The sequence below is a fragment of the Lissotriton vulgaris genome, chromosome 11 (genome assembly GCF_964263255.1).
Source record: "Lissotriton vulgaris chromosome 11, aLisVul1.2, whole genome shotgun sequence".
Lineage (NCBI taxonomy): Eukaryota > Metazoa > Chordata > Amphibia > Caudata > Salamandridae > Lissotriton > Lissotriton vulgaris.
Window position 1 is genome coordinate 383,679,048 of NC_141699.1, and position 72,089 is coordinate 383,751,136.

The following is a 72,089-nucleotide window of genomic DNA, read 5'->3' on the forward strand; positions in this document are numbered from 1 at the left end:
GGTGGATGTAGTGGTGGTGGGTGTGGTGGTGGTGGTGGTGGTGGGTGTGGTGGTGGTGGTGGATGCGGTGGTGGTGGATGTGGTGGTCGTGGATGTGGTGGTGGATGTCATGGTGGATGTGGAGGTGATGGTGGATGTGTTGGTGGATGTGGTGGTGGCTGTGGTGGTGGTGGTGGTGGATGTGGTGGTGGATGCGGTGGTGGTGGATGCGGTGATGGTGGATGCGGTGGTGGTGGTGGATGCGGTGGTGGTGGTGGTGGATGCGGTGGTGGTGGATGTGGTGGTGGTGGATGTGGTGGTGGTGGATGTGGTGGTGGATGTGGCTGTGGAAGTCATGGTGGATGTGGATGTGATGGTGGATGTGGTGGTGGATGTGGTGGTGGATGTGGTGGTGGATGTGGATGCGGTGGTGGTGGATGCAGTGGATGTGGTGATGGTGGATGCGGTGGTGGTGGTGGATGCGGCGTTCCAACCCGTCACACAGCTAGTACTTGTGGTTTAGAACAACAGACATATGAACTTCGATTATTTCAAAAGCCAATTTCCAACATGAAAATATTACCTTGTCTGACACCGACTCTTCTCACTGTGGTAAGTGTAATGCCGATAGTTAAGCAGCGCGCAGGCTCCTGTGATTATTGTTGAGCACGTTTGGCCCACACCTTATCAATAAAATACACAGAGAGTGTTGTGGCTGACCAACTGCCTGACACAACAGTAAGGGCACATAGTTAACTGAATATCCTAAAGTGAATATGATTCTCATCAGCGTAAATATGTTAGCCCAGATTGGTGGATGTGGAGGTGATGGTGGATGTGTTGGTGGATGTGGTGGTTGTGGTGGATGTGGTGGTGGTGGTGGATGTGATGGTGGATGTGGTGTTGATGGTGGATGTGGTGGTGGTGGATGCGGTGGTGGTGGTAGTGCTGGATGGGGTGGTGGTTGTAGTGGATGTGGTGGTGGATGTAGTGGTGTTGGGTGTGGTGGTGGATGCGGTGGTGGTGGATGCGGTGGTGGTGGATGTGGTGGTGGTGGATGTGGTGGTGGATGTGTTGGTGGATGCGTTGGTGGATGAGGTGGTGGGTGAGGTGGTGGATGAGGTGGTGGATGTGGTGGTGGATGTGGTGGTGGATGTGGTGGTGGATGTGGTGGTGGATGTGGTGGTGGTGGATGCAGTGGTGGATGTGGTGGTGGTGGATGTGGTGGTGGTGGATGTGGTGGTGGATGCGGTGGATGTGGTGGTGGATGTGGTGGATGTGGTGGTGGATGTGGCGGTGGATGTGATGGTGGATGTGGTGGTGGATGTGGTGGTGGATGTGGTGGTGGATTTGATGGTGGATGTGATGGTGGATGTGGTGGTGATGGTGGATGTGGTGGTGGATGTGGTGGTGGATGCGGTGTATGTGGTGGTGGTGGATGTGGTGGATGCGGCGGTGGTGGTGGATGCGGTGGTGGTGGTAGTGGTGGATGGGGTGGTGGTTGTAGTGGATGTGGTGGTGGATGTAGTGGTGGTGGGTGTGGTGGTGGTGGTGGTGGTGGGTGTGGTGGTGGTGGTGGATGCGGTGGTGGTGGATGTGGTGGTCGTGGATGTGGTGGTGGATGTCATGGTGGATGTGGAGGTGATGGTGGATGTGTTGGTGGATGTGGTGGTGGATGTGGTGGTGGTGGTGGATGTGGTGGTGGATGCTGTGGTGGTGGATGCGGTGATGGTGGATGCGGTGGTGGTGGTGGATGCGTGGTGGTGGTGGTGGATGCGGTGGTGGTGGATGTGGTGGTGGTGGATGTGGTGGTGGTGGATGTGGTGGTGGATGTGGCTGTGGAAGTCATGGTGGATGTGGATGTGATGGTGAATGTGGTGGTGGATGTGGTGGTGGATGTGGTGGTGGATGTGGATGCGGTGGTGGTGGATGCAGTGGATGTGGTGATGGTGGATGCGGTGGTGGTGGTGGATGCGGCGTTCCAACCCGTCACACAGCTAGTACTTGTGGTTTAGAACAACAGACATATGAACTTCGATTATTTCAAAAGCCAATTTCCAACATGAAAATATTACCTTGTCTGACACCGACTCTTCTCACTGTGGTAAGTGTAATGCCGATAGTTAAGCAGCGCGCAGGCTCCTGTGATTATTGTTGAGCACGTTTGGCCCACACCTTATCAATAAAATACACAGAGAGTGTCGTGGCTGACCAACTGCCCGACACAACAGTAAGGGCACATAGTTAACTGAATATCCTAAAGTGAATATGATTCTCATCAGCGTAAATATGTTAGCCCAGATTGAAGCTATTGATCATGTTTAAGACTGGTATAATGTAGGCATTTAAGAGAGTGATAAGAAATCATACAATGGCTGTACATATCTCCAAAATGACAAAGACAGAGAAAAACATATAATGAAAAAACAATGCAATCATACACTGGGCTAAAAATGAACATATAAGCAACATGACATACAATGTGCAAGAAACACAAAAAAATGTGCTGACGCGCGTTTGGAAAGTACCATTGTGTCATTTTGGAGACATGGACAGCCATTGTATGATTTCCTATCATGTGTTTTTGGGGCTCCTTTACTATAGGTTTGCAAATAGAGGGAGGTAGCATCTCCAGGACAGTCGGCAAAACAGTTATTCCATTTTTGTTTTTCAACTGATGTCGGTAGATAAATCTGAATTAATGCACGTATCACACCTTACATCAAAGGGACTCTGTGCCCACACACACAGTTGTAACATGTCTTAAGATTTAAAGGTGTATTTTTCTGTTTCCAATGTTTCCCCAGGCACTGATGATGAAGAAAAGAGACAGTGAAATGGAACTGAAGGAGGAAGTTGTGTGGGGGGGTGGGGTTGGGGGCGAGTGCGATGGATGCTAATTAGTGCTGACATTGAGGTGTGAGTCTCTCCTAAGACCTTACAATAACATTAGCACAAAAATATAATATATTCTTTTGAGTTTTAAATAGCGCTAGCTAGACCCGAAGGTATCAGAGCGCTTTACATGTTATGCCATGACATTTACAAGTAACAAAATGGGGGTTTTTTACCTATGCCTCTGTTATGAATATCACAACGAATGTTAAATTTGGGTAAACCAAAATTTATTAGTTTATCCGGACATTTTTGTCTATTGAGTTCATTTAAACTTGAATGTTTTCGTTATTTTAGTAAAGGCAGAACAAAGAACATCATCAACTTCAGGTGCTACCATATATTACCACATTGCAGAAGGTTCAAAAACAAATCATGAAGCTTATTCAAAAGCAAAACATTACTACACAAATAACATATATACACAATAACAATATCAAAAGTGCTCTTAATTACAGTGAAACATGGAACTGTTACTCAATAATACAGTCACTATCCAAAGTGTCAAACCGTCTCTTAAACAGAGGAAATGTAAGGAGTATTTCACCCAATACAAAGTGCATCTACTTTTTATGCAAATCAAAAACGTTCAGCATTAATCATTAGCATTAAATGCCTGAAAGTCAAGGAATGCCGACGCGTTTCGAGTCCTATGTATAAATCAAAAGACTCTCATCAGGGCTGTCAGAGTCTGGTCCATGGAAACTGTATGGTAAAAAACAAAAAACAATACACTTAATCTATCTCGTCCTCAATCCATTATGTATTTACAACAGTATTTCTCTAATAGACAAAGTGTAGCGTACCTGGGGTGTTCAAGTTCCAGGGCTGCACTTAAAGTGAACTGTGGTCTAGACCGTGGGTACTCACTGTAACAAAGTGGTATAATTTTAATGAGAGTCTCTACCATGAGGGGAACTAAGACTGAGGCCAGAAATGGCAATATTTTACCTTAGGTGTTTTCATGGGCGGCACCTCTTATTTTCAGCTGCCAGTGGACTGATTCTTCGTGGCGGATCACATTCTATAACAATGGAAATGTCAGTTTTACTGCTGGAACCTGGTCTGTTTCGATTTGTGCATTAACATCAAATGTGGGACTAACTTACTTCACAGGTGCCCAAAACGGGGTTTAATTCAGCTACTCGTTTTCGTGTCAGTTCGATTTCTGTGAAAAAATGACAACACAGCGAGCGCGTGTTAGCTCGACCGTGTTCTAGAGCAAACGGCAACAATTAACTGAACCTTGTGCCATTTTTGGGAGCCTACCTGCTCCGTCCTTCCCGAGTTTGCCTCCCCTTCGTTACTTTCCGCTTGAATCTGTTCCGAGTTCTGTGACAATATAAAAGCGGGGAAACCGCGTGTTAGCACGGCCGCGTTTGGGGTGTCAAGCACGCCACTGTCTGAAACCTTCTGCCATGAAAGGGCTTACCTTCGTATTTATTTCAAGGAAGCTGGTATTGCTTGGCTCACAACCGCAGGGTCAGTCTCCTTGCCGGTTGCATATACATTTCAGCAGTGTTGGAAAAACGAGTCATGTGATTATCATCTGGCCTATAGGGGCGTGTGGGCCAGAAGGGTGGCTTCTGGGAGTCGTAGTGCTGCCAGAGTGGATTGTGCTGATTGCTCCTCATGCTCTGTTAATTTCGCTGAGGCAATTCAGCCCATTGTTCACGCTATTAAATTTCATGATTAGGTACGCTTCCTTTTGAAGCAGGGCCATTTCCACATTAGTATAATGTTTTGGATCAATCCAAAACAAAATCGTCCACTTGAAGTCGTTCTCACAGTGGTTACAGTTCACAAAGTGTTCCACCATTGGCGCAGTGAGGACTTTTTTCTTTATCCTCGAGCGGTGCTGCGTGATCCTCACGTTTGCCGCCTGGGTAGTCTTCCCTATGTACACCTTGTTACACATGCACACCACAGCGTAGACCACGTTCTTAGTTCTACAATTTGTAAACGCATCATGTCTCCATGTCACACCATTATGAGTAAAGACATTACCTTCAATTGTTGCTGCACAGGACACACAATTGCCACATCTGCGGTGCCCACAGATAGGTTTTAAATTCCACTGAGAAATTAGGTCACTTTTTGGCTTTTGGATAAAGCTGTCAGCTTTGACCAAATGTTGCCCTATGCTTTTGTTCTTGCACATGGCAAAAATGGGTTTTTGTAGCGGGGGATCCAACGTTTCCAATAAATGCCAGTTGTTTAGAATAATACGCTTGAATTGGTTTGTGTGCTGGCCATAGGTCGACACACAGACCAATCTATCAAGCTCCTCCTTTTTCTTAATTTTGAGCAGAGTGTCCCTCGGAATGAACCTTACTCTTTTTTTCGTGTGAGAAAGCAATTTTTTTGGGTACCCCCTATTCGCCATTTCTCCGCAAAACAGGGAAGCATGCATCTCAAAATCAGACAAATTGGTACAATTGCGCCTTATCCTTAGCAGTTGCCCATAAGGCAAATTTTCTCTTAGACATTGTGGATGTGAGCTTTTAAAATGTAAGATCGTATTTCTGTCTGTGGCCTTTTTGTGGATTGTTGTAAATAGCGTTCCTTCGCTGCTGCCTACTGTGACATCCAAAAAAGTCATTTTTTGTTGACTGGAGTTCAGTGTGAATTTGATATCGTTGTGTCGAGAGTTAAGCCAAACATGAAACTGATCTAACTGGGTCTGGCTCCCCTGCCACAGGAGCCAGACATCGTCAATATAACGTAGCCACTGGTGTATATTGCTCAAAAATGGATTATTGTTATAAATGAACCTTTGTTCATATTGGTCCATATAGAGCACCGCCAGCTCCGGTGCAGCTCCGGTGCATAGGGACAACCCATGGCTGTCCCTTTGACCCTTTGACCTGGATGTAAAACTCGTTCTCAAATTTAAAATAGTTGCTCCGTAACGTGATTGATGCCAATGACACAATGAATGAGGTGGGTACCCTATGTGGTCTCTCTCTTTGGTCCAAATATATTTCGATGACATTTACAAGAGCACATGAGGGGATGCATAAGAGTCCTAGTTGAACAATACAGCATTAAGTGGCCATAAAGTCGCACAAGTATAACACAAGGATGCATAGGAGAATAATGAAAATGAGCCTCATTTTTGTGAAACTTCGAAAAGAAGGTACTTTTTTACATTGCTGTCTTTCATTAATATTATTGTTGTGAGTTCGATATCCCGCTAGCTGGACCCGAAGGCAACAGAGCGCCACACATGTCACATGACAACGTGCACCAGAGGCCCACAAGGGGATCCACAAGATTCACAGTGGAGCAATACGGCATCAAGTGGCCGCAAAGACACACAAGTACAACACAAGGATGCGCCGGGGAATGATCCGTTCACCATCAAACCAGGCATCATCTGTTTACCCTCACGGTGTTCATGTGTATTAGTGCACCTTAACAAGAAGCAATAGGTCACCATCCTTGCACTAGTCATGCACAATATTGCAAAACACCTGCACTCTCACAGTACAGGCGTATTGCTTCGAAGTCTATAATCACAGTAAAAGCCTGCAGCCTTAGTGCATAAGGGAGTACAATCACTGAGCAGAGGAGAAACACGGCTGTCAAAGTGAAAGTACGGCCGGCTGAGGGAATTGCTGTGGGGAGGGGGGATGAGAAATGCGACACGGCGGGCAGGGGAGGGGACGGAGCGGGGAGAGCGGCATGAGGGTGTGAAGCAGCAGGGGAGGAGTGCTGCTGGCGATTGACTGGCGATTTGATGATGTGCACGCGCATTTTAGGTCAATGCGCTTGCGCATTGACCTAAAAGCGCTCGGGCACAGCATCAAATCGCCAGTCAATCGCCAGTCTAGGTAAAGCTTATTTAAGCCCCTATAGAGCTTCGCCAGCTATGCGCATGCGCACAGCAGGCGAGCCCTAAAAATGGCTATAGCTCTGATGATAACAGTGGGACTAGTGCTAACGAGAACAGTGAGAATAGCGCTGGTGACAACAATGACACTAGTGCTTATGACAGCACTAATGACAACAACAAAAATAGCTCTGATGATAACAATGAGACTAGTGCCGATGACAACGAGACTAGTGCAGATGACAAAAAAGACTAGTGCAGATGACGAGACTAGTGTCAATGACAACAAAAAGAATAGCGCTGATGATAACAGGACTAGTGCAGATGGCAAAACTGCATGATTAAGAGACTGTTACTCAGGGTCCGCACTGCTTATTCATAGGAGACACTGTCCTAGACTCACATGCCTCTCATCAGTGTGCACACTGGTCTTTACCACATTCCTCCAACAGATTCTAGCTCATTATTACAGGCTAATATGTTCCTTGTGAGGCCTCCTAACTCCTGCCATTGGGATTTAAGTTCTGCCACTATGTTGATTATAATTCCAGTGCTGGAGCATTGGGCTTTTGGTAACACGAAGCCATCTCGTGCTTTACCTGTACTTGTTTGTTTTTGTGAGTAATGTTAAAAGAGCCAGTATGCGCTGTAGAAAGGGCTTTTCGGTAACAATAAGTATTTGCAATGCAATAGGTCTCGCATTTACGCAAGTTTGACCTATTGGCATAGTAAATGACAATGGCTTTTATTTATGTTTCAAAAACCAAAACATAAATAAAAGGCAATGTCATTGACAATAAAAATAGCTCAAACTATCGCAAATGCGAGACCTATTGCATTGCAAATGCTTGTTTTCTTAGAACCCGCAATCTTCCTTGCTCTTCACTGTTTCTTTCTCTGTCTCATGGTTGCTTGCACAATCTGGTGATTGTTTCTCTTCCATGGTATTTTCTGTGGTGTTTGTTTTGCTTGTATTATATGGTCTTTTGCTCACTGGTATTTGTTTCTCTTCTATTATATGACCTCTTGCACACTTTTGTGTTTAGTTCTCCTCTGATGCACACACGCTCACATGCTTAGTATTTGTTTCTTTGGTATAGTATCATCTGTCGCACACTGCAGTATTTCTTTCTCTTCCATGACAAACTATCTTGCAAGCTCTGGTATTTTCTTCTATCACGTTCTTTCGTATGTGGTGGTGTTTGTTTCGCTTTTATTATGTGGTCTCTAATATACTGGTATTTGTTTCGCTACTGTCATATGATCTCTCGTGCTGTGTGTTTTTGGCTCTCTTCTGTCACACAACTTGTCATATGTTCCAGTTTGTTTTTCTACTGTCATACTGCACTGTGGTGGTTGTTTCCTTCTGTCTGACAAAGTTTCATGTTCTCGGGTTTGTTTCTATTCTATTATATGATCTCTTCTGCTATCCGGTGCATGTTCTTCTACTGTCTCATACGCTCTCTCATGCTATTAGTGTTTGTTTCATTCTATAGTAGGATCTCTCGCACAGTCCAATATTTCTTTCTTTTCTATGGTACAATATATTACACTCCCAAGCGTTTGCTACTCATTGTTGCCATTATTTGTCCATAATCACATAGAGGTCTATTAAAAAAAGCTTGAATGAGAATGGGAGGTAATACTACAAATGCATTCTTTTACATACTTTTGCATACCTCTGCAAATCTGCCACCAGATGCCCAACTCCCTGTTAGTAAAAGTGCAACCAGGGTACAGTCCTTTCTATTTGTACTAATTGTACATGACTATTCCAATTTCATTCCCATTATTAGAAGTTTTTAGGGCAATACAAGATACAAGAGTGCTACAAGAGTTCTCTAGGTACTTGAAAAGTCCTTTGTCACCAGGCCTCCCAACATCCAGCCTTCGAGTTTCACCTTTTCCATCAACCTGGCAAAGAGCTGAAAACCTGAACCAGAAAAGGAAATGTATTACCTGTAAAAAAGAAATCTCCCTCCAATGTTTGCCGAGCGTGCAGACACCAGTGATCAGCGTTTAATACTTTGCGCTAACAGTGCGTAAAAATAAAATTCAGATGGGCGGCCGTAATGTGCCCTGGCAAACGGCCTCCGAGAGATTATCGCACCTGCTGATATTAAGCAAATGGCGGCCTTAACGCTACAGCGAGCCACAGGCGCCGCGCGACGGAGCGCGGGCCCGGCCGTTAACGCCGACCCATAAAAACTGGCAGCGATATTAAAAGGTATATTGCCAAAGATGAATTTTATGTTCCCGTCTCAGCTGCTTGCGCGCGGCAAGCGTCACACTCCGCGAGAAGCAGCGCGGGGCCGCGCAGGAGCAGGAATGCCCGCGCGCGGGAGTCTTGTCAGCAAATGTTCTTCCTGGTTTTCTACCTTTAGTTTACCTCAGAAAATAATACGGGTTTGACGACTGGTGCATGGCTAACAGCGTTTCTCGCTATTTTCCATTTTTATGTGGTATGTAATGTTCGGTTTTAAAAGTGCCAGAATAATATTGCACGTTGAGTAGGAACTGAACTGTTTCTAGCTGCTGAGGACAAGTGCAATTACATGCAAGTCAGTGGTTCTCATTTTGTTGATTTCAGTGTAATGTAGAGCTGAGTAGAGCTACATAGGATAGGGTCCTTTGGGGTATGGAAAGTGTCAGAGATGCTGAAGCGGATACGAATTATTGAAGCAAAAGAGGCTGTGGGGTTGCTGCAGGACATTTAGTTGAGGTTTTCATGCCTGTTCTGTGTATCAGCTCTGGTATGTACATCATGAGAGTGTGCAGAGATAAGAAGAAAGAGATAAATATGTTTTTATTTTTAATACCATGTGCAAACCATTCTGCTTGCGTTGCAAATTGCTTGTAAATTGACCATTAGTTTTATAATTCAAATATACTGGGTTTGCTTGTGTATGTTTGTACATCATGAAATGCCTGCAAACCATTATTTTAAATCACTGTTCTAATGTTGCAGAAAAATGTAATCATGGAAATCCAGTAGTCCACGTCGCAGTTGTTTTGTATTGCCACACTTTGATATTTTCCTTTCAAATCCCTACATTTGTTACAATTTCAACTTAGTGGTCCAGGTATCGTTTCCTGGTGGGTAATGGCTGACTCTGACTTGTAGAGGTATCTAATGGAATTAATTAGAGGACACCTTTTTTCCCACTATTTACTAAAATAACCCTGTCCATATTTACAACCCCTCCAGCTCTGCCTTTATCTTCACACCACAATGGAGTTTCTGGATGCTTGAGGTCCTTGGCTTTCGGAATGTGTGCACCATATACCTCTTGAGGATCACATGTTCCCTGAGTGTCCTTGCATTCTTGCTTGGTTGACTTTGTTAATTTCGGTTTAAACAGAGCCTTTTCATTGCTGTGTCTAATACTTAATTTGTGTTGGTAGTTTTAGGCGGCAGGCTCTATAATTCAGTTTTTGGAGTCCAGGACATCTTTTTTATCATCAGACTTTGACCCTGGAGCAAAGAGAGGATTGCCCAAAAAATGAAACAATGAGAAATAGAAAGATAGAACAACAGTGACAAGGAGAAAAGGTGTGACGAAAAAGGGCCTGCAAGAGTTTGGGTAGTGGGCATTACTCTATCACAGAGTTCCTAATTCCTCCACACACAAGATGGTGCTGTACTAAATTTGGTGTTCACTTCCACCTGGCCTGGTGCCATATTGCTTAGGGCAGGGGGGTCTGTATCCTCTCCTGTGAGGGAAGCCAGATTTGCATTTCAAAGGCAGGGGACACTTTGAAGCCCCCTACCTTGGATTTATATTTTTACCAGCCTTCCAGAAGGAAGAGGGTATAACACCTCTCTCCAGAGTAGGTATTGTGACTGACCTCCTGTAAACAAAGACTGTCACCCCTAGGGGTGAGAAACTCATCTGTGGTGATGGGCTGGACTGGGCCTGTCAGCTAGCACCATGTCACACAGCCTGCACTGGCAGTCTGTGTGGAATTTATATGTGGGTCCCTCAGGGTTGCATAAGACATGCTGCAGCCCTTAGGGCCCCTCTTTAGTACCCCCGTCCTAGGTACCTAGAGTACCATTCACTAGGGATTTTCAGAGGTGCTATAGTTCTTAGCCACTTGTAGCACAATTAGACTTTAACTTGTTTTTGGTAAGTTGCACTGGCACTTAGATCTGGCTAGTAGGCCTCAGCGTACTGTCAGAGTCAATAATCAGCATCTAGTAGCTAAAAACGGGATAGAAAGTGTGTGTGTGGTGGGGTTAACTGCACCAAAAGCCCAGTCCTCTAAACAACCTCCTCCAAGCCCAAAATCCAAGAGACCCAGTCGCAACCTGGGAAAGTCTTCCTCGTCTGTCAGGTGAGGAAGGGAGTAAGGGAACAGGCTGCATTGTTGCAGGGTCTACTCTGCCTCACATCCTTCATCCTGGTCACTGCCTCTGTGCAGCTGACCTATCCTAACAGTAACAGGGCCCATTTTAATCTGCACTTCATCTCTTTGGCTCCCTCTTCTTTCCTTGGGGATAGAGGTAGATACCTCTGCTAACTCTTTCTTAGCCAGGGCAGCCCCCAACGTACCCAAAGATGTTATCCACAACTGTACTGGAGTAACCCCACCATGACCAGCATTGTCCATGGGCCTAGCTTGCTAGTTGACATGGGTTCAGACCACCATGCCAAGGACAGTATAGCCACGAAGACTAACACCCAGCAGAGACCCCTGGCCACTGTCAGCACCCAAAACTGCAGTTTTAGCTCTCCACCGGCAGGTGGAAGGGCTAACACACATGCTTCTTTGGGTTCATGGGGTCTTTCTGCTGTTTGGGAGTTTAGGGTAACTAAACACTCTCCTTTCTCTCTTACTCTTCTGTCAGCTGAGGGGCCACATCCTCCTGCTGAATAGTTGCCTGCCTAGTCAGGACTTCTTGTGGGGCAGGTAGGGCTTCACCAGTACCAACTCGAGAGTTCTTCCTTACTGCAGTAGGACCTCCTTTGCACACTTGAACATTTTCTAAAAGTTTCCCATCTTCCCCACTCTACTTTCTCTCGCGTTTTCTCTTGGGCCTATGTCTACTACTTGCAGGTTTCAGCACCTACAGAATCCTTGAGAGAGCACTGTCACTGGACCAATACCCTTTTAGGCATGGGCAAACCTCTGGGAGGTCATGTCCAAGGAGACAGTCAAGGGAGAGGTCTGAACTGATTACCACCCTCTGAGCTGACTACCACCCTCTGCTAACTAGCAGACCCAGCTATCTTTAGGAGTACTTAAGCCACTGGCCTAACAAAAACGTCTCATAGGAACCCTTACCTGTCTAATCTCCCCTGGTAAATACTGGTCTGTGGACACCAACCCGTCATGCACAATGGTGTGACTGGCACAAGAATCCCTCAGGGCAGTGATTGATATTCCATTTACTTCCATGGGATGGAAGTGTCTTCTGCCCGCCGGAATCACCAACCCACCTTCTGGCCCAGTTTCCCAGTTAAAAGCAACAAGGATTTCTTCATCTGAGGAGTAATCCGCCAAGGCTACACTGACAACTCCAGTGACTACATTCCTCTTTGGACAAGCTGAGCCCCCTCTGTGGTGCCCAACATGCTGAAAATCAAAGCAGGGCCTACAGTCCATGACTTTGTAAAGCTCAGGGTCCTCTCTGCCCTATTGACCACTAGAGGTGGGGTGGGATGTACCATCCATCTTTTTATGGGCCTAAGTCTCTGAAGGTGTTTCTTTGGAGGACTTACCACCTCCTTCCTTTCCCTTCTGTGAGCCTGAACCCCCTTATGGGAATCTCCCCCTGATGCATTTTGAGAATCCTAGTCTTAACCCACTCATCAGCTTTCTTTGCCATCTCACTGGGAATAAAAGTGATGCGGTTTAAGTGTGAGACAAAAAAGGATTTACCCGCATTATATTAAAGATACTAGGAACGTATGCTCACACTTAAACCTCAAAATCCCCCTTTTGAAGCTTCTATGGTCCAGAGCTTTGAGCAGAGTTCCTCTGATGATTGAATGCCTAAGAAAGAATAGATATCGACCTAGAATCCCTGGAACTTTCATCCCAGTTGCAACTTGAATAAAAGTGATGCGTCCACTTTTCTGATGTACAGTTTGCTAAAATGTGCTCCTTCATAATCAAACTATAGAGCCCCTCATTATCCTCAAATGTGTTACATTTCAGCCAGCCACCTAGTGTTTTTACTGAGAAGTCCACAAAATCTACCCAGGTCTGACTCAAGGTTATCTGAGTCTCCCTGAACTTAATGCTGTATTCCTAGGCGATGAGTCCAAAGCCCTCAATCATGGTTTCCTTCATGAGGTCATAGGACTCGGTCTCAGTCTCACTCAGTTTAAGAAGTCTATTCCTGCACTTACAGTACAGAGCCCCAGTGTCTCTGGTGTAACCTCCATATTCTACAAGCCCTCTCAAAGGCAGGGAATCACTTGGTTATATCCTCATCTTCAACATATTTGGGGACAATCCCTTTGCGTATTTTAGGGTCAAAAGTTTCCTCTCTCTCCCTATTTAAATTTTGGCTGCCATCTCAATTCTTTCTGTTTCTATGGCCAGGAGTTTGGCCTCTAGAGCTAGTCTCCTAATTAGCTTTTGAAGATCTGCATCTTCCTTATCTACTTCATCTGGGATACTACCAGAAGTACTGCCAGTAGGAGTACTGTCAGTTGGTGAATTTGCATTTTCCTCATCGCCCTCACTGACATTTCTCCCTTCTGTATTGCTTGTAGTTTTCCCCTAACCATGGTCCTATTATTCTCAGCATGCAGGTTCTGCAAGTGAGCTTTAGAAGGGTGAGGCCTTATGGACAGGTCGCATGAATTCCCCTTTGGGTCAGACAAGGTTTTAGAACAGTTTGGACCGTTTTAGTGAGTTAGAAAAAATCTAGCAGACTATATTTATTTTTTTCAAAGGGCCTAACAGTCTAGTATAATTTTTACATTTCTAAGCAACAAGTACCAGGGGTCTTAACCAAGGCCTAAACAGACCAGAATAGAAATTTGTGGAAAAAAATAAAAATTTGGAAAAATATTTTTGGGCCATCTAAAGTCAATTGCTGATTCTCTAGTGGAATCACAATACTGACACAGTGGTACAGTAAATCCAAAGTCTGGATCCCATCACTACAGCAGCAATGTAGGAAGCTGACTCTTTATATAGTGGACCAAAAAGAGTTACACTGTGTAAAGTGTCCAGGCAAACCCCAGAGGAATGATTAAGACATGAATGACACTCCAAATGTCCTCTTTTGTGGTAGTGTGGACGAGCAGTTAGGCAAATTAGAGGTTAGTGCTAATCATCAATTACATACACAAAGGCTGTAAGTGAGACACATGCTCAATAAAGAAATCCAATATCAATTTATAAAAATAACACATACTTTCATATAATTTTAGATACCAAGATCATCGGAATCTGGTTAGTACTTTTCGATGTATTAACTTTTACAGTTTTCAGAAATGGACACTGCATTTTCTGGATTGGTAATGTTATCCTATGGAGGAGAAACATGTATTGCTTTTGGGCACTCGACAATAACTTACAGGATTGTTCTTCAGGACTTAAGGTGAATATGTGGCAAGGTCCAAGGCCACACCAACAGGTCATGTCAGGAAGCTCTGGGGCGTCCGGGTGCAGAGGTATGTCATGACGTAGGGTGTCACATTCACTTCAATGGGAGAACGGTTCAGTTACAAGGAGACTGCAATCTGGGACTGTGTGGCCACTATTAGGAAACCCACAGGAATACTTGACCCTTGAGATGCTTGTGCATGTGGGGCCCTGTCTGTCCACTTCTCCACAGGCTCTGGGTCTCAGGTGCAGTGGTGTCTTTTGACATCGGATCCCGGTGCAGGAATCTCTTGCAGTTGGAGGAGGCCTGCGAAAGAGGCTGCAGGTGGTGACTAGAAGTCAAGTCTGGGCAAACCCAAGTATGGGCTTAGCTCTTGCTGGTCTGGGTACCCCGCTGGCACCATCACCTCTCTTGGACTAATGCTCTGGAGCACGGGTGCATAGGTTTTTTCAGGTGTTGATGGTGGCAGTCGTAGGCTCACGTCTTGGTCTTTGTTTTGTAGAAGAGGGGCAAACAGGAAAGCTGGGCCACTCACAAAGTAGGTCTCACTGTCTTTGAAGTCCCTCGACATGCATGTCAGTCTTCCACAGCGTTGGTTTCCATGCTGAGAACATCAAGCCTTGGCTGCTGCAAGGGGTCTAGTAGCCCTGATATTTGTCCTGTGCTGCTCCGGTTGCACCTGGTGTCTTCCCACTCAGTGGGGTAACAGATCTAGTCTTCAGGAGCACAGTGTCCTCTTCCTGGGAATCTGGTGCATCGGACTGACTCGGGAGAGCCAACTCAGGGAACTGCACCTTGATTGTTTGGTGCCCGCGACTGATGAGGAGTACCTCTTCTACTCCAAGGGAGTTTCTTCACAAGATTGGCGATGCAGTGGCAGCCCTCCAGGTTTCTTGAAGACTGAACAGTGGCAGGACGAGTCCACTTCTTCCACTATTGTTGGGGGCAGCAGTCAGGCTGGCAGAGTTGGCGCCAAGTCAGTTGTTGCTCCTCGGTCCTCGCGACAGGACTCTTCTTTGCCCACTCTTTCTCTTCATCCATCAAAATAGGAAGATCTGGTATCATGGAGTCGCCTAAATACTCAATTTAGAGGCGTTAAGGGGAGTGAGAGGGTACTAGCCAATACGCTGCTTACCCCGGGGGCACTACACCCCCTAGATGACCACTTCCTTTGGGAAGTGGGCATCACCCAATCCCATAATTCCTAATTCCACAACACACAAGATGGTGGACTCAAATTTGGCATTCACTTCAGACTTGGTCACCCTAGAGGTGAGTCCAGCCTGGCATTGCAACAAGTCTCCTGCATAGCTAATTTTCCTGCATGTCCTGGTGCCAGATGGCTCAGGGCAGGGAGGGTCAACATCCTCTCATGTGAGGAAAGTCAGATTCACATACCAAAGGCAGTGGGCTCTTTGAAGCCCCCTGCACTCGCATGCTAATTGTACCAGCCTTCCTGGAATAGGTGGTAATAACACCTCTCTCCAGAGCAGGTATTGTTCCTGTCCTCCTGAGAGCAAAATCTCTCCATCCTGGGGGTCATAAACCTTTCTCTGGTGGCGGGCAGGACTGGGCCAGTCGGCTAGCACAGTGGAGGGCTGGTAGGTTTCAGTGGGTACCTCTAAGGTATGCTCTGGGTGCATGTATTCATAAATCCATCACTGAAATCAGTATTTTTTTTGTCAATACTAGGTGTTTGGTACTAAACACCATTAGTTTCAGTGAAGCCATTATGTAGCGGATGACCGTGTTTTGACCAGCTCTCAATACATATCTTAAGATGGCTTCCCTTTTCACTAGATATATCCTGCAACAGAGCTAGATATCATAGGGGCATATCTGCTCACATAAAATATAATGCAACTTGCTTTAGGGCTCAAGGCCTGCTGGAGCGGTGACTTACATATATTAGATGCAGTGACTTTGGCATGATACACAGAAGTGTTTCATGATTTGCACTATGTAACACAGCCTATACTTGCAGTCTGAGTGGAATATGTATGTGGGTCCCTTAGGGTGGCATGACATGCTGCAGCCCTTAGGAGTCCTCTTTATTACTCCTGACCTAGGTACCTGGAGTACCATTTACAAGGGACTTATAGGGGTGTTAAAGTCCTTAACCCCATCGACGCCAATGACGAGCTCAGCTCGTCATGATGCACACTGGAGCTGCACTAATGACGAGCTGAGCTCGTCATGTATAATGGATATTAAGACCCTTCAGCACAGCAGGGGAATTGCTGTAGCATCGATGTGGTTAACCAAATGTAGCACAATTAGACTTTACCCTGTTTTAGAGAAGGAGCACTGGCACTGAGGTCTTGTTAGCAGGCCTTAGTGTACAGTCAGGGTCGAAAATCAGCATCTAGTAGCTAAAAGAGGGCAACACGTTGAGAGGTAACTGCAATAAAAGGCCATTTCCCTACAAGCTAGAAAAGGGTAGCAGGCAGAAGCCACATGAAAGTTCAGCTTTTTGTGGGCTTGAGGTTTCAAGAGGGCCTCAAGTTGAGCCATAGCCAGGTTTCGGACTTGAGCCTGACTCGAGGTTTCTTTCAGTGGCTCACCCATCTCTAGCATTGTGTATAATCTATGCTTCTTCTAGACAACCCATCAGTAATGTTGATACATTTCAACAGCATTGGTGGCTTTCTAGTTACGATTGCAGCTAACTGCTTAACGTTTGTAACTTTTGGTGTGTAACAATTTTTCCACAGCCTTCCACCCAAATAGGTTATGGATTGTCCACCGCAAAGACTGACAGTATGCAGTCACAGGAGGGAGTGGAGAGGGAAGGGGAGCATGAAGGTCAGAGTGCTCGAGGTCAGGGACACTGGAGTTCAAGAGCTCAAGGGAGCCCTGGTGAGAAACCAGTGCTGACTGGGGATTGCAAAAAGCGGTGCAGCACAAGTTCATACATGTGATGGCACTCTTCCAATAAGCACAGCAAGTGAGCCGAATCCTCTCAGATTTGGCAATTTTCATAGATTTTGAATTGCAGCAGATCCCCTCAGCCTTTATCCTCCCCAGCTCAATAAAATCGGCACTATTGCATCAATAGATCTTTCAGACTTGGCTCGAGGCAAGAGACTGTGACTGTCCAGAGTCCCTTAAAATTTCCATCAAATTTACAAGCCTTTGGTCCACCAATCCAATCGCGTTCACTTATCCACTTTATTCAACCTCACTCCCTCACTCTAATTGAACAATTCTCTTTCGTTTTTTTTTCTCTTTTGTTTTTTACTGAGTTTTATGTAGCACAAACTTTACCCAAAGGCATCGGGTATTAAACTGCTTTACACGAGCACCAGTTCCGTTACATGAGGACACATTAATTTTTAGGTCTCGCCTAGATAACGCGTAAGCGATGCTTTGCAAGATATTTAGTGGGCCTTCTGAAAGTGCTCCCGAACAGGCGGATCGGGTACAGTGCATGTGCGCCAGGCGTGTGCACCATTTGTTAGCCTGCGTGATCACTTTCGCGGCCGCTTTGATGTTCTCAGTGAGCCGCGCGGCCACTGAGAACATCAAAGCTGCCACGAAAGTGATCACAAACAGGTACAGCTGTGCTCCTTGCATTCCACTCTCCCTTTTATCCCATCCCTTGCAACAACATCACTTTACACTTTGCAGTAGACCTTTTTCTAAATTGCAACCTCTAAACTTAATATAGACAGATGCTGCATCAGTCTGCCCTTGATTTCTGTGTCCTTCACAAGGGCTTTGATTTCACACTTTATCTGCGGCTACGTCCGTTTGCTTCCTGGCTGCTCTCAGTCAGCTGGCAGCCATTTCCAACCTGCAGGCTCATTTGTTGTGATGTGACACCCATTTCAGTGCCACTTCCTCAGTTATTTCACTCTCAGTTTCCGAGTCCCTTGTTGTGATGTAATAGCTGGCAGCCACTTGTTTCTATAACCATGATCCAACTGATGGAGTTAACTTTTCTAAACTATGTGCACCCCTTACAGCCTTTCAGGCGCAGTAAGGTGATATGGTTTCTTTTTAATAAATAGCACCACATTTTACATGTTTACACCTCGTCTAAGCTTGTTTTATCAAAAGGAGTGCATATTATGTTCTGTGTCTGAAAGGCTCAAAGGGCTGGCATGCTGTCAGTAGATGGTACAGTGTTTGCATTTTAGTATATTGTATACTTTGCGCAAAATTTGGAAAAGGCTATCATAATTATGGCATTTTACTCCACATAAAACAGAACTTGTTGTGCCCCTGACATTGTGCCAGCCCTTCCAGCTTTTCACACATAATATCACGGTATCTCCTCCTTTTGCTAAAGGGCCATTTGGATACTGTGATTTATTTTAAATATATGTTTGTGAAAGTACTTAGCTGACAGGATTGAGGTTTCTAAATGTATTTGTATTTTAGAACAACACATGCCCAACCATTGGAATTTTTATATAAGAAACGATTTTTGGAAATAAACACACACTGCTGATTGCATTTACAGTTTATTTCCAATACATACTTCGGACTGTGCTTAGCTGGCATGATAGTGTGAAAGGAATGTATTTATAATTTTGATATTTGATATTTATGGGTATTTGTAAAGCGCAGACGTTCGCTCCCAGGGGAGCATCATGGCGCTGAGCGAGCTACAGTGAATAACTGAAAAGTGGCATGTGGAGAGAGAATTGAGGCTAGATGGCAGCCAGTACAGAGGTGTCAGGTTGTTGGTACACCCATGTCTTGAGGAGTTTTCTGAAACTGTTCTCGTTTTCAATTAATCTAAGGTTTGCTGGAAGGTTGTTCCAGGCCCTGGCTGCCAGGACAGTGAAAGATTTCCCACCCTTAGTTTTATATTTGAATCTGGGGATCATGATAAGATTTGTCCCAGAGGATCTCAAGCAGCATGGGGGATTGTAACGCATAAAGCGATTTGCCAAGTAGATTAATAAAATGTACACAGGCAATGGAATATTTAGAGGAGAAACACACAGTTTTTTACTTGGATTGTTTTTGTTTATTGAATTAGGACGTACTGGGCTACTTAACAGTGTCTCAGCCATTACAGCGTAAGCACATTGGCTAAACCAATAACTCTAGCTAAACACTTTTTTAGACCCCAAATGCAAGACCTATTGGCTTTGCGTGCTGCACCTTTCCGTTGTGTGTCTGTGTAGGTGGGGGGCACATTTTTTGGTCTCTACATTTCTGGCTAAAGCAGACTAAGCAGTTTCTTTCAATCCCTCTTATAAGTGAGTCAGTATTTAGCACATTAAAAGCCAGAATGCTTTATCTTGGAGGCAAGGTTATTCAGTGTAAGACACACAACCTAGGCCCCATGCTCACGGCCCACCTCCTCTTTCTTAGTTACAGTTCAGACATGGTACATTTAGCTCGCATGCAGCCGGTCAGTCGCAAGAGCTGCACACCAGCTGCCCAGTGTACACCCTCCTGTGTTCACTGTCCTGTGTGCACTGGCATGTGTGCAACAGTATGTGTTCAACGTCATGAGTGCATGGTCCTGTGTGCAACGTCCTGTGTACCTTCCTTTGTGCATGGTCCTGCGTGCACTACCCTGAATGCACCACCTCTGTGCACTGTCGTATGTGTACTGCCCTGTGTGTACGTCCTGTGTGCACTGCCCTGAATGCACCACAACTGTGCACTGTCCTACGTGTCCTGTCCTGTGCGCACTTTCCCCACTGATAACAAAGCCTCGCTATTGTGTTGAATCTCGGGGGTGCTACTGTGGCAGGGCGGTGCCCGAGTGCTTCCATCTGTGGTACTCCCTGCCCCCACAGTAAGCAACACTCCTCAGGCACTTACAGTATGTCCAACATACAACCACACACGCACACAACCACACAGAACCATACAAACAGCCACACATACAACCACACACGCACACAATCAACCACAAGCACACACACAATCGCACACAAAACCACACACAACCACACACACACAAACACACACACACACCCACCACACACACAACCACCACACACACAACCACACACACAACCACAACCACACACACAAACACACACACAACCACACACACAACACACACACAACCACACACAACCACACACACAACCACACACACACAACCACACACACAACCACACACACAACCACACAAACAACCACACACCCACAACCACACACACAACCACACACAACCACAACCACACATACAACCACACAGACAACCACACACACAACCACACATACAACCACACATACAACCACACACACAACCACACACGGCCACACACACACACACACAACCACAACCACACACACAACCGCACACACAACCACACACAACCACACACACAACCTCACATACAACCACACATACAACCACACATACAACCACACACATAACCACACACACAACCAATCAATCAATCAATCACTAAAATTTGTATAGCGCGCTATTCACCCGTGAGGGTCTCAAGGCGCTCGAACAGCTAGGTCTTGAGTTGTTTCTTGAAGGCGAGATGGTTCGGGGTCATCCGTAGGCGAGTGGGGAGGGAGTTCCATGTCTTGGCTGCCAGGTAGGAGAAGGATCTTCCTCCAACGGTGGATTTCTGAAATCGTGGAACGGAGGCGAGGGCGAGGCTGGCGGGTGGGTGTGTAGAAAGTGAGGCGGCTGTTTAGGTATTTCGGGCCCGCATCGTGGAGAGCCTTGCGTGCGTGGGTGAGGAGTCTGAACGTGATCCTCTTGCTAATGGGGAGCCATTGCAGGTCTTTCAGGTTGGCAGAGATGTGGCTGTGGCGAGGGATGTCCAGGATGAGTCGTGCTGAGGCGTTCTGAATGAGCTGGAGTCTTTTTCTGGAGTTTGGCTGTGGTTCCAGCGTAGAGGGTGTTCTCGTAGTCCAGACGGCTGGTGACGAGGGCCTGGGTGACCGTCTTCCTGGTTTCGGTGGGGATCCATCCGAAGATCTTTCGGAGCATGCGCAGGGTGTTGAAGCAGGTGGACGAGACGGCGTTGACTTGCTTGTTCATCGTGAGGGAGGAGTCCAGGATGAAGCCCAGGTTGCGTGCGTGGTCCGTTGGCTTGGGTGCGGTACCCAGGGCAGGGGGCCACCAGGAGTCATCCCAGGCAGAAGGAGATGGTCCGAGGATGAGGACTTCTGTCTTGTCTGAGTTCAGTTTCAGATGGCTGATCTTCATCCATTCTGCGACATCTTTCATTCCTTCCTGGAGGCTGGCTTTGGCGGTGGCGGGGTCGTTGGTGAGGGAGAGGATCAGCTGGGTGTCGTCGGCGTGGGAGATGATGTTGAGGTTGTGTTGGCGGGCGATGGCTGCAAGAGGGCTCATGTAGACGTTGAAGAGGGTGGGGCTGAGAGAGGAACCTTGCTGAACGCCGCAGATGACTTCGGTGGCCGCGGATTGGAACGGCGGGAGGCGAACTCTCTGGGTTCTTCCGGCGAGTAACGAGATGATCCAATCCAGTGCCGCTCCTTGGATTCTGGTGTTGCTGAGGTGCTGTATCAGGGTGTGGTGGCATACGGTGTCGAAGACTGCTGAGAGGCCCAGGAGGATGAGGGCAGCTGTTTCCCCGTTGTCGAGCAGGGACCTGATGTCATCGGTGGCTGCGATGAGAGCTGTCTCGGTGCTGCTGGTTTGCTCGGAAACAGGACTGTGAGGGGTCGAGGGATCCGTTGTCTGTTGATGGTCTTCTCAATGACTTTGGCTGGAAAGGGGAGGAGCAAGATGGGGTGGAAGTTCTTGAGGTCCGTTGAGTCCGCGGTGAGTATCTTCAGGAGGGTGCTCAGCTCGGCATGTTTAAAGCTCTCCGGAAAGGTGGTGGATGCGAAGGAGCTGTTGATGATGTTCTGGAGTTGGGGTGCGATGATGGAGTCTGCTTTGTTGAAGATGTGGTGAGGGCAGGGGTCGGCAGGGGATCCGGAGTGGATGGTGTTCATCAGGCGGGTGGTGTCTTCATTGCTGACAGGGGTCCTGGTGCAGATGGTGGAGGTGGGGGGCGCTGATTTGGTGGTTGGGTGCGTTGTTTGTACGCTGAAGCTGTTGTGTATGTCGGCGATCTTTCGGTGAAAGAACGAGGTGAGTGAGACGCAGAGGTCTTGCGAGGGTGTGATGTCGTTGTTGCAGGCGCTGGGTTTGGAGAGCTCCTTAATGATGCTGAAGAGTTCCTTGCTGTTGTGGGTGATGTTGTCCAGTCGTTCTTTGAATGCTGTCTTCTTGGTGGTGCGGATCAGCTGGTGGTGTTTGCGGGTGGCGTTCTAGAGGGCTGTCATTTGTTCTGCTGTCTGGTTGCGGCGCCAGGCTTTCTCGAGGGTGCGGCAGGTTTTCTTGGAGTTCTTGAGGTCGTTGGTGAACCAGGAGGCTTTCTTGCTGCCGGGTCTGCTGGGAGGGTTCTTCAGTGGTGCGAGTTCATTGGCGCAGTTGGTGAGCCACTGTGTGAGGTAGCGGGCTGCTTCGCTGGGGTCTGTCGTGTTGGTGGGCGGGTTCTGGCTGAGGGTGGTGGTGAGCTGGTCGGCGGTGACCTTGCTCCAGCTTCTGCGGGGAACCTGTTGCGGGTGGTGGTGGGTCGTGGTTCTTCTGAAGTTGAAGTGGACACAGCTGTGATCTGTCCAGTATAGTCTGGTGGAGTGGCTGAAGGAGATACGTTTGCTGGAGGAGAAGATGGGGTCAAGCGTGTGGCCGGCGTAGTGGGTGGGGGTGTTTACCAGCTGCTTGAGTCCGACGTTGGCGAGGTTGTCCAGCAGGGCGGCGGTGTTGCAGTCCTTGTTGTTCTCCAGGTGGAAGTTGAGGTCCCCTAGGAGGATGTAGTCTGTGGAGGTGAGGGCGTGCGGACTGATGAAGTCTGCGATGGCTTCGCTGAATTGTGTGCGTGGTCCGGGGGGTCTGTAGATGAGGGTGCCTCTGAGGGTGGTCTTGGGGTCGGTGTGTATCTGAAAGTGAAGGTGCTCGGCGGCGGTGAGGGTGTCGTCGGAGTTGGTTGTGATGCCGATGGTGTTTCTGTGGACGATGGCGATGCCTCCTCCGGTTTGGTTGATGCTGTCCCTCCGGGTGATCTTGTAACCGTCCGGGATGGCTATGGCGATGTCGGGGGCTGAGGAGGCGTTCATCCAGGTTTCTGTGAGGAAGGCGACGTCTGGTGATGTTGTGTCGAGGAGGTTCCAGAGTTCGACGGCGTGCCTGTGGACGGAGCGGGTGTTGAGCAGGATGCACTTGAGGTGGTTGTTGCTGGTGCTTGGCTTTGCGGGTGCGGTGCTGGTTCAGAGGCAGGTGAATTGGCAGTCTTGGCAGGTGAAGGGTCCGTGGGTGCGTCTCGGGCTAGGTCGGTGGCAGGCTGGGTTCCGGCCGGTGTTGAGTGCGTGGAGGGTGGCGTCGTCGTAAGTTCGTCGGGTGCGCTGGCAACGTCGAGGACCAGGGGTTCCGGCGCTGGTCGCGGTCCAGGCACACACACAACCACACCGTCAGTCCACACTTTCACCAGATACAGACTCCTTCAGTTGTCAGTGCATGCTTTCACCGGGCACAAACACCACCAGCCGCCAGTGCACGCTTTCACCGGGCACAAACACCACAAGCCGTCAGTGCACGCTTCCACCAGGCACACACCACCAGACGTCAATGCACGCTTTTACCAGGCACACACACACCACCAGCCATCAGTGCACGCTATCACCAGGCACACACACACCACCAGCCGTCAGTGCACGCTTTCACCAGGCACACACACACCACCAGCCGTCAGTGCACACTTTCACCAGACAGACACTATCAGTCGCCAGTGCACGCTTTCACCGGGCACAAACACCACCAGCCGGCAGTGCACGCTTCCACCAGGCACACACACCACCAGCCGGCAGTGCACACTTCCACCAGGCACACATGCCACCAGCCATCAGTGCACAATTTCTACAGGCACACACACACCACCAGCCATCAGTGCACCCTTTCACCAGGCACACACACACCACCAGCCGTCAGTGCACGCTTCCACCAGGCACACACACCACCAGCCGGCAGTGCATACTTTCACCAGGCACACACACCACCAGCCATCAGTACACAATTTCTACAGGCACACACACCACCAGCCATCAGTACACACATCAATTGTTAACGCATCCACAATTAACTATTGTAGCAATCGCAGTATGGTGCACTTTAATTTTAGGATGTATCAATGGGGTATTAATGGACGCACAGCTTGTTGTTAATAGTTTTAAAGTTTGTGAGGTGCTCCGGAGTATCGCTCTCCGACGGGGAGCGTATTGAATGCTAAAGGTAGCACTACTCGTGCAGTGAGAAGTGTCCCCCGGGCTCCTTAATAGTCCTTGTATGAAGGTTTCACCAATATAAACAATATGAAAATTGTGCTTTGAAAATGCTTGTTTTTTTGTTATTATTCCATCTTGTTTTATTCACAAGAAAATCTTTTGTTCACATGAATCTTTCATTTTTGCAAAATGCACTCATATAAATCCCAATGTATTTCGGCATAACGTGAATGCCTTCTTCCAGGGGATAAATATCTGTCAATGAAGAAGAAAAACGGGGTGTATGTAAGAAAGCGATACTCGGTGTCTGGTACATTACAGTGAAGTGATTGAAAAATGGAAAATCGGTGAGGGAGTGTTGGTGAAAGAATATCGTGAAAAGATGGTGCAAAGTTCAATTTAAAAACACGGGTGCCTGATGATCAGTGAACGGGTTCGTGACTATGTAAAAGTACGGTCATTAACTCCTACTCGTTTACTTTACACCACGCAATAGCGGCATGCTGTCTTTTCTGTGTCCCAGTTAGTTTAGACCTCATTTTTCACCCGCATATTTCACCCGCGTTCATGTTACCTAACGGCTATCATTTCACAACCGTACTTTTACATAGTCACGAACCCGTTCACTGATCATCAGGCACCCGTGTTTTTAAATTGAACTTTGCACCATCTTTTCACCGATATTCTTTCACCAGCGCTCCCTCACCGATTTTCCATTTTTCAATCACTTCACTGTAATGTACCAGACACCGAGTATCGTTTTCTTACATACACCCCGTTTTTCTTCTTCATTGACAGATATTTATCCCCTGGAAGAAGGCATTCACGTTATGCCGAAATGCATTGGGATTTATATGAGTGCATTTTGCAAAAATGAAAGATTCATGTGAACAAAAGATTTTCTTGTGAATAAAACAAGATGGAATAATAACAAAAACAAGCATTTTCAAAGCACAATTTTCATATTGTTTATATTGGTGAAACCTTCATACAAGGACTATTAAGGAGCCCGGGGGACACTTCTCACTACACGAGTAGTGCTACCTTTAGCACTTTAATTTTAAACATATTCATCTAAAGCGCAGCATGCCACCATTGCTACAGTAATAAATACACTTTTTTTGGCCTACAATTTATAGACTTTTGTTGCAATTGGTGTTGCAATATTTAGCAGTACCAATAGCTCAAACTTTATTAATGTGAGACTTATTGCATTGTAAATGCTTATTTTTATTAGGCACGGGGAGATTAAGTGATTTGCCCAGAATTACAGGATGTTCAGCATCATTGCCGAGACTCTAACTCGGTTCCCCAGATTTGAGGTTGACCGCCCTAGCCGTTAGGCCAACCCCTCTCCTTCCCCCAAATTTCTTCCTTTACTTACCGACACACATTCACACATCCCAATTATGCTCCCCACCCCATCACACCTTGTAGGGAAGATGAGTTCAATCCCAAAATTAAAAAAGAAAATAAGGAGGAAACAGAAAGCTGAAAGACCAATGACAACTGCACCTAAAACATTCACAGACATATATACCCCCCCCCACTTTAGAGAAACAAAAACAAAGGAAGAATTTAATCTATATGGATTTCTAAATGATGACAGAATTATTATATTTTTCCACAGCTAAAAAAAACCTACTGACCTAATAAAACGTGGTATTTATCAAATTGAGAGTACATTTAAGTCGTGCTCACAGCCTTTAACCAAACATATACAATTCATGGCTGGCACAGAATATTCCTATACCCTTAGTTTATGATTTTTACACCTACATGAATTTTCATCTGTGGTGCATGACAAAAAGAAAAATTATATTATGTCCCCACAAAAATAGTAAGGGACTTCGAACAATCAATGATCCACAGAGTAAAAGAGAAAATATCCTAAAACACAAACAGAAGAGAGTTGCCATCATTTAATCAGGCACTACAAAGACACCTTCTACAAGCATACACTATTGTACACATAGCCAGTTTGCATTTGAAAAAACAGCAACTTATAGTCCTGGCTTTTGTATCTACTACTGAGATACCTAGACATTTTGGGGTCTGTTGATAAAGGCTTTGTGGAGTACATAAAAAAGAACTCCTTTGCCATACTTTAATGTACTCTTACATGCCATTGTGAACTATATCTAAAAATGGAAAAATTCAGGAATATGCAGGGGATATTCATATTCATTAACTAAAAGTATAGAGGTCTGTTTTCTCTTTTCTCTTTTACTAGAAGGGAGTTGGACAATTCAGGACTTATTCATAAGGACATGCAAGAATATGTAGAAGAGTATGTACATCTGTAATAGTACTTCAGGTACTCATAAATGTTTTTGGGAAGCATCCAAAGACATATTACGCAAGCACCAACTTTAGAAAAATAACAAAGTAAAACAAATTCCTTTTCTACACTTCTTTAAAGAGAGTGGGAATGAATGAATCCACTTGTCAGGTCACAGGTACCGATCGAGGTTATACATACTTTGGTGGAATGTGCTTGAAAGCGCACACAAACAAAAGGAAAAAACAATGCTGTGTAAGGGTGGCATAACATAATCTAAGGAACACTTGGAAAGCACCTCTGTATCCTGCATCAATTCTTAGAGTTTCTTAAGAAAGGAAAAAAGCTACCATATTAAAATACTTGAAATCCATTTAATACACACAAACCTAACCCACACTACCAAAAGCAAAAAGACTTTCAACCTTCCAAAACTAACAGAACAACCATGTAAATGTACCAGTGAGTTGTATAAATGAATGCAAAGTATTTTAAAGTTAATATGTATTACTACTTGTTGAGATTTTCTTTATATTTTAATAAATCTAAACGACGTGTCCAAGCAATACAACTAAATCCAACTAAAATACATTCAAATTAAAAACATACATTCCATAAAAAAATATCAGTACCACCTACACTTGAAACATGTTATAATCCAAAAACATATACGTTTCCCTAAGTCATATTTAAATAATAAAAGAACACCTTTCTGTGTTTAATTTAATGCAAAACGGGTGTGAAATAGTGTTCTAATGTCTAGCGCATTAACATTATTTTCATTATATTCTGAATCCAGTGCTACAAACATTGGGGAAACCAAATAAATTGAGGTGGAGTAAGAATTACTTATCTAGCTCCAGTGTTATAAATATTGGGAAACATGTGCATACCTTTGGGGGTCTGATAAGGGATGTCAATTGCATTTCAAATTCTAGCCCTAATAACATTTAGTAAAGGAGAGGAGGGTGGTCAGATGTTCTGCTGTTACTTCAGTCCTAATTATATTGGTGAAAGTACATATATTTGGGGTAAGTCAGATTTATTTTTCTAACTTCAGTCTTACCAACATTAGAGGAAACATAATTTCGTGGCTGCAGCAAATGCCAGGTGTTGAGGAGTGGAGAATATTATGATGAGGTGTGATCAATCCGCTATTCTGGCTCCCCTTGGGGTTGATATTCCCCCCCCCCACCCATTTGTGGACCTGTCATCCGCCGGTGCTTTGCCCCACCTAGTCATGGGGCTTTCAGGGGAGTGACAGGAAGTGTACTCTTAGGATTGGTAGTCTATTGCTGCCCCCACTCACTGCTGCTTATTGTTTTGTCATTAGTATACCACTGTTTAGTTGAGATGATTTGCAATATTATTTTTCTGTGCAAATACATTGATAAATTGATGTTGCTTGGATGTGTACTGGAAGTCACATGCTCTGCTACTATGCGAACTTTAATTGTATCTTATTGCAATGCCTTGTTTATTGCTTTCCTCTCAATGAACACATGTTTGTAAAAAAAGCATTAGAGGAAATATATATACTTTGTATGGTCACGTTTACTACTTCAGTTCCAAACCTACTAACAGTGGGGAAAGTGCACGTTTGTAGTTAGCGCCACATTTTCTAGTCTTCTAACTTAAGTCTTACTAACAATGGCATAAATTACATATTAGTTGAGGATCATATTAAGTATTCTAACTGAAGTCCCACAATTTTGGAGAAAGTGGATTCTTGTAATTCAAACCTTGGGGAAAGTGCATATTGGGCTGTCAATTTACTATTATGATCCCAATCGTTGTAACACTAGTATAGGCGAATATATTCGTGTTTGGGGGGGTCAGAGTGACTATTCTAACTTAAGTCCCACAAACATTGAGAAAGGTGTATATATTTTTGATAGGAGGCGAGCATTGTCTGATGTACTATTTTACCTCCAGTTCCATAAATATTGGGGAAAATGCTTATATTTGGCGAGTAGGGAATGGCAGTTTTACTTAATAACTACAGTTTTACTAACACTGGGGGAGATGCATTTATTTGGGAGGTCCTAATTACATTAGGAAAGGGCATATGTTTGTTTGGATGAGCTATACTAAGGTAACTCAAGTCTCACAAACATTGGGCAAAGTGCGTATAATATTGTTTGGTGTGGAAGCAGATTTACTATTACAACTTCAGTTCAGTTAATGATGGGTACAGTGCATATATTTGGGGTGGGGTGCTAGAATTACTATTTTATCCTCATTCCTAAAAACATTAGCAAAATGCATATCTTTTAATATGTGGGGAGCCAGATTTACTATTCTAACTCAAACCCACACGCATTGAAGAAGAATACACTTAGAGAGGGGATGTCAGAATTATTATTCTAACACCAATTAAACTAACATAAAGAAAAGTGCATATATTTTGGTGGGGTGTCCAGGGGTGTGGAATTTATTAAAATATCTACTTCTCCATGGGGCAGGTTTCTTCATAAAACTGCTTGCCCGGGACCAAAATCCACTTGTCCCTTTGGTGCCATGTAGTGCGGTGACAAATTATGGCAGCAATCTCATTATATAAGATCTCTTATATAGTCTCTCTGATTATGCCGGGGCTCATACCATAGTAGTGTTTGAATACTAGCAATCCCTTTATGTTGTCACGTTTCGGCAGATCTACATACTGGGACTAAAGCTAGTGGTAAGAAATAGTTCCAGGGTTGGAATGCCCTTTTGAGTCTGTGCAAATCTACTAACTTGCATGTTTTAAGGGTTTTCAACAACTCTTCTCTAATCTTTTCCTATACTGGGAAATGTTGGAAATTTACTCTTGATAATGGCAGATGTAAACCTTCTACCAAAATTGGGAAAAAAGTGGTTGGAGGGAAAATTAACTAGCAAACACTCAGGTTTTCGCATGAGCAAATCTACACATTCATATTTGCTCATGCTAAAATGTAGTTCACAAATATTTTCAAGGTGTACAATTTCTTGTCCTACTTTTATAAATTCTTGTGAATTCAGGAAAGCCATATAGCTGCACTTAATGCAAGGACATATACCAAGGGTGCACTTTTGAGACTTTATTTAATAATTGGGCCCCTAATTTGATGTGGCGTTAACCATGACCTTTTGTGTTTATTAAAATTCTCTTTCTCTCTCCCTCTCTTTCTCTCTTTCTTTCTCTTTCTCTCTCTCTCTCTATCTCTCTTGGTTTTTCTCTTTGTCTCTCTTTCTCTCTCTCTCCTGCCTTCACTGTGAGTGACCGCATTCTGCTCTTTTTTATCAAGGACCATATCGGCACACACAGTAGTTTTGTTCAGTGCCAATAACTAATGTGTCAGTGTGTGCTTTATTGAGATCAACATATTTTTTTTGCTTTTGCCAATGTTTGTTTTAATGGTGAGGGCCCGGCAGCTCTCACATCAATAAGGTTTTACAAAAATCATGTAAAAACAAGTCATGCACTGCCAAAACTAAAAAGCTGACCACCAATTTCATACCTGCTGGCTTTGCCAAAGCTTGTTTATTTTTATGTTTCCCATAATCTTATTGAAACTGGTTACACTGATTTTCCAATATGAATATTTTTGGGAAATACTAGCATGCATCAACACATTTTCCTAAATGATGCTGCAATCAAATGGTACCTGAAATTTTATGGTAGTTTAGCAAAATGTTTTTTTTCCCTACTTTCATTTTTTTAGGAACATTTTAAATTGAAATCAAAGAATCACTAATCTTGCTTTCAAGCTTCTGCAAATATTTTCATCTAACCAGAGAGCATTCTGGGAGCATTATGCATAGCCTCATATTACTAAACTTTGAAACTGTGTGTACACATTTTAATATTGGAACCCCTGTCAGTAGTGCAGTCAGAATTTACGTTTACTTAGAGCGCTCACCCTAATAATAAAGGCTTTAAATTATTGAACCATAAATACAAGTTTAAACAGCATTAACATATGCACACAAATATTAACTTAACTGCAGGCAGGGCCCTTCCCTGATCCTTAATGTGGCACTGCAAACTGGCAGCCAAAGGGTTTGTGCTGCAGGTGGTTGGGCCTACTTGTCCCAAGGACAAAATACACATTAAAACTTGTTGCCCTTGACCCCAAACAATATGTCCTGAACGTCGGGCTATAGGAATTTCACAGTCGAACAAATGCTGGGAAAAGTGCATACATTTTGGGGGGTTTAGATTTACTATTGTAGCTCCCGTTCCACATTGTGGAAACTGCCTATGGACAGTGGTGGGCAGTGCGTAGCTGGGGGGGAGCAGAAGTGTTGCAATACACAGTCCCTTGGGGAACACTAGCCTAGCTGAAGTACCTCAGACTGGTAAGGGCTGAAACACAATAACTAGCAACTTTGGCAGTGCAGACAATAGTATAAGTAGCAATCACAATCCTATGAAATGTGACACTGTCAGGAACTTGCAAAAAAAGGCATTTGTCAGTGGTACTTCTAACCCTTGAAAATCGGGTTGGCAGTCCACATTTAGGTGGGCTCTAGAAGAAACCCACCAAGATAACCCAACTGCTTCGTGAGCAGAAGATGAGACTTAGTACACAATGGACCCTCAGCAGTTAGGTATGGTGCTAGCAAATCAAATTGGAATTATTGTTTTACCACACTATTGTGGTAAAAATGTTGTGATTCCAAAAATATTATGGGGCAAAATAAAAATCTAAGTTTATTATTGGATCTTGGCATCATATATTGTTTAAATGTTATTGGCTATATTAATGAAAAAGTAGTACATTTGCATCTGCACATTTAATTCTGTGTGTTGGAGCACATTTACTAAATTTTAGATTTCACCAATTCCTATTGGAATGTTCAGATCGGAACATTTACCCCGATCCAGATCTGGGTCTTCTGCTGCAGAGATATGGATGATTGTTTCCTGAAGCCACAACGTCACCACACATTAGAATTTGTGATATTTAAGCGCACAAGGCTGCTACCTTCTCAGGGGGAAAAACAAAGGCATATAAATTCTCCTTGCTGGATGAAGACTTCAAAGGAATAAGAAAACCGGGAATCAGATATCAAACTGCCGAATTCCTCTGGAGTGAAGAGTCAGGATCAGCAAGTGCAGGGAGTGAGGAACTACCAAAGGAACATGGCTTTGTTGAACTCACGCTCCAACCAAACTGAAGCCTTTATGTAGCAAAAGAACAGGAAAAGGAAATTACATCAAACACGAGATTACATGATCCATACTAGATTGGTAAAATAGGAAAAAATATAGGAAGAGATAGTGATGACAGAAAAGGAGCGGAAAAAGAACAAAAACCTGAACTGGATTAACAGCAGAGGAGCTTTAAAAGGCAGCTGCAAACTGTCAGACAATTGATTGCCATTTTAGAGTGGGAGGGAAAAGCAGCAGCAACCAGCAGACCAGGAGCACGAGACAAAGCAGCCTCGGGTGAGTGAGACTCACCAACAGCAGTCATGGGCCTCTTGGGATGTTTGATGTTGTCCGGAAACCGCAGAACCACAGGTCTTGGATGACCAGAAAGCCAAGACACTGCAGCCGCAACATGGAATCAGCTTAGAAAGCTGTACTTGGTACAGGCTTTCATGTGTTCATTTGCATTACTTTAGGAGTTACATGATCCCTAGATTTTGGTTCTATTCTCTCTGTAAGTGGTTCTCCTTGGTGGTGAACTTTGCAGGGGGGGGGGGGGAGATTCCCTTGTGCAGATGCACTTTTCTTTGTCTGCAACAAAAAAAAATTACCCTTCACTACATCCTCACTGGTCATAGGGACTGATCCAACCTCGTTCCCACCCTAGCAGGAGAGTTCCACAAGCCATATGCTTGAGTAAATCTACCGTTTCCCATGTGGGAACTGGTCGGATAGTAGTCTGGGAATGCAAGCAAACTTCCTTGTTTTGGACTGTCCAAGCTTTCAACAGAAGCTACATCTTAAAGCGTCCATAATACTCATTCTTTTTGTGGACAGCTGTGGGGATATCTGCACTCGTGATGGAGATTTCAGCCACGTAAATGAGAATCCCTTTGTCAATTCCTAGCAGGTACCGAAAGAAAAAATCTGATCATAGGTTTAAGCTTATGATCAAATTTTCATTTGTGAATAATGCCCTATATAACTAAATATTGTGGTATTTAACACAGTTCACTCTAATATTGCAACTTATAGGTTACTATTATGTTATTTTACATTTAATTTTAGATGTGTTTTTGGTGGGTGTATATGTTTTTTGCATTGTTTTTGATTGTGCCTTATGCTCAGAGCTTTTAAATGAATTTACAATATATTTTTGCTCTACGTTTTACTTTAGAAAAGTGTATTTCTGGTATGTTATTTCAAATTTGAATGTTAACTGTTGGGCACATATTTATTTTTATTGAAAATCTATCTATGATTTGTAATGAGCTACAGTTTTATCGGGATTTGGTGAGCAGTGGTTTACATTAGAATATTTTGAACCTTTTACTTTTTGGAAAAAACAAGTATATTTAATGTTTCTTTAAGAATATTAAGCTGCAAGGCCTACCGGTTGGACAACACTGTTACTTTGGCTATGTCCTCAGTTTCATAGTGTGCACAGCCATCCATTGTAGTAACTGAGTCTTTGTCAATCGAGGCTCAAGGGCAGCTCAGCATGTCAGCCAAGGCCCTTCCCCATAATGGCATGTTCTTCGATTTTCAACAAGTATTGTACTTCCCTGTCAGCTATGTCAATATATTCAATTAATTTCTGCTTTATATCTGCCCACTTGGAAGCTTCTTCATGTTTCATCTGTTACTGACTATAGTATCCCATTTTTTTCGGACATGCGCTCCCCTTAATGACCACTTTACATTTTTCACAGAGAGCGCTCTTGTCTTGTACTTTGTACTCTTTGAAGGAGAAAACATCAAGAATGGATAAAAACACAGGAGTATGCTGACGGCTCTATGGGAGAGTGGTGACATTGGTGTATAGTACAAGCTGATAGGGACTGGCTAAAGAGGGTTGTAAAAGGGATGTGGAAGTAAAATGGAGAAGGGTGCAAGCAGCTTGGAGGAAGCCTGCATGGGCACTGTGTAGTGTATAATTACACAACTAGAGGGAAAACGTTGATCTTGGGGCTATGTTAAAATTAAGTTGGGGCTGTGGGCTGCATTGTTACTTATATTGCGTGCAACAAGATCTGGATAAACATCCTAATGTTTATGTTGTTTTTAATTGTAGTGAACCCCTGACGAAGGGCATAAAATGCCCGAAATGCATTGGGAATTGCATGAACTAGTATGGATGATTTACATATGAATTCTTGCGTCAGAAAAAGGCCTGGAGTGGCATATCTGCTGCATTAGATGTAAAAAATAAGTTGTGTCTCTCATGTGACATGATTAACTGACATGAGCAAACAGACAAAACAGTTGGAATACACGGAATAAAACTTTATTGAACATGGATACATTTGTGGAATCTTCTGTCATGAGACATTTATTTGCTGTGCGTCCGGTACAGGAGTGTCACTTTGCTCCAGATTGTGATGAATTTTACACGTGGTTGTAGGGCGGACCACGACCCGGGCTGCATGCTTACAAGATTAAACCATGCAACTTGAGTGAAATTTAAATATAAATGGTGTGCGCTTGAACGCCCCCTTTTCCTGGTAGAACAACCCCAACATTCACTCCTCCCACCCATACCGGCTTTCCAACTTAACCAACAGTTATTTACCCACTCATTCTTGCTCTCACATTTTTCCTATCATAACCTTCCCAGTTAATAGCCATCCTAAAATTACACAGGGTTCCTCCCTAGTCAGCCCTCCAGTGCAGATAGAGAGATACCTCAACCAAGTGGTAACCGTGGCCACCAGGTTTGCACCTGACTGGCAATATGCATTAGCTATAACTTGGAGGTTAACTCTTTAAGCACATACCCTTTTCATTAGGGGCGGAACACATGCCACTGTGCACGGGTCCCCAAGCTGCAGGGGGCCCCCTCAGCACTGCACTCATGCCCCAGAGCTTCGGATTTAATCTAGAGCAGGGGGCCCTTCTGTCTACCTTGCAGGAGGCCCCCCCACAACTTTCGTTACGCCACTGTTTTCAGTGTATGAAGACTTAACAGTAACTAGTGGCGAAACATGCAAATAACAGCCATATTCAAAACTCAGATACACCTGCAACATTCTACACATCAACAGTAGCTAACTAGCTTACTAAATGTCACTTGCAGTCGTCGATTGCGGCAATGCTCCAGTTTTCTTTCTTCTTCTGACTCGGGTTCAGCAAACATTCCTTTTTAGGATCATCTGCGGTTGCTGGGTGCTTTTCAAAATACACTGTTTCCCCTGTATGTTAATTCTGAGGCATGTTGGTTAGAGGATAGCATACACGATTCCAGCCAGCTGAATCTGCCTTTGCAAGGGCAGGTTTTCACGTTGTGGCATCTGGACTGGCTTTGTTAAAACCAAGAAGTACTTAAGTGCAGGAACGTCATGCATGATGTCTTTTCTATCCCTCATCAACCATGTCTCTGATGTTTAGTGGTTTCTTGATGATTGGCTTCACTGGTGCTCTCAGCAAGTGTCTCGGAGCAAGGGTCTTGGAGCAAGCAATGGGCAGGTTCAACACAAGAACACGGAAGAAGGATTCCTCACCAAACAGATGGTAAATAGACTTTCCAAGATTGGTAATTAGTTCTCAAGTTACCCTGTATTAGTAGTTTTAGGGTTCTTAGAATACGTATATTATCCCGGTGAGACCGTGATTCCAAGTCTTCATTCTTAGCTTGATTAATGTGAGTACCTCTTCCATGTCTAATCATTTTTTCATTCTTTTGCTGCTGGTTGTCATTGATACTAGAAAAAGCTGTTCAGCTTCTGCCCGGCACTGTGGTTGTCCATCCAATTTCGTGGACATTTCTTCAGTTTTACTGAATACATTTCACTGCATATTGAAAGGAGGACTTTTTTGCATTGCTTGCAACATTGCCTTTTCATCTTGGCCTTCTTTCTGCAGTATGCAAGCAGAGGTCCCCTGTCCCTACATAGCAAATCCATCTCATCAGCTTACTGATGTCATTTAGGATCAAAGGACAGTTTTTGTTTGTCATCATTTTTTTGCCATGTTTGCATATTGTCGGATAGAGGTTTCATATAGCTCTCTTAGAAAATACATACTTCGTATGTGGACCGCATTGCAGGGACCCAGGGCTCAACTCAGATCCCCCTTTACACATGATCACATTATACTGGGGAGGCACAAGCAGAGCTTTTCCAAGCAACTGGATATTTCTATGCTGATGAAAATGCATAGCATTTATCTGCTATAGTAGAAAGTCATTTTGCTCGTTTGTGGCCCTAATATCTCCTTTTGGGGAGGTAGTGTGTGTTGTTTACACTTCTGTTAGCCCCTCGCCTTCTTTCAAGCTCTATCTTCTCAGTCTCCTGGAGGCAGCATGCAGGCACAGGGGATAATTACTTCAATATTATTTTGATCAGGCACTCACAACTGCCCTCCACAGCACTAGGCCCATGCAATCTGTCAATAGCCTATTAAAGCACAACCTTCACCCTGAGCATCCCGCTGTCTTTCCAGTTTGTTTTATATTTGTTTGAGCATGCTGGTGATTCCTCCCTCTCTTGTGGTTTGATCCACGGGCTCACCAACAAAGGCTTCCCATTAACCATAAGCCCAGCGTCCTTTGTTAGCCTTCAGAGTAGCACTGTTTATCCAAGCCTCACTGCACTCTTACTTGGCTATTCTTCAAGTCCCCTGGTCTCAGGGGTTGCATCCAATGACAGTCCCAAAGCATCACCACAACCACCCCCTTACCACTTTCATTCATCTACATCCACTCAGGCAATGAGACCGGGGGACTTGCAGAACAGGCCGAGAGCCAGAACACTTTACTCAGCTGCCCTTTGCCCCTGCCAGGCCTTGCCCCTATAGAAAGCTCTTCCAGCAGCAACAGTGCTGTAAATGAAATTGCCCACTGTTGATCATTATTGGTTTCTGATATTTTCTTCATTGTTGCACTAGAAAGGAAGGATATTTTGCGATTTTTTTCCTTCTTCAGCACTGCTGTGCATCCATCTTGAATCTGGGTCCCAGCCGCCACCCCGGAATCCCTTCATGGTACCATGTTGTGCTCATTATATACTCTTTTCTTTACACCATTGCCCAGTGGACATTGAGTGATGCTGGTGGATATTTCCATTTCATACCAGGTTAGAAAAATTCAGTCTATCATTTAGTTGAAGCAAATATGTTGTCTCCGTTGAATGTTTCTTATTTAAAGTGTCTTTATAGATTAACACATTTGTTACAAGTAGACTATTGCTTGTTAGTTGTATAGATTAGGACGAATTTAGGGGACGCAGCTGTGACTCCCGGCTTGCTCCTTGTCACTGCCTTTGCAACCCCTAGCCTCAGAGGTGGCCAAATCAGTGCCAGAAACACCATAGTAGCTCGTCCTTATGGACGTCGGTTGGGTCTCCACTCTCTTTGTTTCCTCAATATTTTAATGGCAATAAATGTGAATAATGTTTCATTATTCACTGTTGTGTAATTAAAAATGAAATATAATTATCTGGAATATGACCTTCCCTGGCAGCTGAGGTAGGTAAAACAAATACTTTTAAATGTATGGTGTGTGCGTGCTTGCGGGTGAATGTGTCTTTACTGAGAGAGAGTGTGTGCTAAGTGTGAATATGTGTATGTGTAGGCATGCACGTGTGAGTGAAACTGAAGGACAAACGACATGTAATGCCACTTCCACTACCCATGGCATTTTGGTGACTTGACGTTCAAGTTGGACGTTTAAGGGGTTGAGTATTTAGCAAATAAGGCATATTTTGGGGTTTGTTAGTTAAGGCTGGGATAATGTTAGTGTGTTTATAGAAGTTTATGTGATTTCTTTATTGCTTTAGGGTGGAGAAGCAAATTGCTATGGTTTTAATGTTGCAGTTATTGAAGGTATTCCTGTATCAAGTTGATTTTAATCTACTACAGAATGTGTATGTTTATAGGGAGTGTGTATTTGATTTTTTGTTTTAATTGTTTATTTGTGCGCTAATTTATTATGTTTCATTACACGTAACGTGTTTTCTTTTTTAATTGTATTCTCTACTATCTGTATTTTGATTTGCGTTCGCATGCTCTTTCAATGTATACATGTATCAAAGTTGTTTTCAAGTTTGGTACTGCAGTGCTACATGTTTGGCACAAAGATTTATTCATGTTTCTTTAACCATGTTTTTTCGATGTTTGTGGACTCAGTGTGTTTGATGTTGCTATTTTGGTTAATTCCATTGTGCAGTTTGGATATCTCTATTTAGCTATACAAATGTTTATGGGAGATATTGTTTTTGCAACACTTCATCGGTCAATGTTATTGTTTTTTAGTTATATTTTACATAGGGTGTCAAGAAAGTCAACATTTTTGTAGTCGATACTTAAGCAACATTTTTATTGTATCACAATTTATTTTGTGGTCAAAATTGTGACATGTAATCCTGCAGCACCCAACATTCCAGCCCTTGTTATCAGACACTGAAGCCCCAGATGAGAGGTGCTATCAAGAAACAATCTGCTTCACCCAAAGTCAAGCCCCGTGCCTGTCACCTTAGGTAGGATCCCAGTATGATGAACTGAGAGTCCATATGCCCTTTAGCCAACCAACCCCCTTTCCCCAGACATTTCTTGTGATTATCTGATAGTCCTTTGCCAATGAACACTTAGCTTCACCAGCTTTCCACACTAGGGATCTTCCTTTTTGGCAGCTGGAAGACTTGAAATCAGAACGAATATAAATCAGTTCTTGGGAATTTGCTAGGTAAGAAGCACAAACATCTCTTCAACTAGAAGTGCAAGTACAGGGTTCTGGTGCCTGAACCAGTAGCAGCCAGCATGACTCGTGGGTGGCGGGGTGGGCACAGGGGGGAGGGGCGGGTTGCGCAATATAAAACAAAAATGTAATACAAATATACACTTACCTTGCTGCCGGGTCCCGCGTCTACTGCTCCTGCTCGCCTCGTGGGACTCCAGGAACAGGAAGGCAGGAGGAACAGCCAGGCTCCCCTTACCAATCACAACGCTGCAGTGCAGTGTTGTGATTGGTTATGGTCGTCCTGGTTCGATGCTCAACCAGGGAATGGGGGCCTGGGCATGTTCTCCATCAGGGCCGGACTGGGAACCAGAACCGGCCCTGGCAAAGTGCTCAGCCGGCCCCCTCCCCCCCCCCCCTGCGGGAGGAGTGGGAGGTGTGACCGCACTCTGTGTCAGGGCCGGTTTTCGGCCGTTTTTGTTACAGGGCCGTTTTTGCAGCATAACGGCCCTGTAACAAAAACGGCCCCCAGGGGGCCAAAACCGGCCCCCAACCATGCGGCCCACCGGGGGATTGCCCGGTGCCTGTAACGGCCAGTCCGGGCCTGTTCTCCATGCAGGCTGTAATGCAGGCTGCGTGGAGAACAGGAAAAGTGCTCATGACTGGTTTGGGTGGCTCGAGAGGGCCGACCAAACAGTCATTGCGCCCCTAGGAGCGGGCAAACCACTTCTCCCCTGCCCTGCTCCGAGAGCAGAGCAGCCTACCTGCAAAGGAAACATAAAATGATAATAACTAAAAGTTATTATCATTTTATATTTCTTTTACTTTGCGCTGTGCAAAAGCAGGGGGGCGACGTTCTTCTGCCATAGCGGAGGAGCCGCCACTGGTCTGAACCAGGATTGGGCTTGAAAGATGTATGGCTAACCCTATGCTGAATTCACTCTCCAGAAATTCCAAATTACCTTAAAAATTAGTATATTCTGGTAAACTGTAAAGATACAAAACCTCAAGATGAGACACCTACTCTGCTAAGATAGCAAGCAAGAAAGGAATTAAAATCGATACAAGAAGAATGTATATACACAGTGAAGAGTTTTTAGGATGTATACATCTAATTGTGTATTTGCAAACATACAAAGTTGAGATTTACAATAAGTAATCCAAAGCACATACACTATAAACAAGCATTTGCAATGCAATAGGTCTCGCATTAGGAAAGTTTGAGCTATTGGTCTTGTAAATTACATTTTTTTAAATTATGTGTTGGTTTTGAAAATAGCTAAATTTATAGCTTTGTCATTTACAACGCCAATAGTTATAACTTTCGCAAATGTGACACATATAGCATTTGTAATGCAACATGTTTTGTATTTACGTGACTTAGATGTATTGATATTACAAATAAAAATGGCTTTTAATTTTTTTAAATGGCAATAGCTTAAACTTTTGTAAATAACTTTTGTGAAGATTATGTTCAGTGCATTTTATTGTGACGAAAATCCAAGAACAGGAGTGAAAAAGTAACATCTTTTTGTGACATTTGTAATAAAGCTTGAAACATTGAGAGAACATATTTGAACCAGTTGTTGTTGAATGGTTGCACAGATTGATGCTGTGATGGCGCGGAGTGATGTTGTGGTGGTGCTGAGTGGTGCTGTGGAGGCCCTGAGTGATGCTGTGGAGGACCTGAGTGATGCTGTGGAGGTCCGAGTGATGCTGTGGAGGCCCTGAGTGATGCTGTGGAGGCCCTGAGTGATGCTGTGGAGGCCCTGAGTGATGCTGTGGTGGCGCATAATGATGCTGTGGTAGCGCATAGTGATGCTGTGGTGTTCCAGAGTTATGCTGTAGTGTTCCAGAGTGATGCTGTGGTGGTGCTGAGTGATGCTGTCGTGCTGCTGAGTGGTGCTGCAGTGGTGCTGTGGTGGTGCTGAGTGATGCTGTGGTGATGCTGAGTGATGCTGTGGTAGTGCTGTGGTGGTGCTGAGTGATGCTGTGGTGGTGCTGAGTGGTGCTGTGGTGGTGCTGAGTGGTGCTGTGGTGGTGCTGAGTGATAATGTGGTGGTGCTGAGTGATAATGTGGTTGTGCTGAGTGGTGCTGTGGTGGTGCTGAGTGATGCTGTTGTGATGCTGAGTGGTGCTGTGGTGGTGCTGAGTGGTGCTGTGGAGGTGCTGAGTGGTGCTGTGGTGGTGCTGTGGTGGTCAGGTTTTTACTTTGCATTCGAAGATTTGTAGTCCGGTTCATCCCAGTATAAAATCGGGACTTCAAGGCTCAGAATACAAAGAAAAAAAATAACAATAATATTAATAATAAAATAACGCACCAAATGCACTACTCGTTTGTGGACCTAGGAATCTTGAGAGGTATGCAGCCCACAAGCTGATGGCACTTTCTGCGTGTATTCTGTTTACGTTGCCTCTGGGTTCTCTCACATGGACCAATCACAGCAGAACGCTGTTGCATATAGTGCACGATTTACAAGACACTTGCGCCGCCAGTTCGTCACTTTTAACATGGTTAAAAGTGACGCACCGGTGGCGCAAGGGGCTTGTAAATAAGCCCTATGGTATTGGGAAGTTGTTGGCTGCTACTTTACATATAGGTCCTTTGAGCGCGTTTTTACACCCAGATCGGATGAAACTATAGGAGGATGCGGAGTCCGTCGATGGGGTATCCGTGTTTTACGGGAGATGTTTTCAATATTTTTGATCCGAAGAGGCCCACTCATCTGAACTGTCGCTAAAGGTTCCCCAGAGAAGAACAAACTACAAGGAAGGTTCCGACTGAGGAAGGGATCAGTAAGTACACACAGGGACACGCCCACCCCGAGCAGATTTTGCGAAGCTGGGGGCTGATAGAGAGGGCGGGGCCAGGATTCCTTCCACAGCCAATAGATTAGGGAGTCTCCCTTCCACTTTTCGGGGGAGGGGAAGTGCTGCGCTGGCTTAGCCTGTAGGATCAAATCACCCGTGTGACTCCGGGACAGCTCCATTTAGAGAGGATTAATACACAGCATTGTGTAGAGTGAGGTGCGGCGGAGCTGTGTGCCCCTCTGCTGTGAAGACACTGCCTTAGGGAACTTGCCCAAACCTGGCACTGTGGGCACAGCATCCACCAGCAAAGCCGAGTAAGGCATGCAATGTCCTGTTCTGATGATGACAAAAGATATTTTTGCCTGCTGGTCCAGAAAAGCAGTGTATGTGTATATATTACAATTCATGCATGTGGTACCATAGGGGGGCAGGGCGTCGGTGGGGTGTGTGGGCGGCGCAGGACGCCGTTTGGCAGGTATCAGGTCAGTAAAATAGGCTGGAAGATGAGCATATGATAGTCTTTTAGTGAAGGAGATGGGTTTGGACACGTGCTCGTTCAAAAGTTCACCCTTTGTAAAGCAGCGAGCCAGTTGCAGCAATGTTTTTGAAATCAGTCACGTCATTCATTAATTATAATCATCTCATTTCTGCAGTGCTGTAACTGAGTGGCATAATGCAAAGTGATGCCCCCCCTTGCAGAATGTGTTGAGAGGGGCCTTAGTCACCCATATCTCACTAAGCTTGGGCTGCCGGGGGCCTGCTTGAAGAGCTGGGGGGCCCTCTGATGGTTGGGCCCCCCCTGCGATGCAGGGCTTGCGCCACACCCCTTTTAACAGATAATGCAATAGTGCGGAAATTACTGACATTGGAATGGTGGAAGCCGAGTTGGCCATGCGAGGTTTATGAACTGGTGAGCTGCTGCTCGTTCACAGCCTTCAACGGGGACAGCATTTACCCACTCAGCTGCAATCAACTCATGAGTACCTTTTCGCTAAATGAGAAACTGGCTGGCATCTATTAGGCTGCAGGGTAAACTCTGAGCCTGTCCAGTGTCGGACTTCGACAACCAATAGGCCTGGGCACTAAAATGAAAGTGGCCCAATTATTGATCAAGGTAGCTTAGAAAATAAAAAATAAACAAGTCAAGCAGACTTCCAACATCTGGGAGAGAGCACTCGCTCTAAATAAGAACATCGCCAAAAGAATTTTTTTTGGCATTGCGGGGGCGGGTTGCGCATTCCTTTGAACTGTGAAGCAGGGGACGGGGGAGCGGATCCGTTTGAAGTGAAGCTCTTGGCAGAGCACGGCAGAGCACAGCCGTGGAAGTGAAACAGCAGGGATGTAATTAGGGGGGAGGAGAAGTGAGGCTGAGCGTGCGCTGGGGTGAATCGAAAAACAGGAGAGAGTTTTCCCGAATGAACCCAGAAAGGACTGGGAAATAGTGACACCAAAAAAGGGGGTTTCCTTTCTGTGGTTATTTCATTATCATTATACAATAAATCAGACCAATAGAGCAAGACACCTGTTATGAGACAGATTTTAGATTAAAGTATCCTCAGTAACATATATACCTTCAGACCAAAGATTGTATCAAAAATGTCACATTTATTAAAAAAGAAGAAAAAAGCATTTATATTAAAGAATTCAAACAATTTCACATAAGCATTATTATATCATGAAAATACATGCATATACTCTTTCTTCCAAGTTTTACAATATAAAAACATATAGAGACAAGTAAAAAAGCCAATGTTGTCGACGCGTTTCGGTGCTTAGTTGGGTAGAACACCTTCTTCAGGACTATGATTAAAAACTTCATAAATCTAAAAGAAATATATGTGGCATGACATTAGTACAAGGTACATGAGGATTTTTTTTAACAGAAACACTTTTGTCTAAATTCATACAGGGTCATAACTATTAGTGGTCAAATTGTCTTACTCTTAAAGCATTTTCAATTTGCTATGCCAGTCTTGATCCTGGAGTGGAATATTCCTTAGTTTGTATATTCACCTCAGCTTGACCATCTAGAGGATCTTAAAATGACAATAATACTTAATTTTACACATGGTTCTCTATGTGATACTATATTATTTCTTTACGAGCACCAATGCTTACTTGATAGTGATGTGCAGATTTTGTAGTACTAGATGGAGACTTCTCCAAGCGCCTGCATTTTATCTAGGTCGCCTCGAGATATTCAGGAACCTTCTTACAAGTTAATTCCAATTGCTTGTTTCTTAGGTGGAAATTTAGGCGGGCTTCTCACCTGCAAGCGGAAATAAACCGGCAAGGTCGATTACCGTGTCTAATTTTTAATATATTTACGTGCATACAGTCACATTAATACCGACAAGCACTTGGCCAGTGCTTCGTATTATTATTTTGGAGAGCCTTAACGTGCTTCACTTGTGGCTACAAAATTGTAGCACGATATAACTAGAGTGCCTTGGTTAGTTTTTTTCAAAATGCACATGGGATGATGGCCATAGCGTTTATGCCTAATTATATTAGTGGTTATTCGTGCTAAGGTCACAGGTGCAAATACAACCTACATATAATAGGCTCGTGATCTAAAGTCTTAAAATACGGGAGTAATATGAACGTCAGGCACATATTAATTTAAAGTGTTCCACAGGCTCTGTTTAAGTCATGCTAGCAGAGCATTGCAGCCAGTGTAGAATTTATTTTGCACACAAAAACGGCTAATAGATGCAATATTTTCAGTTTGAGTGTAGCGGCGGTATTTAACAAAATAGATGAAAGGTACGCTATGGCTGGGCAGCCAGAGAATTATTTCTCGGGACACGGGTATGAATCTCCGTGTTCGCGGGCAAAGTCTTACCTGGATTAAATTCCTTCAGCGCGGTCCGCCTAATCTCCCCGGTCTCCAGAGTCGGTATGGAGGCCGGGGCGCGGAAGTTGTATTTATACGCGGTCGAACTGCGGTAAACATGATAACTAGATCCACCTGTTATAAATTGGATGAAGTTATAGAACAACCGCGCCATTTTGGTAGTTTTTCATTATCGACTATAAGAATCCGAAAATAAAGACGGACTTAGATGGATGCCGATTCGTTGTCAGGGTACCGCATTGGATGCATTGGTGTCCGAAAGAGAAGACGGACTTAGGTTTCCCGTCGATGCCATTGTTTTGATAAACTACTGCGGAGCGCGTGAATAAAGGAAACGGGTTCCGCTAGATTGCGGGTTAACAACATATACATTGACAGTAATATTAATTAGAATGGACTCATTGTTCTAAACTAGTGGTATATCAACTTTGGTGCACCTTGGTTATTTCTTTTTGCATTTTTAGTTCATATATACGGCATTAAGAGATCCAAAGTTGTAATAACATGAGCTTTTAGCGCTCTTCGCACAGATCGCTTTTTGTGTAGAGTTGACTTGTTCTTATGGAATTTACAAGACTGTGATCATGATATTCAGTTAAAAAACATTTGGTTCTCAGATATATCTGAATAATGAGAAGAACGTTCCTATTATCCAGCCTTTAATCTAAACGGGGCTAATTGCACAAGAATTACAGCTCAGCAAATACAGGGAGCATTTATCCTTACGGGAAACCTTATAATAATATATGGATATATGGACAATTCCATATATATGGCTATTAATAATGGAACGTTCTTGTACAACAATGGGACCAATTTCATGAGCCATCTAAATAGTTATACATCAATATCACTTGTAGGAATTGTTCTTTTTCCTCGGTGTATATTACAGTCATCTTACACAGTACATCATTATAAGATACAGGCATGCTTTATAGATTCATAGCATAATTATGTATATATTTTAATTTACACATTATATTTAACATAATCAGCTGTCATGAGGTGGAACAGTGTGCACACAGTGTTATAACCATAAGGAAACATTATTTAATAATGAGTGTTAACACATATAATGGCAGGATGTTAATTCAATTGTACTGGTGGGATGACTCTATCTTACCAATCTCTCCCACTCTTCTCTGCTATTGAGACCATGGTTATAAGTGCGAAACTTAGACATGAAAAACTGCTCCCTTTGTTTGCGTTTGAGGTCTGTGTTACCTCCTCTAGCTGATATTTTGATTTTTTCTACTATGAACCATTTAAGTTCGTCCTCCTTATGATTTTCCATTGTCCAATGATCAACCAGAGGGGCATTCTTTTTCCTATTCTTGAGCGCCGATCTATGCTCATTTAGGCGCAATCTCATTTCACGGCTTGTTTCGCCGATATACCCCTTCTGGCAAGGACAAATTAAAAGGTATACCACATTGGAAGTTCTGCAGTTAACATGATCATTCATCCAATGTGATGTACCGTTCAATTCCACCTTATCTGCTTGGATGATAGATTTGCAATGGGAGCAGGATCCACAGGGTTGATTACCTCTTACGGGTCTCCCTTGATCTATGCTCAGTTGCCTGCCATTCTTTGGTTCTCTATAAGTATGGACCAGGCAATTACGTATTGTCCTATTTCTCCTGTAGGAGAAAATAGGTTTTGGAAGTGGAATTTTGCCTTGTTTGTTGAGAATGGACCAGTTTTTATTACTAAGATTTTTAACTTTAAAGCTGAGACCATTGTAATTTGAGACCATAACAATGTTATTTTATGGTTCCTGATTTTTATTTTTAGGTTCAAGTAAAGACGCTCTATTCTGATATTTAGCTCTTTTGTAGCTATCTCTTATCAGCCTTTTTGGGTATCCTCGCTGGAGTAGTTTAGTTTTAAGATTCTCTGCATGTTTCTCAAAGGAATTTTTATCGGTACAATTCCGTCTTATCCTTATAAACTGGCTATAAGGGATTCCTTCTTTTTGATTTTTCGGGTGATAGCTATTATGGTGGAGCAAGGTGTTACAGTCAGATGGTTTGACAGAGACCTCAACACATAACTTCCCCATTTCTGCTTTAATTTTTATGTCAAGGAAGTCAACTTCCACTTGACTTTTATTGCTAGTAAATTTAAGGTTATCATCCCCACAGTTCAGCCACTCAATGAAGGCTGTGAGGTCGGTTTCACTACCTTCCCATACAAAGAAAACATCGTCTATGAATCTAGACCAATGTTTTACATTTTCATAAAATGGACTCAGTTCATTATAGATATGATGTTTCTCGAAATTGCCTACGTATAGACAGGCAAGGCTCGGCGCACAGGTAGCACCCATGCAGTGAAGTAGTGTGGCTCACTGGTTAGAGGCGGCAGACCCGAGAGCAGAGGACGGCCTGGGACCAGGGTTCGATTCCCGGCGCGGCAGGTTTCTGGACCAGGGTCAGCGGACTCGATAATTCTCTCGCCTCGGTGCCCACTCTGATCAGCGATCACACTCGGCAACTCTGGGCATTAGCTTGCCTCATCTTCACTAACGGCCCCACCAGACCGCCGGGGATGCCTGGTCTCACCCTGGAGATACCCATTAAGGGACCATCTCTCAGGGAAGCCAGGAAGGGTTTCGCAGCGGTCGAAGCGCCTTGGGACCCTACGGGTAAGTAGTGCGCTATATAAATGCCTAAACATACATACATGCTTGTACCTTTTATTTGGCAGAAGAAATCATTGTTAAATAGGAAGATGTTATTCAGTAGAACAATTTCTATACAATCAACAATGAATGTATTCTGGGCAGAGAGATAGCCTTCCTCGTCACTCAAAATCTCTCTCATCATCCTGATAGTATCATGTTGAGGTATGTTGGTGTACAAGGACTCAATGTCCAGGCACACCAACCATTGGGTTTCATTGTTGAAACTGATACCTTCCACCTTTGAGATTATGTCTTTGGTATCTTTTATGTAGGATGGTAATGTCTCTACTAAGGGGCGGATAAAACAATCAGCATATTTGCTGAGTGGCTCCGTGATTGAGTCTATACCTGAGACTATTGGTCGCATGGGAGGGTCCTCAATGTTCTTGTGGACTTTGGGGAGTCCATAGAGGGCTGGTATTTTTAGGATGATTGGTAACTAGGAATTTGTATTCATCCACGCAGATGATACAGTCCTCTTTTGCTAGAGTCACTACACTTTTCACTTTCTTTTTAAGACTGTTCCACTCACCTATATTAGATTTTCTATAATGGGATTTGTTGCTAAGTAGGCCATACATTTTTTGATTGTAATCCTGGGTATTAAGGATCACAATACTACCCCCCTTATCCCCAGGTTTAATGGTGATATCGTCATATGTTTGGATATTAGTCAAAGCCGCTCTTTCAGTTTTAGAGAGATTGTTCGTGGTCCATATCTTTTCATCCAGCAACTTTTCGAGGCCAATGGTAATGACTTTTTCAAACGTATCTACTTCTTGGCTCAGAGTAGTAAAATACCTGTTGTGTGACTAGTTCTGGTGTCTGCCCAACAGCCAATCACCCAGAGATGAGGGCACTTTCACCTGGTAGAGCTGGGGGTCTCTCTAAAGTGCCTAGAAGGTTGAAACCTTGAGAGAGGAAAGGATTGTGCCTGGTCCAGCATGAGTATGAGGTGTCCACGAGGAGAAGCCCAGCATCTTTCCAGCCACATAAATCTGACTACCAGAAAGAGTGAGGTCAGAAGTGACCCACTCTGTGAGGGGTCCCAAAACCAATCTGAGCAGTTCCAGCATGAAATACACCAACCTCTGCAAGATCAGTTTCTGCAAGAACATCACTGTGTCCAACAGCAATCCTCCATGAGCTGGAGAGGCCTGGGCTGTCACTGCTGACATCAGGGAGAGAATATGCTTCACCACTGAAGCAGAAAAGCCATATTTGTCCCAAAGGCTGCAACTGCAGAAGACACATCATCCTGGATGAATCAGCATTGGCGCCACACCTGGTGTACTTGAGCACCTGCCTGCACCTAGCGCAATCCTTGCAGAAATAAAACCACCTTTCCAAGGTTGGGCAAGTCAACCTCAACCACTGCTCTGCTGGAATTATGTTGCCAACAAGCAGGTAAATGTGTGGCTTAGTCTGCAACTGGAACAAAGACTAGCTTGTGCTTACAAGTCTAAAGTGAACTAAAAGCTTTTTGCCAAATAAATGCATGGGGTAAAAAGACGAATTTGATCAGTATGGGTATCTGGAGGAACCAGCACTTGTGCCTAATGAATGCCTAAGCCAGACAATACTGGGGAATATAGCTCCAAAATGTCTCCCATAGTGAAGGGAGAGAATATTGGAATGAGGTGTAGTACCGTAGTGAAGTTTGTAAATGAGATCAGAACACTGTATTTGCCTTCCTATTGAACTGTGTAGACTTTGGTTTTGTTATGAGACTAGAGTACTTTCTTTTAAAAGATAATGATGCGTGGTGAACTACACTTTATTGTGCTTACTGGTTGACTGTTGTGTTGTAAGCTCTTGTCCCCTACCCCACTGAGAATCCGTGGCCTGCTCACACTCACTGCACAGACAGTGAAGTGTTTTGATATAAATCCATTAGAAAACAATTGTCTCAACAGTCATTCATTGTGCATTATAAATTTATTTAGAAATGTATTTGAAAGAATGAGGATAGTCATGCACTCTCAAGGACTGCTCAACTACAAATAAAAAACATAGCTCCCTCAAGTAAAAAGAGGATGGATCCAACTCATCCAATCATAAACGAGGTAATGAAGCTCTGCTCTAAGTGCAGGCCAGACAGATGGAAAGGAATCAACGCCATTAAATAAGGAGTAGAGAATAGAATTAAGCAGGATAGACGTCCATTTATATGCAAGGGTCTGGCCCAAAACCCACTCTATGTACTGTATTATAGACAATAGGCTTTTGACAACAGACAGCTAGGCAAGACCTAAAAAGCACCAATTAAAACTGACCTCTGGAAACGTGAAGGTAAACTATCCCCGAGAGTGACATAAAAGGTATAAATGTGTTAATTTTTTAAGCGCACCTAATGTGGCACGTTATATTGCCCCTTGTGCTTGTCTATCATGCATGATTTGCATTGTATTATATTCATTTGCCTGTTCGAACTCCCTCATACTTTTTACAGAACACTTGCTATTTATAACCATTTTGGTTTCTGTCATCCCACCAAACCATTTATTGCCCTATATACTGAATGATAACCTGTCCTAATGTACGGTGTTTATGATTGAAATTAAATATACTGCTACTTATTAAAATAAAAAATATGCTCAAAAAGAAAATTCATTAAATGTGAGGATTGTGAAACTGGTAAAAGTACAGGCTAGTCAAAAGACTTTAATTAAAGGATTGTCTGAGGATGAGAGGGCTGGAATATAGCACATTGACTGGCTCACCTACTCCTTTTAAGTGTAGTTTCAAAGCCTGGTACCACAAATCTTTACAAATAAAGAGCGAGGAAAAACGCCAACTTGTGTACACATTTTAAGGTCTCGACTATTCTTTCCCGTAAGGGATAAATAAACGAGAGTATAGGAGGCAAACCAAGCTCTGAAACCATTGCGGATTGTGTCCAGTTCATGTTGTGCACTCGTGCGGAACGCGCGTCCACATCAAACCCATCAGCCTCTCTTCCACAGGCATCTGAAGCTTCCCCAGCGTGCGCTCGGCCTAAGGCATTCACCCCAGCGCACCAAAAAAGGGGGTTTCCTTTCTGTGGTTATTTCATTATCATTATACAATAAATCAGACCAATAGAGCAAGACACCTGTTATGAGACAGATTTTAGATTAAAGTATCCTCAGTAACATATATACCTTCAGACCAAAGATTGTATCAAAAATGTCACATTTATTAAAAAAGAAGAAAAAAGCATTTATATTAAAGAATTCAAACAATTTCACATAAGCATTATTATATCATGAAAATACATGCATATACTCTTTCTTCCAAGTGTTACAATATAAAAACATATAGAGACAAGTAAAAAAGCCAATGTTGTCGACGCGTTTCGGTGCTTAGTTGGGTAGAACACCTTCTTCAGGACTATGATTAAAAACTTCATAAATCTAAAAGAAATATATGTGGCATGACATTAGTACAAGGTACATGAGGATTTTTTTTAACAGAAACACTTTTGTCTAAATTCATACAGGGTCATAACTATTAGTGGTCAAATTGTCTTACTCTTAAAGCATTTTCAATTTGCTATGCCAGTCTTGATCCTGGAGTGGAATATTCCTTAGTTTGTATATTCACCTCAGCTTGACCATCTAGAGGATCTTAAAATGACAATAATACTTAATTTTACACATGGTTCTCTATGTGATACATATATTATTTCTTTACGAGCACCAATGCTTACTTGATAGTGATGTGCAGATTTTGTAGTACTAGATGGAGACTTCTCCAAGCGCCTGCATTTTATCTAGGTCGCCTCGAGATATTCAGGAACCTTCTTACAAGTTAATTCCAATTGTTTGTTTCTTAGGTGGAAATTTAGGCGGGCTTCTCACCTGCAAGCGGAATTAAACAGGCAAGGTTGATTACCGTGTCTAATTTTTAATATATTTACGTGCATACAGTCACATTAATACCGACAAGCACTTGGCCAGTGCTTCGTATTATTATTTTGGAGAGCCTTAACGTGCTTCACTTGTGGCTACAAAATTGTAGCACGATATAACTAGAGTGCCTTGGTTAGTTTTTATTAAAATGCACATGGGATGATGGCCATAGCGTTTATGCCTAATTATATTAGTGGTTATTCGTGCTAAGGTCACAGGTGCAAATACAACCTACATATAATAGGCTCGTGATCTAAAGTCTTAAAATACGGGAGTAATATGAACGTCAGGCACATATTAATTTAAAGTGTTCCACAGGCTCTGTTTAAGTCATGCTAGCAGAGCATTGCAGCCAGTGTAGAATTTATTTTGCACACAAAAACGGCTAATAGATGCAATATTTTCAGTTTGAGTGTAGCGGCGGTATTTAACAAAATAGATGAAAGGTACGCTATGGCTGGGCAGCCAGAGAATTATTTCTCGGGACACGGGTATGAATCTCCGTGTTCGCGGGCAAAGTCTTACCTGGATTAAATTCCTTCAGCGCGGTCCGCCTGGTCTCCCCGGTCTCCAGAGTCGGTATGGAGGCCGGGGCGCGAAGTTGTATTTATACGCGGTCGAATTGCGGTAAACATGATAACTAGATCCACCTGTTATAAATTGGATGAAGTTATAGAACAACCGCGCCATTTTGGTAGTTTTTCATTATCGACTATAAGAATCCGAAAATAAAGACGGACTTAGATGGATGCCGATTCGTTGTCAGGGTACCGCATTGGATGCATTGGTGTCCGAAAGAGAAGACGGACTTAGGTTTCCCGCCGATGCCATTGTTTTGATAAACTACTGCGGAGCGCGTGCATAAAGGAAACGGGTTCCGCTAGATTGCGGGTTAACAACATATACATTGACAGTAATATTAATTAGAATGGACTCATTGTTCTAAACTAGTGGTATATCAACTTTGGTGAACCTTGGTTATTTCTTTTTGCATTTTTAGTTCATATATACGGCATTAAGAGATCCAAAGTTGTAATAACATGAGCTTTTAGCGCTCTTCGCACAGATCGCTTTTTGTGTAGAGTTGACTTGTTCTTATGGAATTTACAAGACTGTGATCATGATATTCAGTTAAAAAACATTTGGTTCTCAGATATATCGGAATAATGAGAAGAACATTCCTATTATCCAGCCCTTAATTTAAACGGGGCTAATTGCACAAGAATTACAGCTCAGCAAATACAGGGAGCATTTATCCTTACGGGAAACCTTATATTAATATATGGATATATGGACAATTCCATATATATGGCTATTAATAATGGAACGTTCTTGTACAACAATGGGACCAATTTCATGAGCCATCTAAATAGTTAAACATCAATATCACTTGTAGGAATTGTTCTTTTTCCTCGGTGTATATTACAGTCATCTTACACAGTACATCATTATTTATAAGATACAGGCATGTTTTATAGATTCATAGCATAATTATGTATAAATTTTAATTTACACATTATATTTAACATAATCAGCTGTCATGAGGTGGAACAGTGTGCACACAGTGTTATAACCATAAGGAAACATTATGTAATAATGAGTGTTAACACATATAATGGCAGGATGTTAATTCAATTGTACTGGTGGGATGACTCTATCTTACCAATCTCTCCCACTCTTCTCTGCTATTGAGACCATGGTTATACGTGCGAAACTTAGACATGAAAAACTGCTCCCTTTGTTTGCGTTTGAGGTCTGTGTTACCTCCTCTAGCTGATATTTTGATTTTTTCTACTATGAACCATTTAAGTTCGTCCTCCTTATGATTTTCCATTGTCCAATGATCAACCAGAGGGGCATTCTTTTTCCTATTCTTGAGCGCCGATCTATGCTCATTTAGGCGCAATCTCATTTCACGGCTTGTTTCGCCGATATACCCCTTCTGGCAAGGACAAATTAAAAGGTATACCACATTGGAAGTTCTGCAGTTAACATGATCATTCATCCAATGTGATGTACCGTTCAATTCCACCTTATCTGCTTGGATGATAGATTTGCAATGGGAGCATGATCCACAGGGTTGATTACCTCTTACGGGTCTCCCTTGATCTATGCTCAGTTGCCTGCCATTCTTTGGTTCTCTATAAGTATGGACCAGGCAATTACGTATTGTCCTATTTCTCCTGTAGGAGAAAATAGGTTTTGGAAGTGGAATTTTGCCTTGTTTGTTGAGAATGGACCAGTTTTTATTACTAAGATTTTTAACTTTAAAGCTGAGACCATTGTAATTTGAGACCATAACAATGTTATTTTATGGTTCCTGATTTTTATTTTTAGGTTCAAGTAAAGACGCTCTATTCTGATATTTAGCTCTTTTGTAGCTATCTCTTATCAGCCTTTTTGGGTATCCTCGCTGGAGTAGTTTAGTTTTAAGATTCTCTGCATGTTTCTCAAAGGAATTTTTATCGGTACAATTCCGTCTTATCCTTATAAACTGGCTATAAGGGATGCCTTCTTTTTGATTTTTCGGGTGATAGCTATTATGGTGGAGCAAGGTGTTACGGTCAGATGGTTTGACAAAGAGCTCAACACATAACTTCCCCATTTCTGCTTTAATTTTTATGTCAAGGAAGTCAACTGCCACTTGACTTTTATTGCTAGTAAATTTAAGGTTATCCTCCCCACAGTTCAGCCACTCAATGAAGGCTGTGAGGTCGGTTTCACTACCTTCCCATACAAAGAAAACATCGTCTATGAATCTAGACCAATGTTTTACATTTTCATAAAATGGACTCAGTTCATTATAGATATGATGTTTCTCGAAATTGCCTACGTATAGACAGGCAAGGCTCGGCGCACAGGTAGCACCCATGCTTGTACCTTTTATTTGGCAGAAGAAATCATTGTTAAATAGGAAGATGTTATTCAGTAGGACAATTTCTATACAATCAACAATGAATGTATTCTGGGCAGAGAGATAGCCTTCCTCGTCACTCAAAATCTCTCTCATCATCCTGATAGTATCATGTTGAGGTATGTTGGTGTACAAGGACTCAATGTCCAGGCACACCAACCATTGGGTTTCATTGTTGAAACTGATACCTTCCACCTTTGAGATCATGTCTTTGGTATCTTTTATGTAGGATGGTAATGTCTCTACTAAGGGGCGGATAAAACAATCAGCATATTTGCTGAGTGGCTCCATGATTGAGTCTATACCTGAGACTATTGGTCGCATGGGAGGGTCCTCAATGTTCTTGTGGACTTTGGGGAGTCCATAGAGGGCTGGTATTTTGGGATGATTGTTAACTAGGAATTTGTATTCATCCTCGCAGATGATACAGTCCTCTTTTGCTAGAGTCACTACACTTTTCACTTTCTTTTTAAGACTGTTCCACTCACCTATATTAGATTTTCTATAATGGGATGTGTTGCTAAGTAGGCCATACATTTTTTGATTGTAATCCTGGGTATTAAGGATCACAAACCTACCCCCCTTATCCCCAGGTTTAATGGTGATATCGTCATATGTTTGGAGATTAGTCAAAGCCGCTCTTTCAGTTTTAGAGAGATTGTTCGTGGTCCATATCTTTTCATCCAGCAACTTTTCGAGGCCTATGGTAATGACTTTTTCAAACGTATCTACTTCTTGGCTCACCATAGAGATATCAGGGGTCCAGGTCGAAGGAGGTTTAAGCCCAGATTTATTGTTCTTAGGTCTATTCTTCTTATTCTCAAAGAATCGTTTTATCCTAATTTTGCGGAATAAGTCCCTTATATCTTTCTCTATTGAGTATCTACAGATACCTCGACTGGGGGCAAAACCTAAACCTTTCTCAAGGATCTTAATCTCCTCTACTGTTAAGATCTTATTGGAGAGATTAATAATTGGGGCCTTTTGGGTATGGCTATCTATTCCCAGTCCTTGTGACTGCGAGTCCTCATCTAGGGTCTCCTTATTGTTCCCTCCTTTTGGCAGAAGCCCTGATGGCCCCTCCCCCGGGTCCTGAAGCCTCGTGTCTGTCTCTTTTGATGTTGGCCTAAAAAAAAATTCTGATAATCAAGGAATTCATCTCCACTTTCATCTCTGGATTTGTTGCGTTTACTAGTATCTTGTGCCCTCTCAGCCTCCGAGTCACTGGTGTGGTATGAGGTGTCTGAAAAGGTCACATTTTTCTTATAGAATTTATTTTTGTTGTACTTATATGGGCGGTTGTTGAACTCATTGGGGATAGGTTGGTCAAAGTAATCCTTCTGTAGATATGGGTATAACTGTTCCAAATTGAAATTAGCTATATCCTTACGTAATTTGTTTGTTTTTTTATTTATCATGTATTCTTGGTGCCCTGTGATGTCTTCTTTTATCTCTGCTAGTTTTTTAGTTGCATCATCTAATGCAGTAGACTCATTGAGTTCCTTCTCCAACTTATCTATTTCCTCTTTTTCTATTATCAAGAGTCCCTGTGCTGTATCTATAATAAGCAACATCCAGTCGCGACTACATCTATTCGCTATTAGTGTCCAACTGTCCTTGAATTTCTCCTCTGTAACAAATAACCCGGGTTCATTAATAATTTGTAGACCCTTAGGTATGACTCCCTTTTTGCAGTATTGGATGATAAATTCTGCATGGAGCTCAGTCCGAATCATTTTTTTCTTTAGATTCCAGAGTTTATTCCATTTGTCTTCATCACTACTAGATAGTGTGACGGTACTAATACTTTTCGAAGACCCTCCTAAGAGCTTTTTACATTGGTCTTCTGAAAACCCAAAGGTTCGTAATGTATCCATGTTATAAGTTAGAACTCTCTGGCTACTGGAGCCTGAGTAAAGCGAAAAACAGGAGAGAGTTTTCCCGAATGAACCCAGAAAGGACTAGGAAATAGTGACACCAAAAAAGGGGGTTTCCTTTCTGTGGTTATTTCATTATCATTATACAATAAATCAGACCAATAGAGCAAGACACCTGTTATGAGACAGATTTTAGATTAAAGTATCCTCAGTAACATATATACCTTCAGACCAAAGATTGTATCAAAAATGTCACATTTATTAAAAAAGAAGAAAAAAGCATTTATATTAAAGAATTCAAACAATTTCACATAAGCATTATTATATCATGAAAATACATGCATATACTCTTTCTTCCAAGTGTTACAATATAAAAACATATAGAGACAAGTAAAAAAGCCAATGTTGTCGATCCGTTTCGGTGCTCAGTTGGGTAGAACACCTTCTTCAGGACTATGATTAAAAACTTCAAAAATCTAAAAGAAATATATGTGGCATGACATTAGTACAAGGTACATGAGGATTTTTTTTAACAGAAACACTTTTGTCTAAATTCATACAGGGTCATAACTATTAGTGGTCAAATTGTCTTACGCTTAAAGCATTTTCAATTTGCTATGCCAGTCTTGATCCTGGAGTGGAATATTCCTTAGTTTGTATATTCACCTCAGCTTGACCATCTAGAGGATCTTAAAATGACAATAATACTTAATTTTACACATGGTTCTCTATGTGATACATATATTATTTCTTTACGAGCACCAATGCTTACTTGATAGTGATGTGCAGATTTTGTAGTACTAGGTGGAGACTTCTCCAAGCGCCTGCATTTTATCTAGGTCGCCTCGAGATATTCAGGAACCTTCTTACAAGTTAATTCCAATTGCTTGTTTCTTAGGTGGAAATTTAGGCGGGCTTCTCACCTGCAAGCGGAATTAAACAGGCAAGGTCGATTACCGTGTCTAATTTTTAATATATTTACGTGCATACAGTCACATTAATACCGACAAGCACTTGGCTAGTGCTTCGTATTATTATTTTGGAGAGCCTTAACAAGCTTCACTTGTGGCTACAAAATTGTAGCACGATATAACTAGAGTGCCTTGGTTAGTTTTTATTAAAATGCACATGGGATGATGGCCATAGCGTTTATGCCTAATTATATTAGTGGTTATTCGTACTAAGGTCACAGGTGCAAATACAACCTACATATAATAGGCTCGTGATCTAAAGTCTTAAAATACGGGAGTAATTTGAACATCAGGCACATATTAATTTAAAGTGTTCCACAGGCTCTGTTTAAGTCATGCTAGCAGAGCATTGCAGCCAGTGTAGAATTTATTTTGCACACAAAAACGGCTAATAGATGCAATATTTTCAGTTTGAGTGTAGCGGCAGTATTTAACAAAATAGATGAAAGGTACGCTATGGCTGAGCAGCCAGAGAATTATTTCTCGGGACACGGGTATGAATCTCCGTGTTCGCGGGCAAAATCTTACCTGGATTAAATTCCTTCAGCGCGGTCCGCCTGGTCTCCCCGGTCTCCAGAGTCGGTATGGAGGCCGGGGCGCGGAAGTTGTATTTATACGCGGTCGAATTGCGGTAAACATGATAACTAGATCGAATCACTGGCCAAGTGCTTGTCGGTATTAATGTGACTGTATGCACGTAAATATATTAAAAATTAGACACGGTAATCGACCTTGCCTGTTTAATTCCGCTTGCAGTGGTTGAGGTTGACTTGCCCAACCTTGGAAAGGTGGTTTTATTTCTGCAAGGATTGTGCAGGCAGGTGCTCAAGTACACCAGGTGTGGCGCCAATGCTGATTCATCCAGGATGATGTGTCTTCTGCAGTTGCAGCCATTGGGACAAATATGGCTTTTCTGCTTCAGTGGTGAAGCATATTCTCTCCCTGATGTCAGCAGTGACAGCCCAGGCCTCTCCAGCTCATGGAGGATTGCTGTTGGACACAGTGATGTTCTTGCAGAAACTGATCTTGCAGAGGTTGGTGTATTTCATGCTGGAACTGCTCAGATTGGTTTTGGGACCCCTCACAGAGTGGGTCACTTCTGACCTCACTCTTTCTGGTAGTCAGATTTATGTGGCTGGAAAGATGCTGGGCTTCTCCTCGTGGACACCTCATACTCATGCTGGACCAGGCACAATCCTTTCCTCTCTCAAGGTTTCAACCTTCTAGGCACTTTAGAGAGACCCCCAGCTCTACCAGGTGAAAGTGCCCTCATCTCTGGGTGATTGGCTGTTGGGCAGACACCAGAACTAGTCACACAACAGGTATTTTACTACTCTGAGCCAAGAAGTAGATACGTTTGAAAAAGTCATTACCATTGGCCTCGAAAAGTTGCTTGATAAAAAGATATGGACCACGAACAATCTCTCTAAAACTGAAAGAGCGGCTTTGACTAATCTCCAAACATATGACGATATCACCATTAAACCTGGGGATAAGGGGGGTAGTATTGTGATCCTTAATACCCAGGATTACAATCAAAAAATGTATGGCCTACTTAGCAACAAATCCCATTATAGAAAATCTAATATAGGTGAGTGGAACAGTCTTAAAAAGAAAGTGAAAAGTGTAGTGACTCTAGCAAAAGAGGACTGTATCATCTGCGAGGATGAATACAAATTCCTAGTTAACAATCATCCCAAAATACCAGCTCTCTATGGACTCCCCAAAGTCCACAAGAACATTGAGGACCCTCCCATGCGACCAATAGTCTCAGGTATAGACTGAATCACGGAGCCACTCAGCAAATATGCTGATTGTTTTATCCGCCCCTTAGTAGAGACATTACCACCCTACATAAAAGATACCAAAGACATGATCTCAAAGGTGGAAGGTATCAGTTTCAACAATGAAACCCAATGGTTGGTGTGCCTGGACATTGAGTCCTTGTACACCAACATACCTCAACATGATACTATCAGGATGATGAGAGAGATTTTAAGTGACGAGGAAGGCTATCTCTCTGCCCAGAATACATTCATTGTTGATTGTATAGAAATTGTCCTACTGAAAAACATCTTCCTATTTAACAATGATTTCTTCTGCCAAATAAAAGGTCCAAGCATGGGTGCTACCTGTGCGCCGAGCCTTGCCTGTCTATACGTAGGCAATTTCGAGAAACATCATATCTATAATGAACTGAGTCCATTTTATGAAAATGTAAAACATTGGTCTAGATTCATAGACAATGTTTTCTTTGTATGGGAAGGTAGTGAAACCGACCTCACAGCCTTCATTGAGTGGCTGAACTGTGGGGATGATAACCTTAAATTTACTAGCAATAAAAGTCAAGTGGCAGTTGACTTCCTTGACATAAAAATTAAAGCAGAAATGGGGAAGTTATGTGTTGAGCTCTTTGTCAAACACCTTGCTCCACCATAATAGCTATCACCCGAAAAATCAAAAAGGAGGCATCCCTTATAGCCAGTTTATAAGGATAAGACGGAATTGTACCGATAAAAATTCCTTTGAGAAACATGCAGATAATCTTAAAACTAAACTACTCCAGCGAGGATACCCAAAAAGGCTGATAAGAGATAGCTACAAAAGAGCTAAATATCAGAATAGAGCGTCTTTACTTGAACCTAAAAATAAAAATCAGGAACCAGAAAATACCATTGTTATGGTCTCAAATTACAATTGTCTCAGCTTTAAAGTTAAAAATCTTATTAATAAAAACTGGTCCATTCTCAACAAACAAGGCAAAATTCCACTTCCAAAACCTATTTTCTCCTACAGGAGAAATAGGACAATACGTAATTGCCTGGTCCATACTTATAGAGAACCAAAGAATGGCAGGCAACTGAGCATAGATCAAGGGAGACCCGTAAGAGGTAATCAACCCTGTGGATCATGCTCCCATTGCAAATCTATCATCCAAGCAGATAAGGTGGAATTGAACGGTACATCACATTGGATGAATGATCATGTTAACTGCAGAACTTCCAATGTGGTATACCTTTTAATTTGTCCTTGCCAGAAGGGGTATATCGGCGAAACAAGCCGTGAAATGAGATTGCGCCTGAATGAGCATAGATCGGCGCTCAAGAATAGGAAAAAGAATGCCCCTCTGGTTGATCATTGGACAATGGAAAATCATAAGGAGGACGAACTTAAATGGTTCATAGTAGAAAAAATCAAAATATCAGCTAGAGGAGGTAACACAGACCTCAAACGCAAACAAAGGGAGCAGTTTTTCATGTCTAGGTTTCGCACTTATAACCATGGTCTCAATAGCAGAGAAGAGTGGGAGAGATTGGTAAGATAGAGTCATCCCACCAGTACAATTGAATTAACATCCTACCATTATATGTGTTAACACTCATTATTAAATAATGTTTCCTTATGGTTATAACACTGTGTGCACACTGTTCCACCTCATGACAGCTGATTATGTTAAATATAATGTGTAAATTAAAATATATACATAATTATTCTATGAATCTATAAAACATGCCTGTATCTTACAATGATGTACTGTGTAAGATGACTGTAATATACACCGAGGAAAAAGAACAATTCCTACAAGTGATATTGATGTAAAACTATTTAGATGGCTCATGAAATTGGTCCCATTGTTGTACAAGAACGTTTCATTATTAATAGCCATATATATGGAATTGTCCATATATCCATATATTAATATAAGGTTTCCCGTAAGGATAAATGCTCCCTGTATTTGCTGAGCTGTAATTCTTGTGCAATTAGCCCCGTTTAAATTAAAGGCTGGATAATAGGAACGTTCTTCTCATTATTCGATATATCTGAGAACCAAATGTTTTTTAACTGAATATCATGATCACAGTCTTGTAAATTCCATAAGAACAAGTCAACTCTACACAAAAAGCGATCTGTGCGAAGAGCGCTAAAAGCTCATGTTATTACAACTTTGGATCTCTTAATGCCGTATATATGAACTAAAAATGCAAAAAGAAATAACCAAGGTGCACCAGAGTTGATATACCACTAGTTTAGAACAATGAGTCCATTCTAATTAATATTACTATCAATGTATATGTTGTTAACCCGCAATCTAGCGGAACCCGTTTTCTTTATTCACGCGCTCCGCAGTAGTTTATCAAAACAATGGCATCGACGGGAAACCTAAGTCCGTCTTCTCTTTCGGACACCAATGCATCCAATGCGGTACCCTGACAACGAATCGGCATCCATCTAAGTCCGTCTTTATTTTCGGATTCTTATAGTCGATAATGAAATCTACCAAAATGGCGCAGTTGTTCTATAACTTCATCCAATTTATAACAGGTGGATCTAGTTATCATGTTTACCGCAATTCGACCGCGTATAAATACAACTTCCGCGCCCCGGCCTCCATACCGACTCTGGAGACCGGGGAGACCAGGCGGACCGCGCTGAAGGAATTTAATCCAGGTAAGACTTTGCCCGCGAACACGGAGATTCATACCCGTGTCCCGAGAAATAATTCTCTGGCTGCCCAGCCATAGCGTACCTTTCATCTATTTTGTTAAATACCGCCGCTACACTCAAACTGAAAATATTGCATCTATTAGCCGTTTTTGTGTGCAAAATAAATTCTACACTGGCTGCAATGCTCTGCTAGCATGACTTAAACAGAGCCTGTGGAACACTTTAAATTAATATTTGCCTGACGTTCATATTACTCCCGTATTTTAAGACTTTAGATCACGAGCCTATTATATGTAGGTTGTATTTGCACCTGTGACATTAGCACGAATAACCACTAATATAATTAGGCATAAACGCTATGGCCATCATCCCATGTGCATTTTAATAAAAACGAACCAAGGCACTCTAGTTATATCGTGCTACAATTTTGTAGCCACAAGTGAAGCACGTTAAGGCTCTCCAAAATAATAATACGAAGCACTGGGCAAGTGCTTGTCGGTATTAATGTGACTGTATGCACGTAAATATATTAAAAATTAGACACGGTAATAGACCTTGCCTGTTTAATTCCGCTTGCAGTGGTTGAGGTTGACTTGCCCAACCTTGGAAAGGTGGTTTTATTTCTGCAAGGATTGCGCTAGGTGCAGGCAGGTGCTCAAGTACACCAGGTGTGGCGCCAATGCTGATTCATCCAGGATGATGTGTCTTCTGCAGTTGCAGCCTTTGGGACAAATATGGCTTTTCTGCTTCAGTGGTGAAGCATATTCTCTCCCTGATGTCAGCAATGACAGCCCAGGCCTCTCCAGCTCATGGAGGATTGCTGTTGGACACAGTGATGTTCTTGCAGAAACTGATCTTGCAGAGGTTGGTGTATTTCATGCTGGAACTGTTCAGATTGGTTTTGGGACCCCTCACAGAGTGGGTCACTTCTGACCTCACTCTTTCTGGTAGTCAGATTTATGTGGCTGGAAAGATGCTGGGCTTCTCCTCGTGGACACCTCATACTCATGCTGGACCAGGCACAATCCTTTCCTCTCTCAAGGTTTCAACCTTCTAGGCACTTTAGAGAGACCCCCAGCTCTACCAGGTGAAAGTGCCCTCATCTCTGGGTGATTGGCTGTTGGGCAGACACCAGAACTAGTCACACAACAGGTATTTTTCTACTCTGTGTAGCACTCCCTTCCTTGGTCAACACACACTTGTTAATTAGAAAAAAGTCTGGTGCGTTGAGTCCCACGTTTAAATAAAATCTCCAGATAAGGTATGTAGGTCCACTGTCTAACACTTCAGAACTGGTTTGCGTTTTTTCTCTTGCAATTGTTATTTTCTTGTTGTTGCTCCGACTCAGCCTTTGTGTAAGAGGTGGCTCTTACAGCAGATAGCAACGGGAAAAATTGCAAGCACGAGCATCCAAAACATTTCCATAAAGAAATTAAATATCTCTGCCCTTGGCTATCATGAGCTTTTCTGAAGCAGTAGTTAGAGACAGACAAAAGAGAAGGCCCTGCCTAGAAACTTCCTCAACTTGTCCAACAGAAACTACAGCCATAAGGTAAATTAGATAACAATGGGTCTGTGCACACATTGAGAGTACATATGGAGCAATCTCTCTATCTCATATAGTCACAAAGGTGGTTATAATACTCAAAATAGTACAAAATTACTGATGAAAGAATGTTCAGGTGTATTAAATGTTCTTCTTGTTTATTTAAGAACGGTTGCCCAGCCAACATGTGTTTCATCTGGGGATACCCCTAGACTTCTTCAGGGCTTGATGACAAACTGAAGCCTCTATGGAGGATCTCTCTGCCGATTATACTTCCGTCCCGGCTGGATAGGGAAAATTCAATGGTTCTTTCGAGTGACAGAAAACGTCATTAATGGTAATTCAAGGCTGCGACCGAGTACGACTGACAGTCAAAATGTTTAAGGAGGAGCGGTAGAAGGTCTCCCGTTGCTGCGCCTATATCGGGACGTGCGAGGCTCCGGTGCAAGGCCTAGGATGGGGTACCAATGGATGGAGCTGTGGAAAAAATTTGATGCAGTGGGTCCGCTGCTGGGAAAGACAACAGCAGATATGCCACACTTCTCATGCCTGCTTAGTAGCGGATGCTGTGGAACAAAAGTGGTGGGGGAGACGGAAAAAAAATAGGAAGAGATGACTTACCTGCCAGCCGCCACTTCTCCTTCGTCCTCTACTTTTACTGTCGACTTCTGGCAGCACACAGGCTCCAGGATTCCCCTAAGCCAAGCACAACCCTGCTGGCATGCTGGTGGTAATTGTATTACCCACATAACAGCAGCTTCGTAATTGGTCTGAGTAGCCTGGTTTACCACTCACACAGGGCCTGGGACTGTTCTCTGCAACACAGCGGGGTGGAGAAATGCTAAGTTCACATGCCGGTTTTGCAGAGAAATTCTAAGTGCGCATGCCGGTTTGCCTGTCCTAGCCAAACTGTCATTATGGTGCCCACCTCTCCTTCTCCTTGCTCATCACAATAGCCCAGCCCTACCCCGCCGTAGACTGGCTCAGATTCAGTACTGAAAAATAAAATGGTAATAACATTGTGTTTTCATTTTATTATTCCTTTTTGCACTGTTCAGAGAGCAGTGGGGCAACGCTCCTCCACCATAATGAAGAAACCGCCACTGTGCAGCCTGGCATCTACTGAAATGGCAGTGCGAGGAAGGACTTATTAGGAGCAGTGTGCTATAAAGACCATCACTGATTTTCTTAAAAAACAATATCTCCATTCTCCTTCGCTTCAGTGTCTGGGACTTACCCTTCAGCCACATGAATGTGGGCCCACCTCTAGTGCCTAGGAAAGTTGTTCTCGCTCTCCATCAAGCACCCTGCTAAACAAGGGCATCCAAAATGCATCCTACTGGTACCAGTACTCACACTCAAACCACCAAGTAGCTCTACTATTATAAATATGTTACACAATCACTGCACACATGTACCTGACATGCACACAGGATGTTAGCACAAGGTTCTTGGGGGTTGCAATAAAGAGGAAGTTTAAATAGAAGAGGTCAGTAGATAATAGTTTCTGACATAGAGAAAAACATCTAGTCACACTAAAGATTCACAAAACATGGTATGCTGCCACCACCATTTTATGTGTTTTATCTTAGGCCTGGACAGTAGTCCTATGCCCAAGATGTGGGTGTGCTTGGTGCACCCCTGAAGGCTAGAGGACGGGCTGTGGACCTTGCCTTACAAGAGTCAGGATTATACTTTTCAGCACAGTCTAGATTAGGGTGACACTAGAGCCAAACAAAAAACAGGATACCAGTTTTATGTGCAGTAGGGCACTCAGGACAGGTGTACATGCATGTATATTATGCAGGGGACATTCCCGTTCCAACAGATCTAATACATCAATATGAATATATGATTGACCATTTGACCTGACCACGTATGCATATCTCTGCTGTGGATCTTCCCTTGGGTTACACCCAGACACAGACTGAAAAACAAAAAGGGCCTTCATCCATACTCACCCCATCATTCTTGCACATAAGCATAAGGTTGTTCCTGGTCCCTTGGCCACTCTGTCTTGCCCAGAGGTGGGTCATGATATTTTGTCATGTGGCTACTAGCCAAAGACTTGTGGCTCAAGATAGTCAAAGAAAAGATGACCAAAAGATGGTCATCAAATGGGGTCGATGCTTTGACCAATAGACCCCATGTCTAGAGTCAAATGGATTTTAATAGCCCTAGAGTAGTCAATTACTTTTCCCAGTTTACCAGTCACTTGTTGATTTCTTTGGTCAAGGTTCTCTTGGTAAAGACGGTGCATCTCTGGATTATGCAACAACAATTCCCATCAAAATTCTAAAATGTGTTATGCAAACAAAAGAGCAGAAAGAGAGTCTAATGCCAATATTGTTGCAACTTTGGTATTATGCTGGTGTGCTGAGTCATAGTTTTTCTAGTACTTCTGGCTGTAACTCATGCCTTGATCATATTGGCCTGCTGCATTAGGGATGGTGTGTTTGTGCACACATGTTAATGCTGCTGGTGTTACCTGTCCACTTCTATGAATCAATTAGGCTTCAACATAACAAGCAATCTGTGACCTAAGTTTTTAAACTCAATCATGTAAATATTATTAAACTAAGAGGTACAGTTACCATTCTGCAAGGAACATATGTTAAATCTTCAAGGTTTTCTAGGGAGGGGGTTCTAGATTTGTCCCTGTATTTATGCTACAGGACCTCCAGTTTTTTTTCATTATTGGCTTTTCTTCTTGTGTTGGAGTCTTATCTGACTTTTTTTTATCTCCAAAGTCCATTGCAGACACAACAGTGGTCCACTCTGAGTACTGACCTCAGATGCTATTGATATGTCAGCCCCTCTGCTGGGTATTGGGGTGTGGTGTATTCCTTACTAATTCTTCAAGCAATTTGAGGTATTTCTGCAGGAACTCAGTCTTATTGTATTCTCTATTTATACTATGGATCATGATCAGCATTTGGCCAATTGCAATAATCCATAGTACATGTATTATTTTACCAGTTGAGGTCCTAGCACCAGAAAGCCTTCGCATTCATATTAATCTCCTGTGAAAAACCTGCAGATATGAAGAGTTTATGTTTTTTGTAAAAGAATGGACCAATGTGTTTCTTTGCACCAAGATGACTTTCCTTCCATATTGGTATCAGACAAAATATGCTACAATCAGTATCAGGGAATTGTGTTTTTGGGGCCTTCTGAATCAGATTCGATTTTGCTTTTGGAATTCTAGCAGGGGGAACAAGTTGAAGTTCAACGGCACAAGGAGAAATGTAATCACCAATTCCAGCCGAACAGATTCTTCTAGCTTTTCTGGTATACCCAAACACACTCACATTGTCCTGCCTGCTCATAGTCCACCATTTGTACTATTCCTCAGTTCTTTTCTCCAGTCAAGGCTCTTGGTCATGAGCCCCAGTTGATGCCCCACTACCTCCAGGCATCATGCAAAGCTATCTAGACTTTCTAGAGCATCACAATACCTGGGTAATGGACTTTTCCGCTACAGTAGTTTCACATTCAAGTCTCATCTTGACTTTCCAAGCTACTTCTATGGCACCACACATTTCACTGTCTGAGAAATTGAGTAAGGGTTCTGCCTTACTGATTACTATGATTTTCTTTCTTCTCACTTCAAGTTGTCTTCTCTTACCCTTAATAGAAGCATTACATTCAAGATAACCTTCATCTTTACTAAATGTCCCTACCCATCAGTACTTTCAATTTATTATCATTGCAAAACAAAGTTATGTTTTTTATTTGCTCTACATCAAATAAGCAAATTAGTTTACCATTCTTTTCCCCAGGGGGGGAAACAGCAGAATCGTGATTGAACATATATGCTATGCGAAAAGACTTGGCTAACGAAGAGTTATTACAGTCAGAACTTGGAAGACACCAAGAATGGAGTGCTCCAACTTGTGAGAGAATACACTTGTAAAAGTTGGCCACCAATCAAGAGATTTGTTCATTCCTTACATTTGTTAGGCCAGTTATCTGCTGTGTTCAGTGTGGTCCCAAGGATTTCTGGATATCATCCATGGAGTCATCCATGAGAATCACATGAGCATGTCCGCTCACAGTTTTGGTGGCTTGAATTGATTGTAATCATTTTGTGAGGAATAGTGAGGAGTGTAGAGGTTGTGATAGGAATTTTAAAAACATGCTCCCGCCTTGCACCCTGTACCATGGCTGGACTTTTCCTGGTAAAGCTAGGGTTTGGAATATATCCCTGTGTCGCTGATATGTGTTAATCTATTACATTCTTAGCAAGTTTTAAAACTGAATTTAAGGCCCTGAAGGGAAAGTTGTATACATTGTAGACCTATTTTATATGTCTCTGAAATTAAATTCTGAAGGAAAAACAATTGCCATAGATGTATAATTGCTTTAAATCATTTGGTTAAAATGGGTTCAATTGTATTCTATTGGAAATAATTATAGATATCCAATTAATATAAAAGCATTAGGGATGATGTGTTTCCTGGTGTGTGTGTATATATATATATATATATATATACATCTATATATATTATATATCATGCTCCGAGAACCCTCTCTCCCAGCTGGGAAACAAAATATATATATACACATTTATTTTGAGATACATGCAGCTCCCTTTGCCCAATAGCAATTCTGCTTTGTTTTTTGGACGCGAGAGCAGGTTTCATGCGCTTGCGTCTAAAAACCAAAGCAGAGTTTGCTATGATAGGGCAGGGGCCGTGCTCCTGCCCTGCCATAGCAAACAGGCAATGTCCCGGGGGTGGGCACCCTGGGACATTGAAGGAACCGGCCCTCGGGGGTGGCCATCAAGCCATCAAGGGCTCCGGGAGGGGGCCGCGCTTTATTTTCAAAGCCCCGGGGACCTGGTGGTCCCTGGGGCAGTGTGGGGGGGAGGAGCCCCCCCCACACCACTTTCTTGATTTAAGCACCTGGGAGGTGGCAATGCCTAGGGCTTGGGGGGCCCCGCAAGGCCCCCACATATAATTAGCAATGCACCGGGGAGGTGGTGGTCCCCGGGGCAGTGGGGGGCTGCGGGAGCCCACGCCCCGCATACATTATAATAATTACCCCCGGGATCTGGCCTCCTGGGGGCTTACAGATAACGAAGTGCGGGGGCCTGCATTTTGTTTTTTGGGTTTTTTTCAGCCGGATTCGCGCACCTAACGTGAATTCGGCCATTTAAAAAACAAAAGGTTTTTTTGTGCCTTGGGGTCCTTGTGGGACCCCCTGAGCAGGCCTAGCGGGTCAGGGGTGTTTCTACCCTCCCCCTTTTCTTGTTTTTTAACCTTTTTTCCACAGTTATCTTGTGACTCGGTTACCAAGTCACAAGATGACTGCTGTGAGAAGTTGGCCCGATATGCAACGTTCGCTATTCTAGCGACCGCTATGTATCGTTCCAACGACCCTTATGGTGTTTGGTTGTAAGTCAACCTATAGACCAGCTATCCTAGTAGCGTGGATACGAGCAGTCTAAGGCTAAAGACTCGAGAGGGCGTGTTAAGCCAGCTGTTTACCACACATGTACCCCTTGAACACCCAGTGAAAGGACACCACACAAGTGTTATGAAAATAAACAGTATATTTATTAAGAATCACAACAGCCCTGTACTCTTTATGAGGACAGGGTACTAAGCACAAACCAAATCTCTTTAGCAAATACTTCAAGTGCACAATTAGGAACAAGTGTCCGAGGACACGGAAAGATTAAGGTCTCGGGCGGACCCGATAAGGCAAGTCGGAAGCGAGGGACTCGGGACCCTAGGCCTGGGTGTCTACCTATGTGTGGGACAAGGCGGGTGATATTGTTGTTGTAGACTCGAAATATTCCCAGAGTCGCGATCGAGAACTACACAATCGCTGTGACTTTCGGGAAATGTAGTATTGCCTCCACAGCCTAGGACTACTAAATGGAGTTGGCATGCCGGAATGTGAAGTTTTTAGCTCATATGCTTAGAGCGGGGTTCGATACTGTTATCGTTTATCTCCCTGCGGGGCTAAAATTGTTCATATTACCCACTTCGAATCCGATTCATAGTTGAATTAACTTGGGTGCTCCCTTTGTTAATCCCTGTGTATATATTATATTTTATACATGGGTTATGACTGCAGAATCATCGGGCCCCTATAGAGGCGTGGATTAATTACTTTAAGGGGGACGGGGTACGCGACTCCTGTCCGGTAAGGGGTCTCCCCAAATCTCGGCATGCTATCTTTCACTCCTGGTTTGACTTAATCATCAAAAGGTTTTTTTATTAGATAATAAGGGAGCTCCCTTTGTTGTCCTAGGCTTCCCAAATTAGAGAGGACCATCTGACATTAGATGTATCTAATTCCAGGCTGGAATATTGCATTGGGGGTGGCAGGTCTAATGTTCGAGTGCTATCAATTCTGGATGAGTGATAAGTGAGATTTTGAATAGTGAGTTATAGTGAAATTTATAAAGAAAATAATAGTGTAATAGAATCATTATCCAACATAATCAGTAACCAACATATATGTCTCCTCTGTGAGTTTCGCGGGATTCTCTTCTGTGACCATCTAAGTTAAAGGGTTCCATGCATCTGTCCGATGCTCCACCAGTGTGGATGTCCAGCCCTTTCTATTATCTTAGCGATGTCACATTATCAGAGAGTCACACTAATAAAAAAACGGTGCAAGTGGTTAACATTTACACATAATACACATTACATTTTACACATAATACTCATACTGCGGGTTGGCCTTTGGCCTGTACCATCATAGTGCTAGAAACCTATATGGGATGATAATTCTTCCCCATGATTCAGTCCATTCGGGGTCTTGCTCTCCATATCAATGATATTTTTGGACTGTCTGACCCTAAGTTGTGCCTCGCGATCTCCACCTCTGATGTTTTTGGGTATCTTATCTATGCCATAGAACCTGAGCCTCCCATTATTGCTTTTATGGCTCTCTTCATAATGGCGAGCCATCGGATAAGTATGATCTTTATTATTAATGGCACGTAAGTGCTGCAAACTCCTAATCTTCAGGGGATGCTTCGTACTGCCCACGTACTTGAGGCCAGAAGGGCACTCAAGCACGTAGACAACGAAGTCAGTGTTGCAGTTTATTTGATGTTTGATTATTTTTGTTTGGCCTGTCCCTATCTGATAATCTTTACGTGATTTCCCATTGCGATCACATTTGCAGTTGCCGCAAACGGAAAATCCATTAGGGATGGGGGGCCACTTCGTCTTGGATGGATCATCCAGGTAGCTGTGTACTAGTCTGTCTCTGAGGGATCGCGCCCTGCGGTATGTTACTTGTGGTCTTATGCCAACAAGGTCTTCAACAATGGGGTCAGATACCAGTAGGCTCCAATTGGCCCTCATTACTTTTTCTAGGGCCCATGCTCCCCTACTAAAATTGGTAATCATGCGGGGTGCATTTGGTTGTTTCTTATAATGGAACTCTCTTCTTTTCTTATCGCTGGTGGATTCTCTAAACAGGACTTCCTCATGTTTGAGGCTTTGAACTTTATTTTGGGCAATCTTTAATGTTTCCTCATCATATCCTCTTTTGATAAATCGCTCTATCATTGCCTTCGATAGGACGCCCTGGTGGTGTAGTGGGGTCCTTATGGATCTTGGGGAGGAAGTATATACAGGGAATGCGTGGGTTGTCTTTTTTCAGAAATTCATATTCGTCTGTGTCCAATAATCCTGCATGGTACCAGCCTCCAAGCAGAATATGGTAATCCTTTATAGTCTTTTTATATTTCTCCCAATTGATCAGTTCGTAACAGGAGGTGTCATTTAATTGTCTCATTGCCTCCGTTTTGTATATAGATAGATAGATAGATAGATAGATAGATAGATAGATAGATAGATAGATAGATAGATAGATAGATAGATAGATAGATAGATAGATAGATAGATAGATAGATAGATAGATAGATAGATAGATAGATATGAACACCAACTCCAGTTTCCCTCCAGAACCTGGATACCGACATAGGGACTCCGATTTAAAACCCTAGTTTATTTCTTGGTAACGCGTTTTGCCTGTCTTAGTAGGCTTGCTCACACAATAAATGCCATAGCCATAACTCCATTTTAAATTCACAAGCTGCCGATCACGTGGTCCGCTACTTCCATGACCATGGAAAAGAGACTCTGCAACACATGATTAAACCAACCATAGCGGACATGCCGTGTTGGTAGTTGTACAGTCATCCTAAATAAATGTTTTGCACTGATGATTCATTGCAGAACTTTTTCAATAAGTATCAGTAATTTGGAGTCTTATATTTCCTGTATATTCAATGTACAGTCAATGATCAAAATTATCTCACTCCTCGATTCCCATTCGGGCTGAGAATTTTGGAAAGTTCCTAATTCATCCTTCAGCTTTCAATCAAGCCAAACATATAGTCAGTACAGTACATGAAATCATAAAGTGCAAGTGCTTTGCCAACAATTAATCTATTTGCCACCTACTAGACCATATTTCACCATGGAACAATATGTAAAGTGCTAATGCATTTTTAAATATACCTTCACAATGACCTCCTTTCATAATCTCCAATGACCCACACCTTGGAGTTAAAAAACATTTGTATATATAAATAAATACATTTGATTACAATAATATTCCAACATATTACCATCGTGACTCCAAATGCTAAAATCATACAATTTCATCAAACTATTGTGCAACTTTCTCCCAACACGTCTAAAACATTTGTTAATCTTGTTATGGATTAAGGAGCATGTTGTTAAAATGAGCTATCTGACCTGGATTCTACTAGTGGCCTAAGTGTACGTGTAGATCCTCATCTGTATTCAATCCTGACGGGATTCTGGTGTCAAACAACATGATGTATTTTGATTCCAACTGTCGCAATTGTCCCCCTCTATTGTCTCCTCTTCTCATTTTGGCCACCTGGTCAACTGCAAAAAAAGTTAGATCTTCTAGTTTGCGCTTGTGAATCTCATTTATGTGGCGTGCCAGAGGATACATTTTATCATTATTTTTTTACCACCCGCATATGTTGGAGTATTTATATATATATATATACTCCAAAATGCTGCTCGAGCGATCCTCAGCCAAACAACGCTGATGTCGTCGGTAGTAGCAGCCGCTACTCTTGATTATTCACAGCTTCCAAGTTCAACTAAGTTTAGTAGGACACAGAGACGACACACCAGGAGATCATAGCACAAAACCTTTATTGTGCACTCGTGGAACAAGGACGACGCGTTTCGGCGTTAGCCTTTTTCAAGTAACCACCATTTTGAATTTTGCACATATATAAGTCCATCTTCCATGTCCAATTTCATAAACATGAAAAAAATACTTTCATTTCAAGTCAACACATATTATTGCACAACCCATCTATATATATACATATATCAATAATATAATGGCATGTTATTGGTGCACAAATAAATAAGCCTGGGTGTCTACCTATGTGTGGGACAAGGCGGGTGATATTGTTGTTGTAGACTCGAAATATTCCCAGAGTCGCGATCGAGAACTACACAATCGCTGTGACTTTC